Source organism: Lithobates pipiens, unplaced genomic scaffold (assembly GCF_037356315.1).
Source record: "Lithobates pipiens isolate NorthernLeopardFrog02 unplaced genomic scaffold, aLitPip1_a1.2 Scaffold_22, whole genome shotgun sequence".
Taxonomy (NCBI): domain Eukaryota; kingdom Metazoa; phylum Chordata; class Amphibia; order Anura; family Ranidae; genus Lithobates; species Lithobates pipiens.
Window position 1 is genome coordinate 42,988,429 of NW_027507784.1, and position 72,089 is coordinate 43,060,517.

Below are 72,089 nucleotides of genomic sequence, written 5' to 3' on the forward strand. Positions count from 1 at the left end.
AAAAAAGGGTCCTGCTCTATTTTGGTGCAAATGCGATGCAAATTCAGCCATACAAACTGTATGGCTGGATTTGCACCACACAGACATTGCATGTGATCCGCACAGCAGTGCAGTGTGAATGACATGTGATGTCTGACAGTGTGAACCCAGCCTTATGCCGCGTACACGCGACTGGACTTTCTGGCAGACTAGGCCCAAAAGTCTTCCCGACGGACTTTTGTCGAAGTTCCGACGGACTTTCCAGACGAACGGACTTGGCCACACACAATCACACCAAAGTCTGATGGATTCGAATGCGATGACGTACGACCGGACTAGAATAAGGAAGTTCATAGCCAGTAGCCAATAGCTGCTCTAGCGTCGGTTTTTGTCTGTCGGACTAGCATACAGACGAACGGATTTCTCGATAGGAACTGGGTCCGGCGGTTTGATAGTACCTGATCCCTGGAGTCTGCAAAGAGTAACATGTTGTCCAGGTAAGGGATGATAGATATCCTCAGCCTCAGCAGTTTCAGTGCTTCTGCCATCAATTTTGGTTAATACTCTGGGGGAGGATGACCGCCCAAAGGGTAGTGCCCTGAACTGAAGATGCCACACTGATTTTCCCAAGTTGACAGCGAGCCGGAAACATTTCTGAAAAGACTGGGCTATTAGGACATGTAGATAAGCATCCCTCAAATCTAAAAAGACGCCATGAAGCACCCCCTGGGGACAGAAGTTTTGTTCCCGAATGAAGTGTGTCCATCCAAAAGTGCTTGTACTGTATTGATTTGTTCAAAATCTTTAGGTTCAGCCGATATTTTCCAGAGGGCTTCCTCACTAAAAAGATGTGAGAGTAGAACCCCCGTTCTTCCTGATCCCTGGGGACTTGGACTATGACTTTCTGCTGTATCAGATCCTGTATAAGGGTCGTCATTGCGGAAGCTTTTTCTTTATCCCTTGGATGACTGGTGACGCAATATCTGCTTGGAGTGGTTTTTGAGAACCCCAGGCTGTAACCATGGGTGACCATGTTTTTGACGAACAGGCTCAAAGTTGTTTTCTCCCATTGAAGACAATAACTCTCCTCCCACTGGGAGGAGGCTGTAATTTGCTTTTGGTAGACTGGTCCGGGGGGGGTCTGAAAAATACCCCACCTCTATCCCTGCCCCTCTGGAAGGGCCAACTTGTTCTTCTGGTCCTGCTCCCTAACTCTCTGGGACTGTGGAACAGCACACCATGTTTTCTTAGAGGGGAAGACTTTCTATCAGCAGTTCTATCCAACACGGACTCCAGATCTGGGCCAAAAAGTAAGGCACCCAAAAACGGCACAACTTTATCTGGAAAGCCGAATTGCCCGACCACGTCTTAAGCCAGATGGCACGTCTGGCCGAGTTTACCAACGCAGAGGATCTTGCAGACATTCTGAAGAAGCATCCTTAATATACTTTACTGCCTTTAACAGGAGTGGGAAGGACTCTATTAAGTCTTTCCTAGATGTTCCGGACTTCACATGCTCTTTTAGCTGCTCCAACCAGCATTTTACATTTCTGGCAACCTCCGTGGATGCCATAGTGGGCTTGAGGCTAGACGAGGTGGAATCCCACACTTTAAGAAGGGAATCTGCCCTCTTGTCCATTGCATCTTTTAATATGCCCATATCCTCGAACCCAGATCTGTGCAACGTGAAACTTGAGAAAGCCGCGTCCACCCTGGGCTTTTTGTTCCACACCTGAGTCTCATTCTCTTCGAAAGGGATCCTTCTCTAAAGGGTATTAAAGATTCTCTCCATTCTTTAACCGCTTCAGAAAGAACCCTGTAGACTGGGAATATCCTGTGTTTGGAATAATCCAGGCCTTAATACATTCTGTCATGCATGAAGAGTTGAACCTTCTCCTCTTGTATTTTGAAGGTCGTATAGATTGCTTTAAGCAGATCATCTACTTCCCTCAACCATAATTTGTATCTGGATGTTCCACTGACATCTTCTTCTTCCTCATCTAAATCCTTGAGGGAAAGTAGGGTACTTGCCCCCTCTTGCTCTCAGTCATTAACCTCCCCCGACTTTGAGGTGGACGGGTTGCTGGATTTTTGACTAACAGGGAGTGGACTGAACTTAAAGATGTCCGTTAGCACTTTTACTGAAGAAAACAGAACTTTACATTGTTGTGAAGAAACCTCTTTAACAAGGTCTGCAGTGCAGGTTCTGTACAGAGACTTTGGCCAGGAGTCTCTGAGGGGATTTTTGCAGGAAGAGCATTTCCTTCGGACTGAGGGAAGACCTTTCGATTTAACTGAGGCTTAGACCTAAAAGTAAACACAAAATATGAGTGGAAGGCAATAATTTTACTATTTTGTGTGCCACATCCAAAATTGTGAATTAAAAGTTAGAACACCCCTAATGGTGGACTTTTTAGGCCCATCCACTGAGTATCAAGTATGTAAAGGACAAAAGTTTTTTTTATTGAAATAACGTTAAAAGAAAAACAAAGAAGGAATGCATAAATACACTCATGATCTACACTCTATACATACTCATTAATTAGACTACCCTACGCCTTTAGGAGAGACTGAATCTCCTTCTTCAGGGGTATGTATACGTATAAAGAAGGTCTATTAGAAAAAGATAAAATATATATTAGAAAAGATTAAGCGTACATGCATTATATATACCTTCATTACAATTACTGGTAATATATATATATATATACACACACACACACACACACACATATAAATAAAATGCATGTATGCTTAATTAATCTTTTCTAATATATATTCTATCTTTGAAGAAGGAGATTCAGTTTCTCCAAAACGCGTAGGGTAGTCTAATTAATGAGTGTGTATACAGATGAGTGTATTTATGCATTCCTTGTTTTATGTTTTTCTTTTAACATTATTTCAATAAAAAAATCTTTTGTACTTTACATACTTGATACTCAGGGTATGTGTCTAAAAAGTCCACCATTAGGTGTGTTCAAACTTTTGGTTCAAAAGTAAGCACAAAAAAACAAGACCAAACTAGTCACCTAAATAAAGGGAGACTATATACCCCTATGTGAGACATACCACCACCACCCTGGAGGAACAAGAGAAACCCCCAAGAGTGCAATGAACCAACAACCCCCTAGACAGAGCCCCTGCCCAGACTGTAAGGCCTGAGAGCAGTTACCCAAACTCTTACAGTAGCAGGCTCCCCCCCACCTTGGGAAGGGCAACATAAACCAAACAAGAAAAGCTCAAATGGAGACGATAGGGGCACCACTGTAACCCTCTTAACTGGGCCTGGCCAATGCTTGCATCCCGCCTACACTGGTGACATCTCCTCCATCTTGAAGAGTGCACAGCGGAGTGCTGAAGAACCGCCTGTTCTTTAAATGAAGTGTCCCAGTGTCCCCACGCTCCTGGGATCGAAAACGGAAGCACAGACCTTCCGCGACCCAGAACCACTGCCACCATCACCTTGCCGGAAGTCCCGCCTACTGGAACCGCCACTCACCGGCTGGGACCCAGGGCCAACATGTGAAGACTGGGAGAGCTGAAATGGTCGGAAGGTAGGGAACACCCCCCACCACACTAAAGGGGGGGGGGGGGTGCTGGGATGTTCACACACAGAAAACAGTAGCCATAGAGGCAAGCCTATCCTTTCTCCAGCTGGAGAGCGCAGTCCCCCTAACTAGTTCCCTGCAGCGCTTCCATTATGGCAGAGGAAACACAATAACTGAAGGCATGGTGAAAGAGTGGAAGAGGAGGGATCTTAAAGGATGCAAGTGTTTCCTTGGAAAGTAGGCGGAGCTGCGTTCTCTCCAGGCGCAGTCCTGAATAGTGATGGACGAACTTCCGACGGGACGTTTCGCGAACGCGAAACGCGAACGGACACAAACGTTCGCGAAAACGACCGTTCGCCGCGGGCTCCATTGACTTCAATGGGAGGCGAATTTCGCAAACCTTTAGGTCGAATTTGCGGCCACGGGGTAATTATTAGGGGGTAGCACGTAGTCCCACCACCTGGACAATAGCATAATACATGTATGAGGTGAATTTGGGATCGATAACTACAAGCATTTTTTTTTTATTTGGGAAATTGTTCTGACAATTCAGGACTATGGAGCTAATGAAGGCAATGGAGGAGAGGGAAGGTCAGGGACCAGGGTAGGCAAACAAGAGGGTGCAGGAGATACAGAGCACTGACAGCAGCACCGTAATACAGAGCACTGACATCAGCACCGTGACATACAGCGCTGACAGCAGCTCCGTGACATACAGCGCTGACAGCAGCTCCGTGACATACAGCGCTGACAGCAGCTCCGTGACATACAGCGCTGACAGCAGCTCCGTGACATACAGCGCTGACAGCAGCTCCGTGACATACAGCGCTGACAGCAGCACCGTGACATACAGCGCTGACAGCAGCTCCGTGACATACAGCGCTGACAGCAGCTCCGTGACATACAGCGCTGACAGCAGCTCCGTGACATACAGCACTGACAGCAGCTCCGTGACATACAGCGCTGACAGCAGCTCCGTGACATACAGCGCTGACAGCAGCACCGTGACATACAGCGCTGACAGCAGCTCCGTGACATACAGCGCTGACAGCAGCTCCGTGACATACAGCGCTGACAGCAGCTCCGTGACATACAGCACTGACAGCAGCTCCGTGACATACAGCGCTGACAGCAGCTCCGTGACATACAGCGCTGACAGCAGCACCGTGACATACAGCGCTGACAGCAGCTCCGTGACATACAGCGCTGACAGCAGCTCCGTGACATACAGCGCTGACAGCAGCTCCGTGACATACAGCGCTGACAGCAGCTCCGTGACATACAGCGCTGACAGCAGCTCCGTGACATACAGCGCTGACAGCAGCTCCGTGACATACAGCGCTGACAGCAGCTCCGTGACATACAGCGCTGACAGCAGCTCCGTGACATACAGCGCTGACAGCAGCTCCGTGACATACAGCGCTGACAGCAGCTCCGTGACATACAGCGCTGACAGCAGCACCGTGACATACAGCGCTGACAGCAGCTCCGTGACATACAGCGCTGACAGCAGCTCCGTGACATACAGCGCTGACAGCAGCTCCGTGACATACAGCGCTGACAGCAGCTCCGTGACATACAGCGCTGACAGCAGCTCCGTGACATACAGCGCTGACAGCAGCACCGTGACATACAGCGCTGACAGCAGCTCCGTGACATACAGCGCTGACAGCAGCTCCGTGACATACAGCGCTGACAGCAGCTCCGTGACATACAGCACTGACAGCAGCTCCGTGACATACAGCGCTGACAGCAGCTCCGTGACATACAGCGCTGACAGCAGCACCGTGACATACAGCGCTGACAGCAGCTCCGTGACATACAGCGCTGACAGCAGCTCCGTGACATACAGCGCTGACAGCAGCTCCGTGACATACAGCGCTGACAGCAGCTCCGTGACATACAGCGCTGACAGCAGCTCCGTGACATACAGCGCTGACAGCAGCTCCGTGACATACAGCGCTGACAGCAGCTCCGTGACATACAGCGCTGACAGCAGCACCGTAAGCAGCCCCAGGAGGAAGTCAGCACAGCACAGGGATGGTGTGATCCCCTCATAATAAGAACCCCCAGGAGGAAGTCAGCACAGCACAGGGATGGTGGGAGCCCCTCATAATAAGAACACCCAGGAGGAAGTCAGCACAGCACAGGGATGGTGGGAACCCCTCATAATAAGCAGCCCCAGTAGAAATATGACACCGCTCAACCTCTTCAAAGAGGAGGGTAGGGGCATATAGTACGGTGTGCTTTTTTGGGTCAGGGAAGTGAGCCAAATGAATTAAGAAGGTCTGTGTGCTTGATTCCAAAAATTGTTTATAGACATATACATGGTCTACTGATCACATGTGTTGAATTCCTCCGAGATCCATGCCTCATTCATTTTTAGAAATGTGAGGTAGTTAACACTGTCGTGAGCTAGGCGAGTACGCTTATCGGTCACAATCCCCCCTGCTGCGCTGAACGTCCTTTCGGACAGGACACTGGATGAGGGGCAAGCCAACAGTTCGATTGCAAATTGGGCAAGCTCTGGCCAGAGGTCAAGCCTGCCCACCCAGTAGTCTAGGGGTTCATCACTCCTCAGAGCGTCCACATCGGCCGTTAACCCAATGTAGTCGGACACCTGACGGTCTAGGCGTTCCCTGATGCTGGATCCGGATGACACCTGTCGATGGGTCGGCTGAAAGAATGACCTCATATCCGAAGTCACCAACACATCTTCAAACCGGCCTCTTCTTGCAGGCGCTGTTGGATTGGTACCCGCAAATCCTTCTCTGGGAGTGGGAATTGCTCCTCTGCCAGCGCACGCAAAAGCAGAATGCAGCATTTCTCGAAGCAAGGCCTGGAAGTGCTGCATTCTGACAGCCCTCTGCGACGGCGGTAACATTTCCGCCATTTTGTGTTTGTACCGGGGATCTAAGTACGTTGCCACCCAGTACTGGTCCTTGACCCTCATGCTTTTTATACGGGGGTCCCTATTAAAACACTGGAGCATGAAGGCCCCCATTTGCACTCAAGCGGAAGGTATGTGGTGGTGGTGGTGTTGTTGGTGGTAGTGTCTTTGGGGGTGCACATAGCAGAGAGTGAAGAAGAGGGTGCAGATCGAGAGGATGAGGAGGGTGCAGAAGAATAAGGCTGAGTGAGCCACTCAACCAAGTCTGGTGCGTCCTTTAAAGTAATTGAACGCACCTTCTGCAACTTCCCACTTTGGCTCAAGGCTGTTGCTCCTGCCCTACCCCTACCACCCCTGCGGAAGGGCCTGCCTCTTCCTCTGCCTGTCATTTTTTAAATCACCCTGTGACAAAACTCTTAGTCCCTATACCGCTGAAGGACTGCTGCAGTATAGGGCAGCGGTCAGCAGTAGTGCACGTCAACCCTATGTATTGTGGACCGATAGCGGTCCTTACAGAACAGCAGACTGTACTGCACTCAGGCCTATGTACCGTAGCACCCTATACCAAGTTACCAGTCCTTATAAAAACTTTTGTGGACCAAGCAGGTTGTGTGTTAGTGTTTAGCAGACTGTGCGTCAGTCCCTATACCGCTGAAGGACTGCTGCAGTATAGGGCAGCGGTCAGCAGTAGTGCACGGCAACCCTATGTATTGTGGACCGATAGCGGTCCTTACAGAACAGCAGACTGTAACGCACTCAGGCCTATGTACCGTAGCACCCTATACCAAGTTACCAGTCCTTATAAGAACTTTTGTGGACCAAGCAGGTTGTGTGTTAGTGATTAGCAGACTGTACGTCAGTCCCTATACCAATGAAGGACTGCTGCAGTATAGGGCAGCGGTCAGCAGTAGTGCACGGCAACCCTATGTATTGTGGACCGATAGCGGTCCTTACAGAACAGCAGACTGTACTGCACTCAGGCCTATGTACCGTAGCACCCTATACCAAGTTACCAGTCCTTATAAAAACTTTTGTGGACCAAGCAGGTTGTGTGTTAGTGTTTAGCAGACTGTGCGTCAGTCCCTATACCGCTGAAGGACTGCTGCAGTATAGGGCAGCGGTCAGCAGTAGTGCACGGCAACCCTATGTATTGTGGACCGATAGCGGTCCTTACAGAACAGCAGACTGTAACGCACTCAGGCCTATGTACCGTAGCACCCTATACCAAGTTACCAGTCCTTATAAGAACTTTTGTGGACCAAGCAGGTTGTGTGTTAGTGATTAGCAGACTGTACGTCAGTCCCTATACCAATGAAGGACTGCTGCAGTATAGGGCAGCGGTCAGCAGTAGTGCACGGCAACCCTATGTATTGTGGACCGATAGCGGTCCTTACAGAACAGCAGACTGTACTGCACTCAGGCCTATGTACCGTAGCACCCTATACCAAGTTACCAGTCCTTATAAGAACTTTTGTGGACCAAGCAGGTTGTGTGTTAGTGATTAGCAGACTGTACGTCAGTCCCTATACCAATGAAGGACTGCTGCAGTATAGGGCAGCGGTCAGCAGTAGTGCACGGCAACCCTATGTATTGTGGACCGATAGCGGTCCTTACAGAACAGCAGACTGTACTGCACTCAGGCCTATGTACCGTAGCACCCTATACCAAGTTACCAGTCCTTATAAGAACTTTTGTGGACCAAGCAGGTTGTGTATTAGTGTTTAGCAGACTGTGCGTCAGTCCCTATACCGCTGAAGGACTGCTGCAGTATAGGGCAGCGGTCAGCAGTAGTGCACGGCAACCCTATGTATTGTGGACCGATAGCAGTCCTTACAGAACAGCAGACTGTACTGCACTCAGGCCTATGTACCGTAGCACCCTATACCAAGTTACCAGTCCTTATAAGAACTTTTGTGGACCAAGCAGGTTGTGTGTTAGTGTTTAGCAGACTGTGCGTCAGTCCCTATACCGCTGAAGGACTGCTGCAGTATAGGGCAGCGGTCAGCAGTAGTGCACGTCAACCCTATGTATTGTGGACCGATAGCGGTCCTTACAGAACAGCAGACTGTAACGCACTCAGGCCTATGTACCGTAGCACCCTATACCAAGTTACCAGTCCTTATAAGAACTTTTGTGGACCAAGCAGGTTGTGTATTAGTGTTTAGCAGACTGTGCGTCAGTCCCTATACCGCTGAAGGACTGCTGCAGTATAGGGCAGCGGTCAGCAGTAGTGCACGGCAACCCTATGTATTGTGGACCGATAGCGGTCCTTACAGAACAGCAGACTGTACCGCACCCAAGCCTATGTACCGTAGCACCCTAGACAGACCAAGTTACCAGTCCTGATAAAGAGCTTTGTGGAACAAGTGAGTTGTGAATGATTAGCAGACTGCAGCAGAAGGGCAGCAGTCAAGTATAATATTCTTTCTATATTTGGAAGAAAGAATATTATACGTGTACAAGCCTATTACCGTACCACTGATACCAGTCCTGAAAAGAACCTTTGTGGAACTAATAGTAACAGCAACTCTTTAAAATTATCCTCACTGCCTGACACACTGCTTCCTGCCTGTCCCTATACAAATTGGCAAAAAAGAGTAGGCTGGAACGATTAGCTGGAACAGCTCTTTTGTGGACCTGATAGTAACAGCTAATGATGATGATGATGATGATGATGAAGAAAGACTAATCTGGCTGAGCTGTCCCTAAAATAGCAGCATACAGCGCTCTGTCCCTTTATCTAAACTGACAAAAGAAACTCAGGCTGCTGACCTAACACCTATACCAGTCCTGAAAAGAACTTTTGTGTACCAAATAGCTAGCGTTTTCTCTGTCCCTACTCCACACAGGATCCTTTCCCTACAGTGACAGAAGAAAGAATGTAAAATGGCCACCGGATCGGGTGTATTTATAGGTTAGGGGGAATGTCCAAGTGTCCATGAGCTGTCATGTCTCAATTGGTTGTCCTGTAACACATGATAAACGTGTCACGAAAGGTTAAAGTTCTTGTATACATTAAACACGTAAGTCCGCCGGGGCGAACGACGGAAAAAGGCGTTCGAACCCGCGGACGGCGAAAGTCGGAAATTCGCCGCGAAACGACCGCCGGGCGAAACGTTCGTCCATCACTAGTCCTGAAAGGCGATTTGGGAAAAATCGCATCATTTGTATTAGTGGGAAAAATAATCCCCAATCATTGGTGTCAGTGAGAGGAATCGTGCCCGGTCTTTGGTGTTAGTGGAAGGGATAGTGCCCCATCCTTGGTGTCAGTGAGAGAATTAGTTCCCAATCACTGGTGTCAGAGAAAGGAACAGTGACCCATAATTAGTGTCAATGAGAGAATTAGCTCCCAATCTTTTTTATTAGTGGGAGTAATGGTGCACCATAATTGGTGTCAGTGGGAGAATTCGTTCCCCATCTCTGGTGTCAGTGAAAGGAATATTGCCATGTCTTTGGGGTCAGTGGAAGGAATAGTGCTAAGAGAGCCGGATAAAGGCAAGCAAAGGGAAACATTTGACCCCCGGGCTGCAGTTTGGAGACCCCAGTTTTAATCTGACACTCTTTTATTGAAGCTATCAGGGATACCTGACAGCCAGGGAACCAGCATGTTAAGTGAAACAAGCCTCCGTATTCTCCAACCACTGGCTTGCATGGAGCGGAATCCGGCCGCTGTGGTTACCAGTGATTTTTATAATAGGACCCCAGGGTGAAAGCTCACAAAATAAGAATGTTAGTATAGGTATTTTTTTTTTCTTTCTTATAACAAGATTCATGAGATGAGTACTGATGCCGGGTGCTGTGGTGTTTTTCCAGGAGCCATGTACAGCACTCTGCCTGCCCCTCCCACCAGCCGTGATCTAGTTGCCTTGCACAGAGAAGCACAAGGACCCAGCAATAACATCAATGAGTTCAAACTACAGTATGTAATGAAAACTGAAAGATTTTATTTATTAAAAATGTCATTAGCAAGTTCATGGGGGGAGGGGAAAAAACAAAATAGAAGCAAATTAAATGTCGGCTTTAAAGGAAGAAAAAAAAACAACACCCTTGTGGTAATTCAATCAATCGGCTGCCCTCAGATTGAAATGATTTGTGCTGCAGAACACTGTGAAAGACAATCGCTCAAAACAATTCCCTTTTTAACCAATAAGAATTTAATTGTACCTCCGCTGGGACAAGAGTGGGAACCTGATAACTGCCCACCATCTATCCCCACCCACCAAAGAGAAGAGGCCAGCAGCTCATTCATTTATAGTCAGCAGTCCATGCACAAAGGAAATAATAATACATATAAAACAGTCCTCTGATGTCCGTTTGCTCTCAATGTTCCGTATCTATTCTTTTGTCTCCCTCCCTTCCACCCAGTGCTGGTACACTGAGACAATGGAGATGCCAATGTACCTTGACAGCGACGGACAGTTTCTCCTATTGGCACACAGGCAATACACACCTCTATTTTTATTTTATTATTATTGGGATTTTAGAGGCAGATTTGGCAATGAACATCATTAATACCTGGTAAGACTGAGTGCTAAAAAAACGTGTTAAGCGCTTTCAATGCTGGTTAAAAATGGATGAGATTGCTTGTCAGGTTTCATTGTTTGTCTTCAAGAACTCAGTAGGCACCAATAAGAGATCTACAGATACTCCTCAAAAAGCAAGTTCCTCCCCTGAGTAGATAATGCTGGGGCCACTTAAAAGGGTTAGTTCACCTTTTCAGAGGAATCAAAAGGTGAACCAACATTGTACACCCTCCTCACTCTCATCTCCGGTTCCCACTGTACTTACCTTACCCCTCCATGGGTGCTGAGCTGTCCGTGCCCACGCAGCTCGTGTCTGAGGATTTGAATCCCCTGCTCTTCTCTCTGCAGGGCTTCCGGGATGGATCAGGGTGATGCTCTATGCTGGTGCTGTCCAATCAGAATCGCCCTGATCTGTCCTGGAAGCCCTGCAGAGAGAAGAGCAGGGGATTTCAAATGCCTGGACTGCCGCCCAGGCTGTGTCAGCACTGGCAGTTCACCACCCATGGAGGTAAGGCAAAAACAGTGGGATTGAGTTAAAGGGATTGTTTTTTTTTTAAATAACAAACATGTTATACTTACCTCCACTGTGCAGCTCGTTTTACACAGAGTGGCCCCCGAACCTGCTCTTCTGGGGTCCCTTGGCGGCTATCTCGGCTTCGTCCCGCAGGTGCTTCTCACGTTCATGCGAGGTCCCTCGCATGGTGAGAAGCATCTGCGGGTGCGCTCCCGTGATACAGCCGGCGGCTATAGCCACTCGCTGTATCGCTGTATCACACGGCCCCGCCCCCCGGCACTCCGCATCAGTGGATGTGATTGACAGCAGCGCGAGCCAATGGATGCGCTGCTTTCCGTCCATCCACTCCAGCCAATCAGCGGCCAGGCTGAATGGTGGAAAGGACGTCAGGGGACGAGTGCGGGACTTACGAGGGGTGAGGTAAGTAAAACGGGGGGGGGTTCACCTTAATGCATAGAATGCATTAAGGTGAAAAAACATTTACCTTTACACCCCCTTTAAGTGTAAAAGTATTGCTTTACCACCCATGGAGGCAAGTACAGCAGGACTGTGGGGTGGAAGGGAGGGCTGTTAGTCCATCTTTCCATTTTTTTCTGGAAAGGTCAACCAACCCATTAACTTCCATATCCCAGTGTTGGTACCCCCTTGACATTAGCATGTGGTTTCCACCTCTTTTTATGACTTCGGCCTCTGTTGTGTAACCTCGTAGATACTTTCCCCTCTCCCCATGCACTGATGCTGGCTATAAATCAATGAGCTCCTAGTCAGGTTTTCACTTTGCAATGACCAGCAAGCACCAATATAGTCTACAGCTGCCTTTAGCAAGTAAGCCCCTCCCCTGAGGAACTAGTGCTGGGTCTGTCTTGCTTTCCATTTTGTTGTTCATGTTCCATGGTTGGTTTTCCCTTAGAAGCAAAAATTACACTTGATATGTGGCTTTATGGCCCCATTCACACCTGAGCGTAATAGAATCACGGGCAGAATTGTGGGATTCTTCCTGCGATTCTGGAACCGCAACAAAAAAGTGCAATGCGCTTGCAGTGCTATTATTTCTTAATGGCATCCCCAAACACAGTGCCATCTTTTATCACGTGTGACAGAGGGGTCCTGAGCAGCTCTGAAATGTTGCACTTGTACCTTTGTGATGTGATCATTCTACAGTAAAAAGTTTTGGACAACATTTGATGATCCAGTGCCAAGATTTGGTACCTGAGTGTCTCTTCTGAAGCGGAGGGTGGTCCATTCAAAATAAACTGTGTCGCACCAAAAATTTTTACAAATATAGGCGATGAGGCAACGTTGCTCAGGTGTAAATGGGGCCTAAAGCGGAGCTAGAAGCAAAGCTTTTTTTTATTTTTCCATTTTCAATAAAGTAATGGAGGGGTATAACCCCTGTTAGATGACAGAACAAAACCTGTGTTCCATTGGTGAGCTCCCCTTTCACTTCCTGTCCCATAAACAAAACAGGAAGTGGGAGGAAATCCCTGGAAAGTAAAAGGTATCCCTGACTGTCTCCAGATCTAGTGTCCCCATTGGAAAAATTTGGGATTTTTTATTTTTACTTTTAATGATATAGGTAAAACAGGACAAATAGAGGGTGAATCTTCCCAATGGGGACACAGATAGCAATAAAAACCTGGCAGGGGATCTAATCTCTCCATCCGACTACTACAAGCTCTACCTTTAGTTCTACTTTACACTATTGTTTGTGAATGAGGTCTCTGTCCTTTTTTAAGTGGGAGAATCAAGTGGAGTGCTGACATGCCGGTACACCATTATATGCAATAACTTACCTATGGCTTGCAGTCTATCACATATATAAAAACACGTTGAAAAACAAAACTCTGTCCCATTTCACATGTCCTTGATGCCATTTGCTGCAGTGTTTGCATGGCCTTCAAGGACCTGCACCCTCCAGTGACCTTTTAATATTACAAGGAATTACTGTGCAAAAATGCCGGTCTGTTAAGAATTAAAAAAAACTAAAAACTATGAATTATAAAATATGAATAACATATCCCATTTGTATTGTATTGCCTAAAGAAAAAATAAGTCAAAATAAATAATTTGGAAAAACCGAATTCCTGGAAGGTGAAGATGGTAAAAAGTCACAAAGATGGAGGCTTGGCCACCTTTCAAGTCATGTACAATTTCACATTCTTCTGACTGTTTGGTCAAAAACCGTCCACAAAATGTGAGCCATCTGAGTGAGCAGGCAGAGAAGACACAGGTTGTCCCCACTATGGGGGGGATCTTCTTCTGGTCGGTGGAAGACAACAAAGCTCTGCATGTTCATAGCTCCACCTTGGACCGATCCTGAGGGCTTCAAAGCCCAGAGCAGTTTATATGAGAACACTGGACACTGGAACCTTGGTGGAGCGTCCTCGTTTTGGGACCACAATTCTGTCTTCAGGGCTGTCATCTTCTGTTTCGAGGCCTGTGAGAAAACACAAGGAGCGATTGTCAGCCTGGTCCATGTAGCAGCAAGAACAGTTTGCCAGAGGACTACAGCTCCCTCCTGGGGAATCATATTCAGAGAGCCAAGCCTAGTACACACTATAATTATTATTATTTATTTCAGGTACTTATATAGCGCCGTCAATTTACACAGCGCTTTACATATACATTGTACATTCACATCAGTCCCTACCCTCAAGGAGCTTACAATCTAAGGTCCCTAACTCACATTCATACATATTAGGGACAATTTAGACATGAGCCAATTAACCTACCAGCATGTCTTTGGAGTGTGGGATTAAACTGGAGTACCCAGAGGAAACCCACGCAAGCACAAGGAGAACATGTAAACTCCAGGCAGGTAGTGTCGTGGTTGGGATTCGAACCAGCGACCCCTTCTTACTGCTAGGTGAAAGTGCTAACCACTACACCACTGTGCCGCCCAATATATATATATATATATATATATATATATATATATATATATATATATATATATATATATATATATATATATATATATATATATATATATATATATATATATATATATATATATATATACACACACATATATATATATATACACACATATACACACACACACACACACACACACCTTGATACCTCAGTTTGCAAGCAGTTCGCAAGACTAGCTATATTTGAAAAAAAAAAATCCTGACTTAATTTTCAAGCATTGTTTTGCAAGATGAGCAGGGCTCAAGCTGCTGGTGTATGTATTACAGTATGTGGCCAGAAGCCCCGGGGCACTGGAGAACTCGTATACGCTCCCTGAAAGTGTCAACAGTTTCCGAGTGTGTCTGAGCGCCACCAGCGCCCCCTGCACCTCTGGCCACATACAGTACTGCAGACATCAGCAGTGGTAGTGGAATGAGTTTCCATTACTTCTTATTGGGAAACTCACTTTGATATACGAGTGCTTTGGATTACAAGCATGCTTCTGGAAGGAATTATGCTCATAATCCAAGGTATTACTTTCCTCTGAGGAGCTTGATCGGCTGACGAGAGAGGCACCAGGAAGCGCAGGAGAGCCGACATAGGACAGGGGGAACGCCGTGAAAACCGGGGCTGCAGAGCTGGACCACAGGTGACTCTATCGCCCCTCGGCACTATAAAAGGCATTTTTATGCATTTGAAATGAGAGTTGTATATATGTGGAGTTTTATGTGCAATTACATTTTTTTAAATGGTATCATGCTATTGCACGCCTCTGTCATTTCCCCGCATGTGATGTACGAGGAGATTTTTCTGAACATATCAGGAGAAAATAGAGACATCTGAGCTGGATTATTATTGGAAAGGGCAGGTGTCCTGTGTTCCATAGAAGTGTTCCACAAACCTGCATAGGATAAAGCAGGGATCTGCAATTAGTGGACCTCCAGCTGTTGCAAAACTACAAGTCCCATCATGCCTCTGCCTCTGGGTTTCATGCTTGTGGCTGTCAGAGTCTTGCTATGCCTTATGGGATTTGTAGTTCAACAGCTGGAGGTCCGCTAATTGCATATCCCTGGGATAAAGGAAGCAAAGGAGGATCTCTGCAGACTACTGATATCTATTATGGGCTTATTATTTAAGCCCCTAAGGTGAAGGAACACTCGGTGGGGGTTATGTGTGTTCACCACATGAAGATACCATTATCACATGATTGATGTTAATATGGACTTCAGCTGTTTGGTTAAAATACTTCATCAAGGATTAAATTGATATTCGCAGAGCACGAGCATTTTATTTTTTATATGGACTATTGTCGTTTCGTTTTATTAGCCCCATTGAAGACTGAGTGCAATATCACGGAGCACGAGCACTTTTGATTTACCGTATTTATCGGCGTATAACACGCACATTCATTTTACAAGAGAAGTTTCAGGAAAAAAAAAAAAAAAAAAAAAAAAAAAAAACTTTGGGTCAGTGCCCATCTGCAGCCTCACAAGTGCCATCAATGCAGCCTCATCAGTTCACATCAATGCAGCCTCACCATTGCCATCAGTGCAGCCTGGTTGATACCCATCTGCAGCCTAGAGGGGACAAGGAGGGGGGCGGGATGAGCGCCGACAGATTACATACAGCGAGAATCTCTTATTATAGACAGAAGAGTGGTCCAATGGCGGCCCAGGAGACGGGACTTCCTATTATAGAGGCCTCCAAGTAAACAGGAGATTCTCACTATATGTAATCTAACGGCGCTCTTCCCACCCCCCCTACCTGTCCCCTCCGAGGCAGCTAAAACTGAAGTATTGGCGTATAACACGCACACGCCATTTGCAACCGATTTTCATGGTGAAAATGTGAGTGTTATACGTCAATAAAATCTCACAGTTTGAGGAAGTGCGGGCAGCTGATTGTATTATTATTTTTTGGTGGTTTAGTGTGGCAGCTCACAAGGTTTCACCTATCTGTGTCTGCATAAACGGGGCGGACATGAACCTATCATCCGCCTGCTCCATTCCGCTCAGCGGGCAGTCAGCGGACAGATCCCCTCGCTGAGCAAACCGGAGTCAAACAGAATCCAGCCCATGTGAAAGGGGGTCTTAAATCAGCACACAAACAAGCTAGAGACCAACCTTGAGAAATCAACTCCGCCCGCTTTCGGTCCTTCTCGATGAATAGGGCAGTGGCCAGGAAGAAAGCTCCACCGATTGCCCCTACGAACGAGCACAGCATGAGCGCATACTCCAGGCTGCGGAACTTCAGGAGGAAGGAGTCTGGCTTACCGCGTTGTACAGCATCAGATATCTGGGAGTATAAAGACAGGCCGATGAGTGGATGAGACCGATCACATGATCGCTTGGAAAATATAGTGCGATAAAGATACTACTTACCACCCCGATGAGGTAGGGGCTCCCGGCATCCCCCAGCAAGTGGGATACCATGATCTGCAAGGCCTCGGCTGTGGAACGCCTTGTGGGGATCACTACATACTAAAAAGGAAGAGCGGAGGTCAGGAAAAAGGAAAGACTTGGGTTATGCTTCAAACAATTATAAAAAGGTCTAAAAGTTTTGCAAAGGTTCACATAAAATTTAATGGTTTGTTAACAACTGCTTTAATCTAAACCCAACCACAACTGTGGAATAGCTGCACTCCAATCCTATTCAATATACACTATTCGTTGTTTTTTTTTCAAACCGGTCAGAGCAGCTGCACTAACGATCCGACATTAGTACAGTGATATCCCCGCTGAGCTGTTGTGTTCTGACAGGTAGACAGCCCTCCCCCAACACACCAATCTCCCTGCTCAGCCATTGGCTGAGCACACTAATCAGGAGCCGATTGGCTGCTGGTTTCCCAGCATGCACGGCCAGCATACGCACGCGCCGAAAGACGACCGGTTGAATGAAAACCGGCTGGCATTCGGCCCATTTGTACGGTGCTTTATAACTTACCTGTCTTTTGAGCGGGGCCTAGACATGCACAAGAAAATCCCCCCTCCCTGCCCACCATTCAATCCTTTGGAAAGTTCTTACTTTTGATTACTGATTTTAACAAACAGCTTAGCAGCTTAGTGTGATAAATCTCACCGATTTAGGGACAGGCATGTAAAAGCCTTGCAGAGGGTGTAGGGGGCAGCTGCATTTCAACTTTGTAGAACTGTGGTCAAGCTATGGAAATGCAAAAGGGCCTCACTGACCCCTTTAGTTACAGGCACTGTGGAGCAAAACATCCTTAAAGTCCCCTAAATCAGACCCCAGCGCTCTGCTCTACCTCTCTTCCTGTGCGCCAGTTGCATTGACAACAGTTAAACTCGTGTGACCATCACTCACCAGTAAGATATCAGCGACGATGGCCCAGTTCAGTGACAGAAGAGTTTCTCCAATGAATATAAATATCTGTGGGAGGGAGAGGAACAAACAGTCAGAGAAACAGCTAGAAATAAAACAAGGATAGTAAGTGTAAGAGCAGAACAGTCAGCAGCATTAGAAGGAGAATACTTTGCCGTTATAGGAGATTACATTATAATATATATATAAGAACCCGAAGGCCAACTATTTCCTGGCCAAAAAGCTCGCAATCATTTCTGCACATTGTAGAGTTACTTACATAGGTGGCCACAAGGCTGGAGTCCGCAAAGACCAGGGAAAGATACAGGAAAGGGGCGGAGCCAAGAAGACCGCAGGCACAGACTATCGGATCACCGCGAGGGTTTATTTTACGGTAACGTTTACTGATTTCCACTCCGGATGCGACACCCAACAGCCCGGTCACCACTGTGATGCCCCCGAAGAGAAAGCTGTGAAGACCATGAAAAGATGGCCGTGTTAGTAAAAAAGAAGGAAATACGTTCTACAAATCTTCTGTACATGATTTAGAAGGAGGAAGTCTTTACCTGTCTTTATAGTTACATATAGGTTGGTCACACTGCTGATCCGCATACAGTACAGCCCGAGCCCGCATCAGGTAGGTGGGGCCCCAGAGAGCCAGGGCACCGGTGACAAATGCCACGGTGGTGAATCCGAGCGTGGACAGCACAAAGCTACGGCTGAAAGGGAAACAAGTGAAGGATTAAAAGAGGTTGGCAGGAGGGGAACATATTCAGTTACATATATCAGATCTCTGTCCTCTAAACCATTGATCATCATCAATTATGTTATACCCTTTCCACCTCCCTCCTGGTGGGTCGCAAAGTCAGTTTCCCCTCCAGCAGTGCGCCCTCCATGTTGTCAGGCACAGCAGCGGGCACCCTGAGCTGGAAAGAGGAGTGTTACAGCGACAGGCATTTTTCCATTAGGCATAATGGTGAGGCGCTGTAAATCAATGCCTCCCTCAACGAAGACAACTGGTGCCCCCCCCCCACAATCTCCCACAGAGGCCTGTCATCACACTTGTGTAGTGTCCCCCAACCTGCCACACTGCTCCCTCAGCCTTTAGAGGCATTGCCACCCCATACCATCCATGCGTCCGACCCCCTGCTCAACACATAGGGCACCTGACTATGGATTCCAATTGGGGGGTTTGAAGCACGTGATTAGAGCCAGGGTGCTCTAATAGGCTTCAAAAAAAGGGTAGGCTCGGGGCACAGAGCACCGCACCCCAAGCCCACCTAGTTGTGCGACAGCAGAAAATTAATATTCGCTATTCTCGTACGTGATTAGAGCAAGGGGCCCATCACCCATTTGACTGAAAGGACGGGCAATCCTATTGGACGCCTAGGAGGAAGAGGGAGGAAACACCGTGATGGAGAGAAGACACACGAAGCCGCTGCCTGCCACCGGGGTAAGTGCCGGACCAACTGGCAGACAGCAGGGGTGGGAGTGGTTGCCCCCCCAATGTCTCTAACAGTGACCCCACAATGCCCCCCAACCAGCATACATATACTGTCCACCCAGAACCACTTGAAAGTCCAATTCCATCCAACGTTTTTTTACACATCTGAACTCTGAGTAATGGGTTAGAGCCTCTGCAAGGCTGGAATTAGATTTTGCTCGGAGGTAAGCTTTAATAATAGCGGTGTTTTTTTCAACTGCACCAGCGGGCTTAACAAACATAAAATATAATTTATATACTCTAGCAGACCACTTTCCAATGTCTGAATATTGACTTTGAAGAGCTGCTTGGAACTATAAACCCCCATAATGCTCTGCTAGGGAGGGGAGAAGCCCCCTCCTGTGCCTCTACAGTAGTCATCCACTGTTCTAACAGCTTCAAGATCCAATGGTGGGACAAGGAAGGTTGGGGGGGGGGGGGGGGGGGGTTGGTTGGAGGGGAGGATCATTGAAGCTTGTGTCTAAGTTGGCTGCTATTGGCAAATCAAGTTACTTTGTTGTGCTCCGACATCTGGGCACCTGTATATTATTTTTTAAGCCCCCAAGTTTGCTTTAATACAATAAAGACAGAAAATACTGGCTTTCTAATGCAAGCTTCTGTCTTGGAAGGAGAGAGGATTCCTTAATGCACATCAAGGTAAACAACGCAACGAGGCAATACTCACTTTTTCAGCAGCTCCTTGATGTCGGACCACCATGAAGTGTGGGAGAGGGATCTTTCAGATTTCCGCTCCACAGCGCCCCTAGGAGGCTCCTTCACAAAAAAGATCAGCAGCAGAACAGCTATAAGGCCCAGTCCTGGGGTGACCTGAAAATACCAAGAAACAGCAAAGACTGGCAATAAGAAATGGAGACGAAGGCGCTGCACAACATTTATAAGCCACTTGTTGACCAGTATAAATTGCAGATCTGGAGACTTGAAGAGGAACTGCAGTCTGCTCACATAATTTGTAATAATACATCTTTGCCATTCTGAAGCTTCTCTCCAACCACTGAATATTATTTTATATAGACTGCGATTCTGTACTTGCCAAATAGGCTGCAGAAATCTCCCTCCACCGAGTCTAGCTGCAGCCATTTTAACTGTGGGCAGCGGAATCACTTCCTGGATTTACACAGACACACCTCCAGCTCTGCAGCTCTCATTGGCACTCATCCCCCCTCCCTTCCTGGCAAACTCTCATAAGAGTGAGAGAGAGAGCTGTGCATGATGTCATAAGCCTAGGCTAATGACCAGACAAGAAACAGGAAGTGGGCTGTATAAGGGATTTCCTGGCAGAAAAATATATTTTACTATCCAAAGTTAAAACAACAACAACAACAAGGGCAGAAGATTTAATAGATGGAAAAATGAAAAAATGACTGAAGGTCCGCTTTATTGTGGATCTATTTGCCAATTCAATGCTGCCCCTCGCAGTAATTCATTACCACCAGTAGATGTCGCCATCATTCAACCCACTTTTCTGAGTCCAGACTATCATGGACACATATCTGAGATTTGGATAGTGTGGAAGGATTAGAACCCCTGTCAGAATGTACCACTATCCGCCAACTTGGAGGAAGGGCTTAGCAATGGGATGAGGACTGACTGAGCATTGCTACTCCAATACATCATAATTATCATACCACAGCCAGGATCAATATGCTGTCTCCCATGTCTCCTATTATGATCATTTAATTATTCTATTATTGATTAATAATACAGTTGGGATAGGCTTTGTCTTCATTAACATTTCCTCTATTCTTGGCAGCGGTTTAATTTGTTTGGTCCTTCGTGTGTCCCAAGGGCGACGCCCCCGATTCAATGCTTGTCTATTAGGTCCAATACAAATACACTAAATTTTTAAAGCGGAGGTCCGCCCACTGCTTCAGAGATGAAAAGCCAGCAGCTACACATACTGCAGCTGCTGGCTTTTAACAATAGGACACTTACCTGTCCTGGAGTCCCGCGATGGCGGCACCCGCAGCTGATGTTTCCATCAGCTGTCTTGGGAGCTCCCGCTACCATTGCGGGTAAGGGAACCCAGCAGTGAAGACTTACGGCTTCACGCCGGGAACCCTACTGCGCATGCGGTGAACGTCAAGGGCCAACGGCACAGGCTCCCGGAAGTGGGGACAGGGTACCTGTGAAAGATGGGTATCCTCGGATTAGGCATCGGAGCAATTGCTCGAGTACAAGTACTTGGTATCGGCACTGATACTAGTATCGGCGCAACCCTAGTATATTTACATTGATCCAAGCTGGAATAATGTAACTATTTATAAAAAAAAAAAATCCATACTTCTCCATAAATCTTTAACGTTGCAATCCAGGCTAAATAAACAGGTGAAAACCAATAAAAGTGTGATGGTACCACCTACCTAAAGTGTATTTCTGTCCATCCAGTCCTGATATTGACACAGCTCTGCCACACAGCACAGCCCTAGATCTCACTGTTAAGCAATATTGATAAGAGAGCTACCGGTTTATACTATATGAAGTGTTCAATTTAATTGAACAGTGCATTCAAAAACACAAAGGCACGTGGAAGGGGTTTGTATAGCTTTGGGAAAATGAGAGTATGATTTTAATATCGATAGTAACTATGCAGCTCCAGCCTCTCCTCTGTACCTCCAGCTCCCATCAGGTGAATGCCCCAAGAGCCCATCTCCACCCAGCTGAGCCACTCATCAAGTAGAAACCAACGGGCTTCAGACGGATACCGTCACCGGATGTGAAACCAACTTTATTATAAGAGAAGATTCACAACATACAGGCTCACCCGTCCACAGGATGTATAGGATGTGAATCCTCTATTATAGAAAAGCTGGTATTACATCGCTGACAGTATCAGTATTATTTATTCATGTTTTATGTGTAATAAAACATTTTTTCATCTGTCTGGTAGTAAATAAAATAACATGCAATCACCGCTTTGTTTACATGCATGCTGTGATGTAGCGCCCTCACAGTACACATCTTTGTTTTCCTGGAAGCAGTGAAGGGTACAAAGTTTTAAACCTTTATGGTGAACACTGACCATAAAGAACCCTTCCTGAGATTTGCCCGTCAACTCACCCGTAGCGCCCAGTGCCAGTCTCCACCTGCCGCTTTGGTCACCTGGGATCCTGCAATGTAGCCGAGGCCGCTGTGCAAAAAAATAAATAAAAAATGTACTTGAAATTTTTGATGTACAACAATAACAACATCAACAAAAACATCCAGACCACCAAATACAATTCAAGGGGGATGTAAACCCTAAAAATAAACTTCTCTTATATGGCGGGTTAAATATAACATTGTAAGTGTTTGAATATATCTGTCCGATAAGTGCTAAAAGAAAAAAAGAAAAAGAAAAAAGAAAAATACCTATTGATGTTCCTAGATATCCAGAGAGCTTATACATTCTTATGTGCCCCATTTCTGCTGTACTCTTCATCACTGAAAGTGTTACTAAACCCAGGAGCCTGCATTCACTATATCTGATCTCCCACAGTACACAGAACATGGAAATGCAATTATTTTAGTAAATAGAAACTGCTAAATACCTTTTCTTAACAGAAGTATATAGCAGTCCAATGATTTCTATCAATGTTTGGTTAAAGCTTGTAGGAGGAGTTTTCATTCTCCCCTTACTGTCCTATGAGGCTGGAGGACCCCGACCCTCTGTCTGAACAGTACTGATTGGCCCTGTTCTGATCAAATGCACTCTCCCAAGAAGAAAAAAAAACAACTCTAGCAATACACACCAAACTGCGCATGTGCAGCCAGCTTGCCCCTGAAGCTCTGTTCTATCAGCAGATAGACGTAGACAGTGGAAGATGGGGAGGATCAGAGAGGACAGGATCAAACAGCCTCTTTACACAATGTAGAGGTTTAACCCCTTACGTTGCGTACACACGACCGGACTCTGACGGACTAGGTCCGACCGTCTTCCCGACGGACTTTCAGAGGAGACACGACGCCCTTCCCGAAGGAACGGACGAAGTCCGTTCAGTTTGAACGTGGTGACGTAAACGGGACTAAACAAGGAAGTTCAATAGCCAGTAGCCAATAGCTGTCCTTGAGTCATATTTGGTCCGTCGGACTAGAATACAGATTTTTGGACTGGACTCGAGTCCGTCACAAAGATTTGAAACATGTTTTATTTCTAGGTCCGTCTGATTCTTTCCCCGAAAAACGATCGGACTAGCCCACACACGATCGGATTGCCCGATGGACGGATCCCGTCGGACCTATTCTGCCAGAAAGTCCGGCCGTGTGTACGCGGCATTAGGTTCCGCAGTGAGTATAACAAGCATGCCTTACTGCATATACACACTGATTTTACTGTTGTGGGTTTAGTAACACTTTAACATTATTCCCTGTTTCTGTGAACTACAGAACTTCTGCACACTGAGGGCCAGTTCACACCACATGTAGTCCAGTTTTTTTTTCAGCATCAAAAAACACATAGAAAGTAGGTTATATGGTTTCCAATCGCATGGTTCACACCAGTGCAATCAATCAGTTCCAGGGCTTTCCGGTCCCAGAAAATAAAAAAAATAAAAAGTAGAACATGTTGCATTTTTCCTGCACTGGAACGCAGTAAAATACATAAAAAACGCACTGGAATGCAATTGAGTGCATCAAAAATGCTCTGGAGCCTAGTATAGTGAAAACAGAAAAAAATAAAATAATAATAAGCACCTGGAAAAGCATAAAAAACGCACCAAAATTGCACTGGAACGCATTAAAAATGCACACGCAGAAACGTGTCCCGAACAGATCTGGAGTGTGATTTTTATGTTGTGAACCAGCCCTACGTTTTGGAGGTGTACTGTATTCCTAACACACTTCCTGTCTGGGGGTGAAAATGCTACCCGTAGTCCATGGATACAATTCAAGTGTTGTCACCATAGGACAGGAAGTGTTGTGCTGGAAGGCTCACCAGATGAAAATAAGGGAGAAGCCGCCGGAAAAAAAAAAGAAGAAAAGTCATAACACTTCCTGTCTTAGGGTGACAACGCTGCTTGTCCGTAGATACGCTGGTGGTGTACAGTATTCCTAACACACTTCCTGCCTTAGGGTGACAATGCTGTTTGTCCGTAGATATTAAAATTGTCCATAAATACTTCCTGTCCTGAGGTGACAACGCTGCTTTCATTCCGTTCAAATTGTCCTTAAATACAATTCAGTAAGCGTTGTCACCCTGGGACTGGAAGAATGGTGCTGGAAGGCTCACCAGATGAAAATAAAGGAGAGAAGCCTGAAAATAAAAAATAAAAGTAAGTCCCAACACCTTTCCTGTCTTCGGGCAACAACCTTGTGCCTTCATAGATACAATACAGTAAGTTGTGTCACCCTAGGACAGGACGGAAGTGTTACTGGAAGACTCACCAGATGAAAATAAAGGAGAAGAAACCTGAAAAAAAAAAAAAATATTCCATCATCACATCCAAGGACTGGTAAGCCTCAATATATTAAAATTTCTGTTGTACTTATTATTAATGTAGTTTGAAACAAAATGCAGTTTACCCCATTGCCTCCTTCCTTTGATCTAACCTTGCTTCTCCTCCACAGATGCGTACTTACCTGGATCTGGTATCTGTGGGCCATTGTATGTTTAGAGTGCCTTGCGAAAGTATTCGGCCCCCTTGAACTTTTCAACCTTTTGCCACATTTTAGGCTTCAAACATAAAGATATAAAATTTAAATTTTTTGTGAAGAATCACCAACAAGTGGGACACAATTGTGAAGTGGAACGAAATCTATTGGATATTTTAAACTTTTTTAGCAAATAAAAAACTGAAAAGTGGTGCGTGCAAAATTATTCGTCCCCTTTACTTTCAGTGCAGCAAACTCACTCCAGAAGTTCAGCGAGGATCTCTGAATGATCCAATGTTGTCCTAAATGACTGATGGTGATAAATAGAATCCACCTGTGTGTAATCAAGTCTCTGTATAAATGCACCTGCTCTGTGATAGTCTCAGGGTTCTGTTGAAAGCGCAGAGAGCATCATGAAGACCAAGGAACACACCAGGCAGGTCCGTAATACTGTTGTGGAGAAGTTTAAAGCCGGATTTGGATACAAAAAGATTTCCCAAGCTTTGAACATCCCAAGGAGCACTATGCAAGTGATCATTTTGAAATGGGAGTATCAGACCACTGCAAATCTACCAAGACCTGGCCGTCCCTCTAAACTTTCAGCTCAGACAAGGAGAAGACTGATCAGAGATGCAGCCAAGAGGCCCATGATCACTCTGGATGAACTGCAGAGAACTACAGCTGAGGTGGGAGAGTCTGTCCATAGGACGACAATCAGTCGTACACTGCACAAATCTGGCCTTTATGGAAGAGTGGCAAGAAGAAAGCCATTTCTCAAAGATATCCATAAAAAGTCTCGTCTAAAGTTTGCCACAAGCCACCTGGGAGACACACCAAACATGTGGAAGAAGGGGCTCTGGTCAGATGAAACCAAAATCCAACTTTTTGCCCACAATGCAAAACTATATGTTTGGCGTAAAAGCAACACAGCTCATCACCCTCAACACACCATCCCCACTGTCAAACGTGGTGGTGGCAGCATCATGGTTTGGGCCTGCTTTTCTTCAGCAGGGACAGGGAAGATGGTTAAAATTGAGGGGAAGATGAATGCAGCCAAATACAGGACCATTCTGGATGAAAACCTGTTGGAGTCTGCAAAAGACCTGAAACTGGGACGGAGATTTATCTTCCAACAAGACAATGATCCCAAACATACAGCAAAATCTACAAAGGAATGGTTCACAAATAAACGTATCCAGGTGTTAGAATGGCCAAGTCAAAGTCCAGACCTGAATCCAATCGAGAATCTGTGGAAAGAGCTGAAAACTGCTGTTCACAAACGCTCTCCATCCAACCTCACCGAGCTCGAGCTGTTTTGCAAGGAAGAATGGGCAAGAATTTCAGTCTCTCGATGTGCAAAACTGATAGAGACATACCCCAAGCGACTTGCAGCTGTAATCGCAGCAAAAGGTGGCTCTAGAAAGTATTAACTCAAGGGGGCCGAATAATTTTGCACGCCCCACTTTTCATTTTTTTATTAGTTAAAAAAGTTTCAAAAATCCAAAAGATTTCGTTCCACTTCACAATTGTGTCCCACTTGTTGGTGATTCTTCACAAAAAATAAAAATGTTATATCTTTATGTTTGAAGCCTAATATGTGGCAAAAGGTTGAAAAGTTCAAGGGGGCCGAATACTTTCGCAAGACACTGTACATCCAGTGGTAGAAGTCTTCGCTGTCCTGGCTGCGTCTGCTCATTAGAGGCCAATAGTCTTCTGCTGAGTGGTCTCTGATCTTCCACGACTTTAAGACACAGCCCCATATAAGTCTATGGGACACTACTGGGCAGGCATGGACAGGACAGTGAAGACTTGTGGCACTGGATGTAAACAAACAGCAGACCTGAGGCCATCAGATGGAGAGAAGTATACAACTGTGGAGGATGGGTTCATTTTAGGTCAGAAGAAGGGTGCAAAAAAAGGATAAAATGCATTTTCTTTTAAAGTAAGCCCCTTGTAAACATCCCTATTAGCTATAGTACTGTCTCCAAGATGAAAGCTCTCACCAAAGCTTATTGCGTGATCTTCAAATACTTAAATTCTTTCAGAAGAACCTCTACATAGTTTCACAATCCAGCCCAGCTTCCCCCTCCAAGTGTTTACAGTATAAAAGACTCACCAGCCAACGGGGATGGCGAAGTAGAAAATGGAGAGCATTCGGCTGCGCTGGTCTGCCACGAAGAGGTCGGCGATGATGGTGGGGGCAATGGTGGAATAACTGGCTTCTCCAACTCCAACCAGGCCTCGTGTGAAAAGGAACAGGGGGTAATACTGAGCGGAAGAAGGGAAAGGCACCAGTGAGAAGGACAGCAGGCAAAAATCATCATCGCACTTCACAGGGAACTGGTAGTCCCACATCAAGCAGCAGGACAATGACAATGACATACTCTGGCTATTTTTCTTACTTTATGTGAAATCACTTTAAATCCCACCACACAGCCTATAAAAGCATTTCCAATAAAATATTTTATTTCCTGCAAATACCACCTTTACTCCAAAGTCATGTGACTGCAAAGGATTTCTTTATACACACTCACAGAAACTTAAAGCGGAGTTCCACCCATTTTTTTGTTTATTAAAATTCAGCAGCCACAAAAAGCATAGCTGATGACTTAATAAACCGGCACTTACCTGCCCATGGTCCATCGATGTGGCTGCCCGCAGGCTAGCTCCTCTCCCCCTCCTCTCCTTGGCGCAGTCATGGTAACTGTGGGCACCCGCCCGTGACAGCTTATGGCTCTGCGCTCTCCTATTGGCCAGCCGATCTTCTGGAACCTAAGTTGTGTCCCAGAAGATTGCTGGCAGGGAGGGGCCGCCTAGGGCGAGAGGAGGAGTCACTTAGGCAGCTGAAGATAGGAAGTGGGACAGGGAGTCCCACGGAAAAAAGGGTACCCCCCCAAAAAAAGAAAAAGGACATGCCAAATGTGGCATGTCAGGGGGCGAGGAGTGCTTAAAGCATAAGTTCCACTTTTGGGTGGAACTTTGCTTTAACATCCAATGCAAAAAAAAAAAGCATACACACAAGTTAGAACACAAAAAAGTGCTCAGGGTGTACACATGGTCCTCCTCTGAAGAGAAAGGATCCTTCTTCTGATCTTCCAGGGCGCTGGGCTCCTGACAGGGACTGGGGTACTCACCGTTCTACCTGGCCCGAAACCAGATGGACCCCTTTCTTCGGGCAGCCTGCCGAAACAGACCAACCCCAAGTACTATGTGAGGATCCCCCAAAGGGAGACCCCATGGGAGGGGGGAGAACCTGACCAAAAGGCCTCGTTCTCCTCCCCAAGACTTTCCCAGAGGACTTACACCCTACTAATCAGGAGGTGACAAGTACATACAGTTCTGTGCAAATAAGTGCAGTGAGAAACACACATAAATAAAGGGGAAGTGGATGAGTGCTTGTGCCGTAGTGGAACACCTTAGCAGGCCCTCCGGCCAGGATTAAAAAAAAAAAAAAAAAAAAAAAAAAAAAAACTCCTCTGGTCCTAGCCAAAAGGTCAGGCCCTAGAGGCAGGTGCGAAAAAAAGCGTGTACAGGGTGCAGTGGCCATGGTGCCAAAAACCCAAGTTGAGCTCCCCCCACGGCAAGAATTACGACACCACTGCCACTCCAGGGGCACATACAACGCTGACTTCTTTCTCAGCCCGGCCCTCGCCCAGACCATTGTAGCCCCATCCCCACCAGAGAGGCATCAGAGCTTCGAAAACTTAGGGAGAGCCTTGCCTACAACCGAGGACAAGCCTGGTGCACCAGGCCAGATTCAACCCGGGAGGAAAAAGGCACTCCCACCTTCCTCACCATTCCTTACCTACTTACATCAGAAGGGATACTCGCCAGCACTCACACACAACAAGAGGCACTGGCATACTCCCTGCCAAAAATTGAAAAGAACAGACTACAACTGATCTTAGTCCAAAGGCCAAGAAACGATTCCTTCTAGTGTATTTTTTATTAGTGGGAGGCATAGCAGGATTACCTGAGGGCAAGCAGCGGTATGATGTATGGGTTGGCAGAGCACATAGTTGCATAGCATTCCACCATGCGACACATGCTACTACAGGCTGCCAGTTCCAACAGTGAGCTGCTGTTAAGCAAAATGGGTGGGTGGTCTGACATCAACCAGGCTGACTACGGGGCTACAAGTACATCAGCATCCTGTAGCATTGATTACGAGCCGAGGGATGCATGCTGACACAGATCTGCTACTATGCTTGGTGTGGTCAAAATGCTGGAGGAACATAGAGGAAGGTTAAGAATCCTCATATATTGTGCTGACTTTATATGCAGATTCTTATCCTTCTCTGTTCTTAAACTGCTGTGCGTCTGTGCCACTCATGTCCTTTCTCTGCCTGATATATTAAATAGAAGGCCTGCTTTTATTACAATCACCTGCTCAAACACAGTGCTGTAATCAGAAAAGCTGCAGAGTCTGCAACCTTAAACCCCATTCACATTAAATGCGGCTTTGAAATCATACATGTCAGTGCGACTTCAGGGGCGACTTTAACCACTTGCTTACTGGGCACTTAAACCCCCCTCAGTCCCAGACCAATTTTCAGCTTTCAGCGCTGATGCACTTTGAATGACAATTGCGCGGGCATACAACACTGTACCCAAATGAAATTTTTATCATTTTTTTCCCACAAATAGAGCTTTCTTTTGGTGGTATTTAGTTACAGCTCGGAGTTTTATTTTTTGCTAAACAAACAAAAAAAGATGCAAAAAAATAAAAAAAAATAAAAATCATGTTTTAATAGTTTGTTATAAAATTTTGCAAACGGGTCATTTTTCTCCTTCATTGAAGTGCGCTGATTAGGCGGCACTGATGGCTGCACTGGTGGGCACTGATGGGCTGCACTGGTGGGCACTGATGGGCTGCACTGGTGGGCACTGATGGGCACTGATGGGCTGCACTGGTGGGCACTGATAGGCATAGTTAAGGCGGCACTAATAGGCACAGATAAGGCGGCACCGATGGGCACAGATAAGGCGGCACCGATGGGCAAAGATGGGCACATAAGATGGCACGGATGGGTGGCACAGATGGGTGGCACGGATGGGTGGCACGGATGGGCACTGATAGGTACCACAGATAGATGGGACTGATGGGCACTGATAGGTGGCACTGATAGGTGGCTCTGATAGGTGGCACTGCTGGGCACTGATGGGCGGCACTGCTGGGCACTGATGGGCGGCACTGGGGTGCAGCACCTTTGAGGCAGATTGGGTGGCACTGTGGGGTGGCACTGTGGGGTGGCACTGTGGGCACTGACGGGGGGCACTGACGGGGGGCACTTACTTTTGCGTTTTATTTTACTTCAGGATGGCACTGCGGGAGGCAGGTGGGCACTGGCAGGTGGCAGGTGGTCCCTTGTATTGATGGCCGTGATCGGGACTGATGTCCCGATCACGGCCGCCGGTGATCGGCTTTTTTTTTTCTCCTCGCGCTGTCAGCGCGAGGAGGAATAATAGCCGATTACCGGCTCCGTTCTATCACATGATCAGCTGTCATTGGCTGACAGCTGATCACGTGATAAGGGGTCGGGATCGACCCCTTGCACGGATCGGTGATCAGGTGAGTCTCATGGACTCGCCGATCACAGAGCGCGCCGCGCGCGCCCCTCAGGGGGCGCGCAGGCCGCTCGTATCCGGGACGACGTCAATAGACGTAGTCCCGGAAATGTAGGTCCGCGCTGATGCCGTCATTTGGCAATAGCGCGGATCTGTAGTGGTTAAAGACACCCATGTGGCTTCATGCACAGCTGCATCTGAAATCGCGAAAAGTCGGCCTTGCACCATTTTAAACATGGCCACTGCCAAGAAATGGGGTGGCTACAATGTGAATGAGGGCCTAGAACTGGACCAGTGTCTACCCAAAAATGTTACTTCTTACTGCATGGCATGAGAACTTCAGCTGTAGTTCAGGGGAGGCTAATTGGTAAAGCAGCGAGTCAATCACATAAGCAGGAAATTTGATTTCTGTACACTGAGGGTGTATAGAACTTCAAGTGGACGCACTGCAAGAATAAAATATTTTTGCTTTGTGATGATTTTATAAAAATAACAGCCTATTAAAGATCTTAAATGAATCGCATTAATTTAGAAAAACGTAGTTTCCCTTGAAGATGCGTGGCGATGCGTACACACCAATAAAGCATAGTGAGCATAATTCATCTTACTAGAAGCCCAGCATTCCCCATTGCATGCCCCCCCCCCTTAGGAGATCTGAATGGGGGTGGTGGCAGAGCTTACCTCTTTGGGTATGAAGGAGCTGCAGAGGGTGACAATGGACCAAAAGGAAATCCCAAAACACATGATGTATTTCCTATTGTAGCGATCACCAAGATAACCAAATACAGGCGCCAGCACCATATAACTGACAATAAATACTAGAGAGGGAACAAGAGAAAGATTATTATACAACTGGAGATACATTTGAAAAAAAACAAGGAAAAACAAAAAAAAACATAAAATAATTTAACGTTATTTGAAAGGAAAAGTGGAAAAGCTTTGTAGATTTCTTATTTCCTTTATTGGAGGAAAACAGGAGGTTAGAGGAAATCCCCCCCAAAGTGAGCGGAAGTGTCTTTCATTTTGTTTTGGTGAGGACTCAAACTTTTGGCTTCTCCATCACTTTCTCTCCCAGTGACAATGGTCAGCAGGACAAAACGCAGTAATCTCCCCAGCTGGGACACTAACAGTAATAAAAACCTGACAGAGGATCAAGGTGTGCAAAGGGTATTGGGTAGCCTACTCCAGATGAATCCAATGGAAGCCCTTCTATTTAAGAAGCCTGTCCATTGCCACAGAGCCATTTCCGCCTAGTGACCCAAATCTTTACAGCGGTAAAGAGGACTATCAATGCATGGAAGACACCAACACTGTCCAATCCCTGTTCTCTGAAAAGCTTATAAATTGGAAAAACTCTGGACACTGGATAATGTCCTACCTGCTTTCAAATCACAATTCACTTGCTATTTAGGAGTGCAGCATTCTATCCTATGAATTCCCCCTTTACTGATGAACCCTCCAGTCCGGGTTTCCACCCTCCTCTCCTCTTAATTCTGCCCTTGTCTCCTTTTCATGTGACCATTGTATTGTCCCCTCCCTCTTTTTCTTTTCTACCCCTCCTTTTTTTCCCCTTTCCCCCTTGCCTTCTTTTCCCTCTGCTCCCCTTGCCTTCTTCTTTTCCCTCTGCCCCCCGGCCTTCTTCTCTTCCCTCTGCCCCCCGGCCTTCTTCTCTTCCCTCTGCCCCCCGGCCTTCTTCTCTTCCCTCTGCCCCCCGGCCTTCTTCTCTTCCCTCTGCCCCCCGGCCTTCTTCTCTTCCCTCTGCCCCCCGGCCTTCTTCTCTTCCCTCTGCCCCCCGGCCTTCTTCTCTTCCCTCTGCCCCCCGGCCTTCTTCTCTTCCCTCTGCCCCCCGGCCTTCTTCTCTTCCCTCTGCCCCCCGGCCTTCTTCTCTTCCCTCTGCCCCCCGGCCTTCTTCTCTTCCCTCTGCCCCCCGGCCTTCTTCTCTTCCCTCTGCCCCCCGGCCTTCTTCTCTTCCCTCTGCTCCCCTTGCCTTCTTCTTTTCCCTCTGCTCCCCGGCCTTCTTCTCTTCCCTCTGCCCCCCGGCCTTCTTCTCTTCCCTCTGCCCCCCGGCCTTCTTCTCTTCCCTCTGCCCCCCGGCCTTCTTCTCTTCCCTCTGCCCCCCGGCCTTCTTCTCTTTTCCCTCTGTAGGATTGTCTAAGCATTCTACACTCTTGAAATAAATTATTTTACATTTGTACCACGGAGGAGCACACTTATATGTCCGTTCCCTCCCTGGTTTAGCGGTTTTTATATTTTCTGCAATGATCTTTCAAAAAACAGAAAAAAAAAATAAATAAATAAAAAAAAAAAAACTTTTTTTCGGGGGAAAAAAATGCATTAAAAAAGGAAAAAAACTTGATAGAAAGCCCAACGCTTCCTCACTCTGTCCAAAATAAAAACAATGTTTTGCCTTCATGTACACTTAAAGCGGAGGTCCACCCTAAAGTGGACCTTCCGCTCATTGGAATCCTCCCCCCCTCCGGCGCCACAATTGGCACCTTTCAGGGGGGAGGGGGTGCAGGTACCTGTACATTACAGGTATCTGCACCCACTTCCGGCGTAGAGTCTGCAGAAGGTACGCCCTTTTCCGAAAGTCCCCCGCTGCCTGCTGGGAAACACACGGATCCCAGAGACACCGTGGACCATCCTTATTGTGCAGCGCGACTCGCGCATGCGCAGTAGGGAACCGGGAAATGAAGCCGAAAGGCTCCACTTTCTGATTCCCATACCCAAGATGGCGGCGGCAGCACCCGAGAGACGATCGAGAGATCAGCTTCGGGTGACGACATCGCGGGCGCACTGGGCAGGTAAGTGTCACTATTTTAAAAGTCAGCAGCTGCAGTATTTGTAGCTGCTGGCTTTTTAAAAAAAAAAAAAAAAAAAAAAAAAAAACGGCGGAACTCCCGACGGACTCCCGCTTTAAAAGCAGACTTCCAGGTATGGATATTTTTTGCATAGTTATATTGGTCCAGTATGCATATTCCATACCAGGGTGACCCCCGTGGAAGCTGGAGATCACTGTAGTGGGTGCCACAGGGATGCCAGCTCACGCGGGCGCCACAGGGACAGACAACATATTTCAACTTTTTTTTTTCTATAATACAAACAGAAACATAAAAAAGCTACAAAAAACACACACGAGAAGAAAGCCCACATATGAAACAGAATAAAAAAGCAGAATTATCACACATTCTAAAAGTTTGTCAATGATGCGAGTTTGCACTACCTGTCTGTACCAATCCCGATTGGCTGTCTTGGATCTTGAAAGCGTCCTCAATATTGGGAAGCACTCCTGTAGGAGAGAGAGAACACAGATAATAGCATCAGAACCAACGGCTCAAAGAGTCTTTTCCCCCCCAAGATTACTCTGATTGCAGCTAAAAAAACAACTGAGAGTGTCAGCATTTACAGATCCACATCACCCACATTATACACATCTGATCACATAACTGAATGAATGGGAAGAGCGATGCATCTTCCCTCCCTATCTGTACTATGCTACAGCAATATACACTCCCCGGTCACTTTATTAGGTACATCTTGCTGGTACACCTTGGACGGACCCCCTTTTGCCTTCATTCTTGGTGGAATAGATGCAACAAGGTGTTGGAAACATTCCTCAGAGATTTTGCTCCATAGTGACATGATATCATCACACAGTTGCTGCAGATTTGTCGGCTGCACATCCATAATGCCAATCTCACAAATGGTGCTCTATTGGATGAGATGTGGTGAGTGTGGAGGACATTGGAGTACAGGGACCTTATTGCTCAATGGTGAGATGATTGGAGCTTTGTGACATGGAGCATTATCCCGCTGGAAGGAGCCATCAGAAGATGGGGACACTGTAGTCATAAAAGGATGGACATGGTCAGTAACAAAACTCAGGTAGGCCGTGGTGGTTAAACCATGATCAATTGGTACCAAGGGACCCAAAGTGTGCCAAGAAAATATCCCCCCCACCATTACACCACCACCACCAGCCTGAACCGGTGATACAAGGCAGGATGGATCCATGCTTTCGTGTTGTTTACATCTGGATGTTGGAGCTGAAATCGAGACTCATCAGACCAGGCAATGTTTCATTTCTTCTATTGTCCAATTTTGGTGAGCCAGTGCAAATTGTAGCCTCAGTTTCCTGTTTTTAGCCAAGTGTGATCTTCTGCTGCTGTAGCTCATCTGCTTCAAGGTTCGATGTGTTGTGTTCAGAGATAGTATTCTTCATACCTTGGTTGTAAATGAGTGGTTATACGAGATCCTGTTGCCGTTCTATTAATCCAGGAACCAGCCTGTCCATTCTCCTCTGACATCAAACACAGCATTTTCCTCCACACAACTTCCGCTCACTGGATATTTTCTCTTTTTTTCCCCCCAGAGCATGCTCTGTAAACCCGAGATGGTTGTGCGTGAAAATTCCATGGTTTAGAAATACTCAGAGCAGTCCGTCCAGCACCAACCACCTTGCCACATTCAAAGTCACTTAAATCCCCTTCCTTCTCCATTCCGATACTCGGTCTGAACGTCAGCAAGTCACCTTCACCACGTCTAGATGCCTAAATGCATTAAGTAGCTGCCATGTGATTGGATGATCAGCAATTTGTGCTACCAAGCAATTGAACAGGTGTACCTAATAAAGTGGCCGGTGAGTGTATATTATCCTGTCATTTGTATACTAGCAAAATAAATAGTGTGAAGATTCACTTCAATGATCCAATCCTGTGAAAAGCAAATTCCTGTTTTATGCATTTCATCTGCACTCAACTAAATCATTAAACTGAAGATCACATAATTCAAGCCAAGAATGTTAGGCTTTTTGAAGAAGCCGCCCCTCGTGAGGATCTGGCGAGCACCCAAAGCCAATGGAAAACATCCAAATTTCTGCTACACACATTTAAAGGGGAGACATGCGGGTACGGACACAGCCAGGGGGATTCGATTTAACGCAACTCGATTTAAATCAATTTTTAAAAAGCAACCATCATCTCTGTACTGTGGGGACTCCTCCTCTGGCCCGCCGCGGACTCACTCCCCCCCCTCTGGCCCGCCGCGCACTCACTCCCCCCCTCTGGCCCGCCGCGCACTCACTACCCCCCCTCTGGCCCGCCGCGCACTCACTACCCCCCCTCTGGCCCGCCGCGCACTCACTCCCCCCCTCTGGCCCGCCGCGCACTCACTCCCCCACCTCTGGCCCGCCGCGCACTCACTCCCCCCCTCTGGCCCGCCGCATGATCGCCGTTAGCAGCGGCATGCTCAGTGCGCATGCGGTGCCTGTCTTTTGCAAATATCTCCTAAACCGTGTGATATTTCTTGCACCCACAGGCAAGCCTTAATCTAGGCTTGCCTGTAGGTAAAAGTGGTCTGCAAGGGTTTACAACCACTTTAAGGACCGGAAGAATTTCCCCATTTAATGACCAGGGCATTTTTTGCGATACGGCACTGCGTCGCTTTAACTGACAATTGCACGGTCATGCATCGCTGCACCCAAACAAAATTTACATCCCCCCCCCCCCCCCCCCCCCACAAATAGAACTTTCTTTTGGTGGTATTTGATCACCTCTGCGTTTTTATTTTTTTGCGCTATAAACAAAAACAAGAGAGCAGCAATTTAAAAAAAATTAAAAAACAATATTTTATACTATTTGCTAGAATAAATATCCCCCCACCACCCTCAACTGCGGCAGGAACAGCTGGCCCTTCAAACTGCGGCAGGAACAGCTGGCCCTTCAAACTGCGGCAGGAACAGCTGGCCCTTCAAACTGCGGCAGGAATAGCTGGCCCTTCAAACTGCTTGACAAGTAAGGTGTACACCCACAACTCTATAGGATTCCAGGACCAGTAGACAATTACCAGCCACCGTGAAGCGGTCCATGTAGTTGAGGAGGTTGACGTAGAAGAGAATTAGCACTATAGCGAAGGAGTGCCTGTAGGAGATCCCCGTCAGTAGGTGCACGTCTCCATCTCCCCTCTCATCATCATCTTCCTCTTCCTCATCCACCTTCTTAGTCTCCAGGCCCCTGGAGTGCTCCTCCTCTGTGTCATCCGCCTGGGTCAGGAAGGGGGTTGCGTCACCGACGCTGTGCCGTGACGCCATTTTGTTCCCCAGTCAAGGCACCAGAAAACCTGGAGAAACATTTAAAACCTTTGTTATAGAGGTCCTCAAGTACAAGAATGCATGTATATATTCGTAACATGATACAATAAAAGCTTGGATTGCAAGCATAATTCGCTCCAGAAACATGCTTGTAATCCAAAGCACTTGTATATCAAAGCGAATTTTCCCATAAGAAATAATGGAAACACAAATGATTTGTTCTACAACCCTTTATTCATAGGTCCTTCAGTTTATAGTCCATATAAAAAGATTATAGCAATGTAATCGGTTGTGTGACCATAAAATGTCCATCTACAAATGGAAGCCTCCACAAGGGGATTAGAAGCAAAATCCAGCAGGAGCTACAGGGTATAAAAGAGAAGAGAGGAGCATAAATGTAACCATATTGCTACACTTAGAGGAGCCTCTCTTCTCTTTTATACTCAGTTGTGACGTGCCGCTACTTGTATATCAAGACATCGCTCGTTTATCAAAGTAAAAATTTGTTAAAAAATGTTGCTGGTCTTCGAAGCGATCTCAAACCAATGTATACTGTACAACAAACGTTTTCAGAAAAACCTTCCTTCAGCTCCATTCGGTGACTTTGCCTAGGCTCAGGTGAAAATGTCATCAGTCTGCTGCAGGCCAGAGAAAGCCTTTCCTCAGTCTCCTCACACCCAGTGACAAGACTACAACATAGTAACTTGCTGCACATGTTGCAGTGAATTCCCAAGATCCCCGGGAGAGGAACAGATATAAACTGAAAAATTAAAACAATATATAGATTGGAATGAAGGCTTAGAACCTCTGGCAGGGCTTTATTGCTGTAGCCACTCAAGAGAATTCCTTGTACTGTAAGAAAAAAAAAAAAAAAAAAAAAAAAAACACCCAGTTTGTCTAGACGGTGCCATGTTTGTTCAGGCATCATCCAGGGGCACCATCTACATCCTGGACTGAGATGTCTGCTCAAAGATGACACAATCTGTTCTGTTGCTTGGAGGGGGGTGGTAATGCAAAAGTGACCCTGCATGGGAAAAGCATTGGCTCACCATGAACCAGACTTAGCAGTAAAATGTAACATCCACTTATAATGCCTGGGCCGCCCTTCACCTGAAAGCTAACCTGCTGTTAGTACACCTGACAAATTAAAAAAAAAAGTTAATAAAAAAAGTTATAAAGTGGGTGATTCGGGGTAAAAATGCGGTAGCAGTAAAAAGGAGATCGCAGCAAACCCCTTAAAGCGCTCGTTACCCCAACACTTCATATTCCTGATATGTGGCTGACTTGTAAGTCTCCTGTTCTCTTTGTATTGCTTCCTTTGTGTGAAATCCCTGGTGTTCCTGCCAGTCCCTCTGCTTTCCAATTGAAAACTGACCACCCTAAGCAGTGGAGCCCACTGTGGTCAGTTCTCTAGCTGTGCTTCGAACTCAGCTTGCTCTCCTCCAATGATCAGACTTGTCCCAACACATCCCGCCCTGCACAGCCATTCACTGGGAAGATCGGTGTACTGTTGCTTCTCACTCTCCCCCCCCCCCCCCCCCAGCTATTATGCAGCTGAAAACAGAGGGAATGTGATCACTTATAATATCTCCATTTTTTTTTTTTTTTACACTGTTCTTTTAAAAAAAAAATGGTGTCAATTTGTAAACATCCCTTGTAATAGAAAAAAAAAAGCATGACAGGGCCTCCTTTAAATATGAGGTTTGGGGTCAAAAAGACCTCAGATCTCATATTTACACAAAAATAAAAATAAAAAGTCTCTTTAAGAGCTATGGGCAGAAGTGAAGTTTTCACGTCGCTTCCGCCCTGCAATGGTATGGAGACGGGTCCATCTTCCCCTCACTCGTCTCCATACCACACACAGAAGAGGATCCAATCACCGCAGAGAATCCGCCAGAGAGACCACTTTTATCTGAAAGCGGACTGCCCACTTAAGAGGATACCGGGGTTATGGTAGCTAGCTGCTGCTTCAAAGTACCGATTTATAATGTCCATAAGTAGTTACAGAAATGAAAGGCAAAACATTTTTGTGTATGTATGTATGTATGTATGTATGTATGTATGTATGTATGTATGTATGTATATACATACATACATACATACATACACACACACACAAAAATGTTTTGCCTTTCATTTCTGTAACTACTTATGGACATTTTAAATCGGTACTTTGAAGCAGCAGCTAGCTACCATAACCCCGGTATCCTCTTAAGTGGGCAGTCTGCTTTCAGATAAAAGTGGTCTCTCTGGCGGATTCTCTGCGGTGATTGGATCCTCTTCTGTGTGTGGTATGGAGACGAGTGAGGGGATGAGGGGAAGATGGACCCGTCTCCATACCATTGCAGGGCGGAAGCGACGTGAAAACTTCACTTCTGCCCATAGCTCTTAAAGAGACTTTTTATTTTTATTTTTGTGTAAATATGAGATCTGAGGTCTTCTTGACCCCAAACCTCATATTTAAAGGAGGCCCTGTCATGATTTTTTTTTCTATTACAAGGGATGTTTACAAATTGACACAATTTTTTTTTTAAAAGAACAGTGTAAAAAAAAATAAAAAAATAAAAATAAAAAAGGTAAAATAAATCAGAGAAAAAAAATAAAAAATGTAAAATGCGCCCCGTCCCGCCAAGCTCGCATGCTGCAGTGAACCTTCAACCACCTGAGCTCCGGATTTTACCCCTTCATGATGATCAGGCCATTTTTTGCTATTCAGCAACGCACTACTTTAACTGGTAATTATGCGGTCATGCAACACCGCACCCAACCATTTTGATGGTAGCTGATGGTAGCCCTCAGCTTTTCATCTCTGGACAAGGTTTTTTTCCGGATGCCCCAAACAATCAGAAAGGAGATTCATCAGAGAACATGACGTTACCCCAGTCCTCAGCAGTCCAATCCCTGTACCTTTTGCAGAATATCAGTCTGTCCCTCCATGTTTTTTCCTGGAGAAAATTGGCTTTTTTGCTGCCCTTCTTGACAACAGGCCATCCTCCAAGTCTTCTTACTGTGCGTACAGATCTACTCACACCTACCTGCTGCCGTTCCTGAGCAAGCTCTGCACTGGTGGTGCCCCCATCCCACAGCTGAATCAACTGTAGGAGACGATTGCTGGACTTTGTTGGACGCCCTGAAGCCGCCTTCACACATGCAGTGGAAACTGTTTTTTTTTTAAATGGGATTAAAGTGGAGTTCCGCTGCGCACTGTGACTGGCGGGGCAATCATCTGGGGGCCTGTGATGTGTGCCAGATGATTGCCGAGAGGGAGGAGTGAATTTCCGGCGCCACGGGTGCGCCAGGAGGAAGTGGGACCATTGGGCAGAAGTGACGTTTGACCTCGCTTCCTTCATCCAACGGTATTGAGTGGAGTGGGGGGGGGGGGGGGGGGGGGGCATTGTTCCCTCACTTGACTTCACGCCTCTGAGGGGAAAGGATCAGGATGGCTCCAGTAAGCGGCAGAGACACGTGGCGGGAGGGGGGTGGGCACCTCTCCTGCTACCGATAAAAGTGATCTTGCGGCGGATGCGCCGCAGAGACTGCTTTTACCTGAAAGCAGACTGCCTGCCATTTTTAAAGATACAGGGGTTATGGCAGCTACCTGCCAGAAGTTGATTGGCAGCACGCCAGGGAGAGTTGCAGAGGTCTTGAAAAAGAAAGGTCAGCACTGCAAATATTGACTCTTTGCATAAACTTCATGTCATGGTCAATAAAAGCCTTTGACACTCATGAGATGCTTGTAATTATACTTCAGTATACCACAGGAACATCTGACAAAAAGATCTAAAAAGACTGAAGCATCAGACTTTTTGAAAATAATATTTGTATCATTCTCAAAACTTTTGGCTACGGCTGTAGAGTTTGACTTTTTTTTTTTTACATCCGTTCAGGTCTGCAAAATCCAACCGGGACACAAATTTATTCCACTGGGTCTGGCGAACCTGAACAGATCCGCATGTAAACCGTTTACATCAGACCACCCATGAGGATACATTAGTATGTTTTTGTCCCATCTTATCATGGGTCGCAAATAGAGCTGGGCGATTTAAAAAAATAAAATAAAATAAAATAAAAAAAAAATCTGCGAAGAAAAAAAACAAAACAAAAAAACCCACTCGATTCACGATTCAAATGTATTTTTTTTTTTTTTATGGACACCGCGCCAGTCCTGAGGAGCTGCGGGCAGGAGTTTTTAGGCGAGGCCGCGGTTTCTGCCTAGTCTGCGGCGTCCGGCCTCACAGACTAGGCCGAAGCCATGGCCTCGCCTAAAAACTCCTGCCCGCAGCACCTCTGCGGATCGATTTTTTTTTATTTATTTTTTCACCAGGACCGGCGCGGTGTCCTCATTTAAATTGATTTTTTCCCCAGCCCTAGTCGCAAACAGACTGACAGAATACCCAAGTGAAATGGGCGGTAAAGCGCTGCTAGTTCAAGCGGTGCTTTACGAGCGTTTTTTGGGCGCCGACATCGTGAAAGGGCTCTTAAAGCACTCTGGCTTTCACATTGGGATTGCAGATGAGGCTTCTTTCAAGCGCTTTACATGTGCTTTTTTTAAAGCTAAAGCGTCTGAAAAACGCTCCAGTGTGAAAGGGACCTTAGGCTGGCCATACACGGTGAAATTTCGAAAGAATTTTCTATTGAAAATCAGAAAACGTGTGCGTTTGGCGATCCGATGGCGCTACAATCGATTTTTGAAATTCGGCCAACCAAGCCTTCAATTTCACCTCATGTTGCTACAGAAAAGAATTTTCGTGGCCGGGAATCTTCTTTCTTTTCAGGAATTTCCTTTTCTTGCACATTTTTCTTTTTTCGATGACATTTCTCGCACGATCCTCCCATCTCTGATTAGAAAATCCTTTGTTTTTCAAAAAATTTCCAACATGTCCGATTACTAAAATTTGATTGCCACATGAAAATCGTCAGTTGCTGCAGCCCCCACTTATGGTGCCAACTACGAACGGAAATCCTTAGATAAGATTTTCAATAGAAAATTCTTTCGAAATTCGAGCCGTGTATGTGGCCTTGCCTGAGGGGGCCCTTTTACACCTACTGACAGCTGGGGATGTAAAAAAAAAAAAAGAATGGGCATTGTACTGTGATGTTTGCTGTAATGCAGTTTGCAGAACTGAAAGCACAGACGGCACAGTCAAAGCAAATACTGTATGTCACGGTTCTGACACATCCAAAATGACCGCTCGGTCAGGAGCAGGAAGTGAGCCGTCACGGGACTCCAGACTCTGCAGCAGAAAGGTAAAGACGCTGACAGTACAAGACACGGAGATGATCTCAGTCCAGGAGGAGGGTGGAGGGGTACCGTCTTGTCTCTTTCACATCACATGGCTGATAAAGAGAATAAAGAAGTGGTTTCAGTTACAACATTACTGAAAGCCTGAGGCTGACCGGCTACTACAAGTCCCAGCATGTCATGTGCGATACCGCACAACGCTCTCCAATAGGACTGTTCATAACTCTGCAGTTAAAGTGGATCTAAACCCTAACTAAAGAGTACTATAGTATTTTATATTAACCACTTCAGTGCCGGGCACCTTCACGCCCTTCCTGGCCAGTTTTCAGCGCCGTCACACTTCAAATGACAATTGTGCGGTCACGTTACACTGTACACATGACATTTTTATCATTTTTTTCACACAAACAGAGCTTTCTTTTGGTGGTATTTAATTACCACCGGGTTTTTTATTTTATGCTAAACAAAGCGATAAAAGACTGAAAATTTTGAAAAAAAAAAAAAAAAAAAAAAAAAAGGGTTTTTCTTCGTTTTTGTTATAAAATTTTGCAATAGGTAATTTTTCTCCTTCACTGATGAATCTGCACTGCTGGACGCTGATGAGGCTGCACTGATGATCAGTGCTCCGATTATTCGTGTAAATATCCCGTCACACTTGCCGGTAGAGCGGCACGATTCTGGCCAAAATGAGACTCACAATTTTTTTCGCTTAGAATAAAAAAGGATCACGATTCTCGCAATGTAAAATCTTTCACATTACACACACAAAAATTCATTAAGGTCATTTTTTCCCCAAAAAATTGCAAGACCGCTGCGCAAATACAGTTTGACATAAAATATTACAACAACCACCATTTTATTCTCTAGGGTGTCTACTAAAAACACATATACATATATACATATATATATATATATATATATATATATATAATGTTTGGGAGTTCTAAATAATTTTCTAGCAAAAAAAAAAGATTTTAACTTGAAACAAACAAATGTCAAAAGGGGGGCGGGCGCGCAGCAGCAGGATCCGAAGGAGGGGGGCGGGCGCGCAGCAGCAGGATCCGAAGGAGGGGGGCGGGCGCGCAGCAGCAGGATCCGAAGGAGGGGGGCGGGCGCGCAGCAGCAGGATCCGAAGGAGGGGGGCGGGCGCGCAGCAGCAGGATCCGAAGGAGGGGGGCGGGCGCGCAGCAGCAGGATCCGAAGGAAGGGGGAGTGCAGAAAGATTTAGAGGGGCCCATGTAGCTCAATCTACTGAGGAGGGGGGGGTAATACAGCATGATCTGGGGGGGGCGCACACATCACTATATAGGGGGCCCCACATAAACACTAAGGACCCCAATGGTCACAACTAATGATAACTAAATGGGAATCTTTATATATAAACAATTCCTGAGTCCCAAAACAATGGCCGACTCCTAGTCTGGGGCCCAAAGGCATATGGGGGCCACAGCTTTCTCAGAGCTCCCTGTTACCAGGAGGACTACAAGTCCCAGCACTGCACTCCCTATGTCATATAATACACCACCTCCTCCACACACACAGGACATGCTGGGACTTCTAGTGCCCGGCCAGGATGAATAATAACCCAGCACTTCCCTCACTCACCCCCCGGCCGGTCCAGCAGCAGAACTCCTCCGCTCTCCGGTGTATTGTCTCCCTCTGTCTGTCACTTCCGCTCAGTCCGGCGCCATCTTGGTACTCCACAGTCATGTGACCGACCCACTGTCAGCATGTGACCGAGACACACCAGCAGTCAGGTGACGGGTGGCTCTGCGCATGCGGCATGCTGAGGTCATTGTTTACATAGAAACAGCTGCAGGGTATGATAGGTCTATTTCTATATGGAGGAGATATTCCATCATCATCATCATCATCTTGAATAAACTTAAACTTAACTGAAAAATAGAAATGTTACTTAGAGGTGGAATATTTATTTATTCGCATCAGGCTGAAGTCCTATCGCTTGTTAGTTACCATAGCGAGTTTTTTTTGGCACGTGTTAGCAGGCATCGATCGCTGTGGTTTCGTAAATTGAGAATTTGATGGTCGAATTTCATATTTTCCCATAAAGTGTAAAAAAATAAATAAATCCACCCCAACCAGTATTTTTAAATTTCCCCTTAATTGTCTTGGAGTGTCTGACTGGTCACATGACGTGTGGGGTCCTCCTCCCCCCGGGGATCCTCAGAACTGCCCTCGTTATGTCACCAGTGGTGGCCGCTCATTAGGGGCGCCACCCCCCTATTCCATGCATCCGGCCCCTGAACTATATGCAGGGCACCAGATGCATGGATTTCAATGGATTTTTTTTTTTTTTTAGAAGCACGTGACTAGAGCCTGAGGCTCTAATTGGCTTAAAAAATGGCGAGCTTGGGGCGCAGTGTGACATTTGCAAATTATTATTCACTAATGTCTACCTGTTTCTCCTCATTGGCCCGGGAGGAGAGGTGATGGCTGGGACACGGAGGAGAAGGAGGGAAGCCACCATGGCGTAAGTGCAAGGCTGACGGGGGCACGGCGGGCCAGGGGGTAAACCGATGACTGGGAAGGGGGGGGGGCAGTGGTTGTTTGTTGATATGGTGTGCGGGGGGGTTTAGTATGGGGTGACAGGCTGGACTGATGGGGGGGGGTGTCTATGGTCAAGTCTGTCTGCTTCCCCCCCCCAGCCAATGGAGCACCAGCTGCCACTGGATGTCACCTTCGCTCCCCATAGTATTACACTGTGAGCCCAGGCCTGTATGGTGATGTGCTCCTCGGGGGCGGGTACACGACACCCTGGGCTCACAGGAAGAGGATGGAATGACTCTGGGCTCTGCTTCTATAGAACAATGAAAAAATTCACCCAACATTCACATATATTTTCCAAAAGAATCAAATTGGGTGAAAGTTGTGTGAATTGTGAGTAAAAACACTGATAAAAACAAAATCTGTGTACCCATCAATTTACAGTATCTAATCTATCTATCTATCTATCTATCTATCTATCTATCTATCTATCTATCTATCTATCTATCTATCTATCTATCTATCTCTCAAATGATCTATAAAACCATCTACTTATCTATTTGTATAAACTACATATCTATCTATCTATCTATCTATCCAACTAAGAACGCTCCATGGACCAGATGTGAGCAAACAGGAAGTGACATAAAGAAGCTCCACCCAACGTGTTTTGTCATCTTGACGTCATCAGGAGCAGGCCATACACATTACAATCTGACCATATAATCTCTGTACAGTCTACTGCACCATTTTCCAAAAATACCTTTATGGTGCGATTTCAGCCCATCCAAAACAAAGGGACTCAAATCGCACTGCAAAGAAATGCATGCGATTTGAACAGTAATGCAATGTGATTCCCATCCAAATTCCTGTGCAGTGTGTGTATGTGTGTCCTTATATTACATTGCTTTGGTATCTTCAAGGGCTCCAGTAACAATAGGTGGCTGAGCTGCAGTTTTACCAACCTCCTTTACTCAGCACAGCAGCCAATGGGGGTTGTACACATGCCACAGCTGTGGCAAAAATGATACCCTCTGTTGCATTAAGTGGGTATAATACCATTCCCAAACATGACCAGTTCAAGTGTATAGGGCTACACCACAACCTTCCTGCAACCATATGCAATAAATGGCTGCAGCGCGGTGGTGCGGGATTTTCCAGGCTTAAAAAAAAAAAACAGTGAGGAGGCGATATATTAACTCCCAGCCAACGCCAACCGCTGTCTGAAAAGCAAAAAAGCAATCCGCTGCTGATCACTTTTCAAAGGGGCAGAAAGAGCTGCTGTGTGAGTGTAAACAAGCCCTAACGGTGTGCTTCGATTCGTGCTTCGATAAATGATTGACTTCCTTTTTTGATCGATTTCCCCAAGGTAATAATTGATTTATAGTCAACGACCTATTTAATGTGCCACACACAGGGAAGTGGGTTTAGATCAATAGTTAACATACGATCGTAACGCATGATAGTAAATTATCGATTGCATTTTTTTCACCATGTAAACTCCTAACCTGCTTGTTCATATCAGTTTTGATAGAAGTCGAGCCTCAATCAATCAGAAGGGAAGTAATGGCTATTCGATTGTTTGTGGATTCCATGGATTTTTGGCCTACACCAGACCAAAGACATCAACTAGAAGAATCCCCAAATCTGATCCATAAAGAGGACCTGCCGAGCAAAGCAACCGGTTCTCCATATCTCAGCCCCACATTGTCCTCCTCACTGTGATTAATAGGTCCCTGGTGTCAGTCTATGGTCATGGAAGTCCTCCTGTGCCCACCAGATAGGAGTAATCACACCGCACAGAGCACCTTATCTCCGGGGGCAGAACAATGGGCCTGCAATCCTCATACAGTATGAAGGAAGAATGGGGGGGGGGGGATTATAAATCCTGATGATGGGGGTCACAGGGAGATCAGACAGGATGAGGAGATGGAGAGGAAAGACTGAGATCAGGGCAGAGGAGACCAAAAGAGGACAACTGAAATGGGACCACTGGGAGGTGAGACATTATAGAAATCTGACTGTGGGGGGATCATTAGAGTGTAAGCTCTTCTGGTGCAGAAATTGATGTGACTGGCTCAGTGTTCTCTGTACAGCACTGCGGTATATGTCAGAGCTATATAACTGTATAATAATAATAGTATGTGACTGTGGATGGTAAGAGATTAGAGTGTAAGCTCTTCTGGTGCAGATACTGATGTGGCTGGCTCAGTGTTCTCTGAACAGCACTGTGGCATATGTCAGAGCTATATACAGTATCTCACAAAAGTGAGTACACCCCTCACATTTTTGTAAATATTTTATTCTATCTTTTCATGTGACACACGATCGGAATTCCAGCCAGAAAAAAACCGATGAGAGCTTTTCATCGGAAAATGCGACCGTGTGTATGCTCCATCGGAATTTAGCTGTCTGAATTTCCACCAGCCAAAAATTAATAGCATGTTCTCAATTTTTCAGACGGAAAAACTTTCCATCGGAAATTCCGATCGTGTGTATGCAATTCCGACACGCCGAAAATCACACATGCTCAGATTCAACTACGAAACGGAAGCTATTGGCTACTGGGTATTGGACTTCCTTTTTCTAGTCCTGTTTTACATGTTGTACTTCACCGCGTTATAAACAAAATCGGAATTTGGTGTGACCGTGTGTAGGCAAGACAGCTTGAGCCGAATTCTATCGGGAAAACCATCAGAGCTTTTTACGACGAGAATTCCGATCGTGTGTACGTGGCATAAGGGTCGGCTCACACATGAGGCAACATGACTTGCAGCGCGACTGCCTCAGGCGACCTGCATCCGACTTCAGCGGCGGCTTGCCTAATGACTTCTGTATAGAAGCCAATGCAAGTTGCCTGAAGTCACCCCAAAAGTAGCACAGGAACCTTTTTCTAAGTCAGAGCGACTTGTGTCACTCCTATTAGAACGGTTCCATTGTATTCCATTGAATGGAGCGCAAATTGTCAGGTGGCTAAGTCGCCTGACAAGTTGCCCCAGTGTGAACCGAGTCAATGTAAAGTAGTGAGTGTACAGCTTGTATAACAGTGTAAATTTTCTGTCCCCTCAAAATAACTCAACACACAGCCATTAATGTCTAAACCGCTGGCAACAAAAGTGAGTACACCCCTAAGTGAAAATGTCCAAATTGTCCCAAAGTGTTGTGTGGCCACCATTATTTTCCAGCACTGCCTTAACCCTCTTGGGCATGGAGATCACCAAAGCTTCACAGGTTGCCACTGGAGTCCTCTTCCCGTCCTCCATGATGACATCACAGAGCTGGTGGATGTTAGAGACCTTGTTCTCCTCCACCTTCTGTTTGAGGATGCCCCACAGATGCTCAATAGGGTTTAGGTCTGGAGACATGCTTGGCCAGTCCATCACCTTTACCCTCAGCTTCTTTAGCAAGGCAGTGGTAGTCTTGGAGGTGTGTTTGGGGTTGTTATCATGTTGGAATACTGCCCTGCGGCCCAGTCTCCAAAGGGTTGGGATCATGCTCTGCTTCAGTATGTCACAGTACATGTTGGCATTCATGGTTCCCTCAATGAACTGTAGCTTCCTAGTGACGGCAGCACTCATACAGCCCCAGACCATGACACTTCCACCACCATGCCTGACTGTAGGCAAGACACACTTGTCTTTGTACTCCTCACCTGGTTGCCACCACACACGCTTCACACCATCGGAAAGTTTATCTTGGTCTCATCAGACCACAGGGCATGGTTACAGTAATCCATGTCCTTAGTCTGCTTGTCTTCAGCAAACTGTTTCCGGGCTTTCCTGTGCATCATCTTTAAAAGAGGCTTCCTTGTGGGATAACAGCCATGCAGACCAATTTGATGCAGTGTGCGCTGTATGGTCTGAGCACTGACAGGCTGACCCTCCCACCCCTTCAACCTCTGCAGCAATGCTGGCAGCACTCATACCTCTATTTCCCAAAGACAACCTCTGGATATGACGCTGAGCATGTGACCTCAACTTCTTTGGTTGACCATGACGAGGCCTGTTCTGAGTGGAACCTGTCCTATTAAATCACTGTATGGTCTTGGCCACTGTGCTGCAGCTCAATTTCAGGGTCTTGGCAATCTTCCTATAGCCTAGGCCACCTTTATGTAGAGCAACAATTCTTTTTTTTTTCAGATCCTCAGAGAGTTCTTTGCCATGAGGTGCCATGTTGAACTTTTAGTGACCAGTATGAGAGAGTGAGAGCGATAACACCAAATTTAACACACCTGCTCCCCATTCACACCTGAGACCTCAAGTCACATGGCTGATTGGAAAATGGCTAATTGGGCCCAATTTGGACATTTTCACTTAGGGGTGTACTCACTTTTGTTGCCAGCGGTTTAGACATTAATGGCTGTGTGTTGAGTTATTTTGAGGGGACAGCAAATTTACACTGTTATACAAGCTGTACACTCACTACTTTACATTGTAGAAAAGTGTCATTTCTTCAGTGTTGTCACATGAAAAGATAGAATAAAATATTTATAAAAATGTGAGGGGTGTACTCACTTTTGTGAGATAATGTACATGCATAATAATCCTCTGGGGCAGGGAATACCGTGATTGGCCCAGTGCTTTCTGTACAGCACTATGGAATATGTCAGAACTACATGTGAAGTGTACATCATATACATCTTTGTAGAGATTTTGCAACCAGGTGGTAACATGTGGCCGGTGGTAATGATGGTCTGTCCCTCTCCACAGATCCTCGCTGTGTTGGGCTCCATTCTTCTGTTGTTGTATATCTGGATCTGTTACGAGAATTTCCATTTCCATGTCACACATTTCTACGCCCACCTGGGTTACCCCAATGCCCAGCACATGGTCGGCCAGAGATACTTAAGAGGTATGTAGGGCTGCCGTATATATGATCAAAGCTGAATTCTATACAAAGAGCTTCACAGCTGAAATATATGCGGCGGGTGGCGGCGGACATCGAGTCTGCGTTACCAGCTGCTGGGCTCCTGGTGTGTGTGTGTGTGTGTGTGTGTGTGTGTGTGTGTGTGTGTGATCACAGCCGGAGTGCGTTGCCAGCGGCACACATGCGCACCCCCCTACCTGGAAGTGTCAGATCACGTGTGTATATATACGTGTTTAGGTGCACAGGTGCCACCCCGTAGCAGTAAAACTACTACAGGGTGGACCTGAAGAGGTTAAGGGAAGAAGTCAACCCATTACAAGGGTTATTAACACTTGTGGACTCCCTGCCCACAATGTTCCCTTGGATTGGCATCCCGTACAGGCGCAGTGACTTACCTGTACCTGATTGAACACACAACAGGGAGTTAGCAGGTCCTGGACAATGATTCACAGCCGGGGCCTGCTGATGGTCTGTGTCCAATCACAGCCCAGAGCACTGTGTTGACAATCAACACAGAGCTCTAGACAGAGGAAACCATCTCTGTTTTGTCTCCCTGCAAAGCAGGGAGAAGAAACAAAGAGATCCTTAGTAAAAAATAAAAAATAAATAAAAAAGCAGCACACATTACACGTTGTTAGGCACTAGGGTTGCCACTTTTTCTTCAAGCCAAACCCGAACACTTTAGCGGTGCACAGTGTATATTTTTTGTCTTAGTATACACTATAGCAGGGATCTGCAATTAGCGGACCTCCAGCTGTTGCAGAACTACAAATCCCATAAGGTATAGCAAGACTCTGACAGCCACAAGCATGACACCCAGAGGCAGAGGCATGATGGGACTTGTAGTTTTACAACAGCTGGAGGTCCGCTAATTGCAGATCCCTGCACTATAGGATTGTAACAGACCTAAGACACCTTCGTGCTAGGGTTGCCACTTTTTCTTCAAGGCAAACCCCAGCACTTTAGCGGTGCACAGCAAAATGTTTATTGTTTTTTTTTTAAACATACACTATAGGATTGTAGCAGACCTGGGACACCTTTGGATGTTCCAAAGAGAATGGTAATGTGGCATGCATAGTGCCTCCTCGCCCTTCTATCAGGCCCTGTCCTGAGCCACATTCCTGTCTGAATATTGTGTCCGGGTTTCAGGTGGACTGAAACCCAAACACATGATTCAAAACCCGAACTGTCCAGGTGAATCCCGGACAGGTGGCAACCTTACTTCGGGCACATAGCGCCCCCTCGCCCTCCTGCCAAGCCCCGTTCCCAGCCTGCCCATCTGAACAATGTGTCCGGGTTTCAGAAGGACTGAAACCCAGAGACATGATTCAAAACCCGAACTGTCCGGGTGAATCTCGGAACGGTTGGCAACCCTATTAGGCACACATTTAACCCCTTGATTAGTCGAGATGTTACTTCCCAGCCCATGTCATTAGTACAGTGACAGTGTATAGTATTATCACTGATCACTGTATTAGTGTCACTGGTGATGTCAGTGGCAGTAAGGCCCCTTTCACATGGGACGGATCCGTAATGATCCGCCCCGTGATGATCCCCTTGCACACTGTGCAGGGACCACCCTGTCAGATCTCCGCTTTCCTCTATGGGGGGGATGGGATGAACACGGACCGTCTGTCCATGTTCATCCGATCCGCTCTGCAGAAGGATAGAAAAATAGGATTTTACTCCGTCTGCAGAATTGGACCATTGCGGGGACGGACGATATCGGGTGTCTGCGGATGTTCATCCTCGAACACCTGCCATCCCATAGGAATGCATGTATGTCCGTATTTCATCCACAAACGGATGGATGAAATACGGGCACACGGTCCGCATGTGTGAAAGGGGCCTTAGTCAGTTCCCACCTAGTGTCAGTTAGTGTCAGATTGCCCACTGCACTATTACTATAAGTCACTGATCACCACCTTTAGTAGTATAAATAAATAAATAAAATATGCAGTACATATCCCATAGTTTGTAGGCGCCATAACTTTCACACAACTCAATCAATATACACGTATTGAGATTTTTATTACATTTTTTTACCAAAGACATGTAGCAGAATACATTTTGGCCTAAATATATAAAAAATATCCAAAATAAAAAAAAAAAAAAAAAGCATATGTTTTATAGCAGAAAGTAAAAACTTTTTATTCAAATTTTTTTTCCCTTTAACCAGTTGAGCCCCGGAAGGTTTTATCCCCTTCATGACCAGGCCATTTTTTGTTTTTTGTTTTCTATTCAGCACTGCACGGCCATGCAATGCTGTACCCAAAAATAAAATGTATTTAATTGTTTTCACATAAGTAGAGCTTCCTTTTGGTGGGATTCGATCACCTCTGGGTTTTCTTTATTTTATTTAATATCTGCAGAGGTGGCTCTACACTGGGACACTGTATGCCCCATGTAAGGGTCACCTCCGCACCTTGATGCAGCCCTGACCCTGGGTTTATGTTTTTTTCTGGCCAATGACCTGATTTTCCAGGCAGTGAGCTCAGATCATCTCCATCTTCTGTGCTTGCAGGAGTCGGCGTCGGTAAGAATCCAGAGATGGCTTCCCATTGGCTGAGGTAAGTCCCAATTGTAATTAATTATTTACAGCTAACATATAATAATAAAAGGGGGAAAAAAAATTGCAAATAAAAGAAAAAATAATATGGCGCATATAATTGTGACACTAATTATATTGTAATTGAATGTTATTAACCACTTCAGCCCCGGACCATTTTGCAGACCAAAGACCAGAGCACTTTTTGCGATTCGGCACTGCGTCGCTTTAACTGACAGTTGCGCGGTCGTGCGACGTGGCTCCCAAACAAAATCGACGTCCTTTTTTTTTCACCACAAATAGAGCTTTGTTTTGGTGGCATTTGATCACCCCTGCGGTTTTTATTTTTTTGCGCTATAAACAAAAAACGATCGACAATTTTGAAAAAAAAATTGATTATTTTTTTACATTTTGCTATAATAAATATCCCCCAAAAATATATAAAAAAAAACATTTTTTTCCACAGTTTAGGCCGATACGTATTCTTCTACATATTTTTGGTTAAAAAAAACAAAATTGATTTTGATTGGTTTGTGTAAAAGTTATAGCATTTACAAAATAGGGGATAGTTTTATGGCATTTTTATTAATATATATATATATATATATATATATATTTTTTTTTTTTACTAGTAATGGCGGCGATCAGCGATTTTTATCGTGACTGCGACATTATAGCGGACACATCGGACATTTTTGACACATTTTTGGGACCATTGTCATTTATACAGCAATCAGTGCTATACAAGTGCACTGAGTCCTGTGTAAATGGCACTGGCAGTGAAGGGGTTAAACACTAGGTGGCAGTGTAGGGGTTAAGTGTGTCCTAGGGGCGGGTTTCTAACTGTGGGGGGCGTGGCTGTGTGTGACACATCACTGATCTCTGCTCCGATCACAGGGAGCTGTGATCAGTGACACTGTCACTAGGCAGAACGGGGAGATGCTTGTTTACATTAACATCTCCCCGTTCTTCCTCCTCGTGAGGTGATCGCGGGTATCCCCGCGGAGATCGAGTCCGCAGGAACTGCGATTGGAAATTTAAAGGGACGTGCCTGTACGCCCATTTGCCCGTCCATGCCAGTCTGCCGACGTACATCAGTGTGCTCCGGTCGGCAAGTGGTTCAAATTTTTTTTGCTGAGATACTTTCAATAAGAGCACGACTAAGGCTCGGTTCACACCTAAACCGGCCGCGGATCGCACAGCAATGCTGTCCATCCCTGTTCTCCGTTTCAGGGACGAATCAGGGCAGAATCTTTGCCTGAGTGCGATCCTGAAAAATGAGGCAAAGACGCACAGTGCAGAGCGCTCCACAGCTGTCCCCTGGAGACATGTGAACTGGCTCATTAGAGAGCCGATCATATACTCTCGCTATGCGAATTGGAGGCTGGGAAACCCACCTCCAACTCGCATAGGAGTGAACCCAGCCTAAAAGGGATGCAGGCACAGCAGATTTCCTCATTAGTGCTCTGCAGCTGCACACCTGACAGTTAATTATGAACCCACTTCCATTAGACCCACTCAGTACAGAGCCACAGACAAATACAAAGGGATATCTACAGGATAACAAAAAGGTAGGAATCTGCAACAAAGGTTGTTATAATCCTTGCACTGTACAGAGATCATCCAGAGGGGGATTTTTTTTTTTCTCAACAAAAGTGGCGTTACGCTTTAATGTAACAGTATCTTTAGAATAAATTGCCCCTTATGCAAACAATTCCATCTCCGGTCACATTGGGGGACCCAACCTATTTCTTCTCTGGAGGGACCATGGTCAAGGATCCAGTCTTGCCTGACTGAAGCACATCTTAGATGATCCTGTAGAAAACAATCCAACACCGAGGGATCTTCCGATTCCAGTAGGTATATAAAAGCATCAATCGTATAGCGGTCATCAACAGTTGGCTGTCGTTTTATATATAAATATATATACTTTTACTTTAAATTTTTGTGTTCAATTAATCGATTTTTTTTTTTAATGGATTAATCAACTAATTAATTATAATTACATACAGATCCAACTACTTTTAGCTGAAAAGAATTTTGATCGATCAAAAAAATTATTAATCAAGGAATTAATCTTTAATTATCTCAGCCCTAATATATATATATATATAAAAACGTCATTGGCAGCTGGCCTGTTCTTTATTCTGCAGAAGCCCACCAATGTTTGTGCTTTACCTGTTGGTGTTGTATAAATCCTGTATAATAATAATAATAATAATAATAATAAAGTGCATGCATTACCGATTTTTGTGTTGGGGGGGGGTAAAGGTCCACTTTAAAACAATTGACCATGATGCTTTTCTCTTGTTGCAGGCGTGCAATACACAGTGCTCTGTCATCAACCAGACAGCTGAACCAAACTCACACCTCTTAATAATTCTTTCAAACAATCAATCAAACTCACTCAAGACTTCACTCAAGTTTTAATAAAGGGGTTGTTGTGTAAAGGTTTATTATTTAAAAAATAAAAATAAAAAAAATGTCGTACTTACCTCCTCTGTACAAGGGTTTTGCCCAGAGTGGCCCCAATCCTCCTCTTCTGGGGTCCCCTAGCAGCGCTCTTGGCTCCTCCTCTTCTCGAGTGCCCCCACAGAGATCCGCTTTCCATGGGGGCACCCAAAGCGGGAGCGCTCTCCCGAGTCCTGCTGCTGCGTCCATTGACACAGACAGCAGGGTTCGGTCCCGCCCCCCCCCCCCCGTGTCACTGGGGTTGACTGACAGCAGCAGGAGCCAATGGCTCCTGCCGCTATCAAGCTATCCAATGAGGACCCAAGTCAGCAGCTGGAGCCACTGGGCTCATCCCCATCGATGGGACGATCGGGTTCACGTAAGTAAAAGGGGGGCTGCTGCACTACAGTAGGTTTTTCATCATAATACATAGAATAAATGCCTCAAGGGTTTACAACCCCTTTAATAATTCCTAGAAAATGTTTTGAACTAAATATGAACGTGGTAAACTTTTTGCTATAGTGTGTATATATATTTGTTTTTTCAAATGGCACTTTATATAACTGAACATACTTCCCGAGTGCAGACACTATGAAACTTGCTTTCCTGGCAGAATTCATAGGCAGCTTCAACTCATCAAGAAGCAAGTGGGACCCAATGTAGTTTATTACAAACTTTTCATGGTACGAGGATGTTTTCTGAGCATTTGTTGAAGGCGAAAGAGCATCACAGCTCATCCCCCACAGTTATTACCCTTTTTTATCACTTGACCCTCCCTCTTAGATTGTAAGCTGTAACGAGCAGGGCCCTCTCATTCCTCCTGTATTGAATTGTATTGTAACTGTACTGTCTGCCTTCATGCTGTAAAGTGCTGCGCAAACTGTTGGCACTTTATATAAATCCTGTATAATAATAAAGTATAATTCCTGCAATATATCAGATTTAAAGAGGATCTGGCAAGATTCAGGCAACATACATACATATATATATATATATATATATATATACATATACACACACACACACACACATTATATTATATATATATTTTACACACCCGGTTATGCTCATAAGGTTACATACCCTGGCAGAATTTATGATTTCTTGGCCTTTTTTCTGAGAATATGAATGATAACACAAACACATTTATTTTACTCATTGTAAGTGTTTGGCTGAAGCCATTTATCATCAATCAACTGTGCTTACTCTTTTTAAAATCCTAAAAACAACAGAAACTACCCAAAATGACCCTGATCAAAAGTTTACATGCCCTGGTGATTTTGGGCTGATAACCAGGGCTGTCTTTAAGGCAGGGAAAAAGGGGGCAGCTGCTCCGGGCCCTGCCATTGTTGTGGGGCCCAAAGCATCTGCCTCATACTTGCCAACTATCCCAGTTTAAATTCCCTTGTCCTTTGAGGTTTTAGTCCAGTGCTGTGTCCTGATATCTCAGCGTGAAGTTTTGTTACTAATGTTGCCCAGCTCTGCCCTATTGTTGTGTACAGATGACCTGCAGAATGAAGACAGGGAAAAGAGAAATCGGTCCTGCGCTGGTGAAGGCGCTGTTGTTGTGAAGTTGTACTATTTTAAACAATAAGACTGGAGAAAATGATTGTGCACGTCCCGCTGCCTAGACTGACCAGGGGTGGTCTGGAGAAAACTGTGTAGGAGAAATGGATGGAAGGTGCGTGTTCAACCGCTTGTATCAAATTCATACAGTTTATTCACGTATAGTGGAATACATACATAAAAAAAAATATATATATATATATATATATATATATATATATTTTTTTTTTTTTTTAAAGCTACGTGACATAGGAAATAGGTTACAAAATAAGCACTTAAAAGTTAAAAATAGGACATGCCCATGCAAAGGCAAGTGATTACAATTTCTCACGCGTTTCGAGGAAAACCTCTTCATCAGAGCTTTAAAGGATAGGAACAAAGTCTGTGTGGCGTACTGACGTCATCGCTGTCTAGGACGGGTGTGTGCCAGCCGGCCGGCATTTCTTTACAAACTTTTAATATTTCTATAAATGTAAGTGCAACATTTTTGCTTATAAAATAAACTGCGTTTTATGGACTTACACTTTGATGAGTTTTCCTTTTTCATTGGGATTGTGATTGCTGCTTACTGGTCTGCACTTTGAGTTTGGATCGTTTGGCTTGTCCTCAGTTTAACCACAGCCAATTCCTGCCATGGATGTCTGGAGGTTGATCCACAATCACCTATATGGAATGCTGCCCACTGGGGTGATAAAAGGGCATGTTTTAAAGTCCTACCTACAACTGTGGTCATTGAGCCTACCATCAGCCTGTTCTGCAAAGGTAAGGCAAATTAGTTTTTGGGGGGGGGGGGGTGTAGAGGTAGAGAAGGAATTACAATTTGGGGTGCACAGGTGAGCAAGGAGGGGGGGTATGGAGGTAAGGAAGGTGAGTGCAAAAGATGAGCAGGAGGATGCAGGTAGAGTTAAAGGGGTGGAGGGTTGGAGTGGAGAGGATGGGGGAGGTTTGGGGTGCAGGGGTTAGCAGGACTTTTAGGATGCAAAGGTGTACTGACAGGGTAGATAAAGATGTAGGTCACATGTAGGGCAGCCCATTCATTTCAATGGGCTGCTCTATGTGCTACAAATGCAGAAGAAATTCCAAAACCCTTTATCAAAATCACACAAAAACAATTAATGGCACTGCTGTGTATCTGCTAAAGGCCAGTCGTTTCTGTGGTATCAGGAAAGAGATTTTGCACGCGTTCCCAACACACACAAATGTGAGCGCAGGCTAAATGTCTCAGTTACATTGGTGGTCAGTGTAAATCTCATTACATTTGTGCTTGGTGTAGAATCCTTTCATTCACACTAGTGGCCAGTGTGAAAGCCCTCCTTACATTGGTGGTCAGTGTAAATCCCTCCTTACATTGGTGGTTTTTGAATAATTCTATTATATTAGTGGTCAGTGTAAACCCCCATTAGATTAGTGGTCAGTGTCAACCCCTATTTTATTGGTGGCCAGTGTTGAAACTCCTATTTCTATTGGTAGTCGTTGAAAAGAAATCAGCATTGCCATTGATCACACCCTCCCCTCCACCCTGCCACTGATCCCAGGGCCCCTAATGCCACGTACACATGACCGGACTTCGACAGTCTTCCCGATGGTCTTCCAGCAGGACTTTCCAAACGAATGGATTTGAACGTGATGACGTACGACCGGACTAGAATAAGGAAGTTCATAGCCAGTAGCCAATAGCTGCCCTAGCGTCGTTTTTCGTCCGGCCTAGCATACAGACGAACTGATTTTTCGTCCGGACTCGAGTCCCTCGGAAAGATTTGAAACAGGTTTTAAATCTAAAGTCCATCTGATTTTTAGACAGCAAAAAGGTCCAATGAAGCCCACACATGATCGACTGATTCGTTCCGTCGGACCTTTGCTGTCAAAAAGTCCGGTCGTGTGTACGCGGCTTAAGAGTTTTTGGTTTATTAATGGGTCCCCTCACCTCCCCAGTCTATGGTGTGCAGGCAGCGAGGAGATGATGTGCTGTAACTTCTAGCAACCAATCAGTAAGCCGTAATGATGTGCAGTAACCTCCAGCAACCAGTCAGCGAGCAGTATTGGTGTGCAGTAAGCTCTAGCAACCAATTAACAAGTTGAAATCATGTGTTGTAAGCTCTAGCAACCAATCAGAGAGCGGTAATGACACACTGTAACCTCTGGCAAACAATCGTAATCGCTGCCTGATCTGATTCAGTAAACGGATTTTGAGTCTAGTTGCTATTTTTTGTATGTCTCAGAGCAGGTGGAGAGCAAAATTGCATGGAGGGGCCCAAGAATTTTTTTGCCCAGGGTCCATTCAATATTAAAGACAGCCCTGCTGATAACATGCACACAAGTTGACACAAAGGGGTTTGAATGGCTATTAAAGGTAACCATCCTCACCCATGATCTGTTTGCTTGTAATTGTGTGCGTATAAAAGGTTTCTGGACTCCTGACAGACCCTTGCATCTTTCATCCAGTGCTGCGCTGGTGTTTCTGGATTCCGAGTCATGGGGAAAGAAAAAGAATTGTCAAAGGATCTGTGGGAGGCACTTGAAGAAAGATGGGCTGCATGGTCGAGTCACCAGAAGAAAGCCATTACTACGCAAATGCCACAAAGTATGCCACCTACAATACACCAAACGGCACAGAGACAAGCCTCAAACCTTCTGGCACAAAGTTATTTTGAGTGATGAGACCAAAATTGAGATTTTTGCCCACAACCATAAAACACTACATTTGGAGAGGAGTCAACAAGGCCTATGGTGGAAGGTACACCATTCCTACTGTGAAACACGGAGGTGGATCGCTGATGTTTTGGGGATGTGTGAGCTACAAAGGCACAGGAAATGTGATCAAAATTGATGGCAAGATGAATGCCGTATCCCATCAAAAAAGGCCAAGTCAACCTGTCATTGGCTACAGCAGAATAAAGTGAAGGTTCTGGAGTGGCCATCTCAGTCTCCTGACCTCAATATCATTGAGCCACGTGCCGTTAATGCAAGACAGCCCAAGAATTTACAGGAACTGGAGGCTTTTTGTCAAGAGGAATGGATAGCTTTACCATCTGAGAAGATAAAGAGCCTCATCCACAAAAGACTTCAAGCTGTCATTGATGTTAAAGGGGGCAATACACGGCATTAAGAACTGGGGTGTGTAAACTTTTGATCAGGGTCATTTGGGCAGTTTCTGTTGTAAATATGATTTAAAAAGAGTAAACACAGTTGACTGATAAATGATGATTTTTCTTTCACTCATGGTTAGTGTTTGACTGAAACCATTTATTGTGTTATCATTCATATTCTCTGACAAATGGCCAAGAAATCATAAATTCTGCCAGGGTATGTAAACTTATGAGCACATCTCTCTCTCAACCACTATCTATCAAAACAATCTCATTAAGTATAAATCACTTCCCCACACAGTGTACACATTCAATATTTTTCACACATAGAGATTTTTTTTTTATATAATATATATAAATATATAACACGTTAGAACTAGTCTGGTACTCTGTTATTCTGTCAAAGTTACTTAAACTTTGATCATATCTCATTAATGTATTGTTACTATTTGGGAAACATGCTGCAGGTGATACCTGTCCTTCACTGTGAAGGTGTCAAAAGTGTGGCTTCTTGCAAGCCCTTTTGGGCTGGTTCTCTTTCGTGAGAGTCAAGGACAGAGCATGGAGTCTTCTGGGTTATTCAATTGCTTTTCAAGTTCTGGTTGTAGGATCTTATTTCCAAATTCCATCTTCTAGTGGTAAATATAACTGTCATGTACATAGATGTTTGTGCACCGTGAAATGTATTGAATTCTGAGTCTTGCAATATATTTATTCAGTTACTAAGCCCCCTGAGGAAGACCATGATTGATACTCCAACGCGTCTCGACCTGTGACTGCCATTCTGTAATGTAATGTTTTGCTCTATTATGTGAGCATCACTATTTTGTGGACTAAGGCTGTGTTCACAGTATTATGAATTGGATGTTGTTTCCCCCACATCCGATTAGCAAGAGCAGGAGATTTTGACCAGCTCTCTATTGAGCCGGTTCACAAATCTCCGCTGTGGCTCTGGTGTCAATTTGCACAGGGACCCTGTGCGTCTTTTAGTCTGCTTCAGGTCCAAATTCAGACAACAATTTAGGCTGAAATGGTGAATGGGGATGCATAGGACTCATGCTGTAAGCCACATGCAAACATAGTGTGAACCAGCCTAAGTATTGTATCAGCTAACCAAAGCTCATGTTAGAATTGGAACATGACATTGAATTTCACTTTGTTAAAATAAAGACCTTTTATAATTAGTTACTGTTTTTTGATCCATTCACATTGCTGCTTAAAAAACCCCTTGGGGGAATTATCCCATTTTGCCCCTTTTTTTGGGAGGTGTGCAGCTTCAGTATCTTTCACATATGTGTTCTCTCGACTCATACACTTACAAATGGAACCAGCAGCAAACACGGGTAGCTAACTGCAGTAGCTGCACAAAGCAATGACCGGCACCATTGCCATCTACATGTACAGTATACACACAGCCAGCAGCTACCTGCTGCCACCAGGGACAGATAACCATCCCTTCATGCAGACAAACTAGCCCAGTCGTTATCTGTGTCTAGCTGCATTAGTCCACTGGACATGCAGATACACGAGGCGAGCCAAGATTACTGGCAGCCTGTCATTTCTTCATACAAGCGGTGCCACCTCAACAGTTCTTTAAATCCATAAAACATATAAATACAGCGCTTGCAAACATACTGAATAAAAGTGGAAAAAAATATATGATAAACCAACACAAAAGTCCAAAAACAAGTAACTCAAGGTGCTCCAATCCAAAGTGAAGAAAAGAAAGATGCTTGAAAAACTTCAGGTGCACAACATCCCCTTATGGGTCCCCACTCACCAGATCCACATGACCCCCCAGATTTTCAGTCTGGAGGGTCAGTTTAGGATTGGTATGGATGTCTTTAGGATGGTGTGTGGAAAGCCAGGTCAGCAGATCCAGAGTTCCTCTATGAAGAGTATGAGCCAGATAGACATGTATTCAGAAGTAAAAAAAAAAAAAAAAAAAAAAAAAAAAAATGGAACTTCCATCAAAAGTTTATTAATTTAAACAAAAGATGGGTACTTACAATAAGAGGGATTATAACAAACATTAACCACTTACCGACCAGCGCACGCCGATGTACGTCCTATTTTTGAAGAGGGATATCTCGGTAACGGCAGCATCTGCTGCCACAACCAAGATATCCATCTCTTCAAGCGCCGGTCGTCTGTACGATAACGGTGGTCTCCGCGGCGGATTCGCCGCTATCGGCGGTGGGAGAGATGCCACCCCCCCTCCCGCCGCTTACCGGAGCCGTAAGTAGCGACGGAGGCGATCGGGTCCTTTCACTATCTGGGTATGGAGACGAGTGACGCTAAGATGGCCCCCACTTGTCTCTATACCATAGGAGGGCGGAAGCGACGTCAAAACGTCACTTCCACCCATACCTCTTAAAAGTATATATTTTTTTAAATGTCATTTTTTTCTTTTTCTTTTGTGTTGCATTTTAGTCCAAATATGAGATCTGAGGACTTTTTGACCCCCCAGATCTCATATTTAAGAGGACCTGTCATGCTATTTTCTATTACAAGGGATGTTTACATTCCTTGTAATAGGAATAAAAGTGATCCATTTTTTTTTTTTTTAAACAGTGTAAAAATAAATAAAATAAATTAAAATAAATAATAATAAAAAAAAAAAAAACACCCCGTCACGACGAGCTTGCGCACAGAAGCGAGCGCATACGTGAGTAGCGTCCACATATGAAAACGGTGGTCAAACCACACATGTGAGATATCGCCGCGATCGGTAGAGCGAGAGAAATAATTCTAGCCCTAGACCTCCTCTGTAACACAAAAAAATGCAACCTGTAGAATGTTTTAAATGTCGCTTATGGAGATTTTTGAGGCTAAAAAGTTTGACGCTATTCCACAAGCGGGCGCAATTTTGAAGCGTGACATGTTGGGTATCAATTTACTCGGTGTACCATAAGACCGCTGCGCAAATACGGTGTGAAAAAAAGTATTTCAATGACCGCCATTTTATTCTCTAGGGTGTTCGAAAAAAAAACAATATAAAATGTTTGGGGGTTCTACGTAATTTTCTAGCAAAAAAAAAAAAATGTTTTAAACATGTAAAACACCAAATCTGAAAAAGTGGTTAAGCATGGAACACATCGTATGAAACCGTCGTTGGTAGCGTGTGTTCCAAACCACCGGAACTGACGTCAGTATTCCCGGAAACATATATAATATATTTGTGTTGGTTCATCATATATTTTTTTCACTTTTATTCAGTATGTTTGCGAGCGCTGTATTTATAGGTTTTATGGTTTCTAAGTGATTAGCACTTTGTGTATAGCAGCTGCAACTTTTTCACTTTATTGATTTAACCTTTTTTGTTGTTACACCATCAGTGCGAGTTTGTGTATATTATTTATTTATATATGTAATATTATTTTTTTTTTTCCAAGTCCTTTAAATCCAGCCACAGGCATCTGATGACTGCTCTATGCCGAAGTATAGATGAAGCTTAACATAGATGGTAGTTGACTGATCTTCTAAGCATAACCCTTCTCCCACCCCATTCTAAGTCCTATACTAACTACCTAGTAAAAAGCAAAGATTTCGATACTGGCCCAGTTTGAAGGCGCTTTGGTCTGGATCCATGAGCACCCCAGTGGCCGGCTTCAGTGAAGAGGAGAGATCGCCAACAGCTGCAGAGCCTGGGTGGTGATATCACCCCTAGACTTACAAGGGGGAATCCAATGGCCATAGTCTCTGGTCTACACTGAAGCCAGCAGTGGGAGCCAGTCATGTGACCAGAGCACCCTCAGAATAGGTAAGTACACAGCTTTCTTTTACAGGGTAGTTAGTATAAGGCTTAGATTGGGGGTGGGAGCAGGTTTAGTCATAGATCATATTTGACAAGGTGCATTGCTCAACACAAAGACAAGGAAACAATCTCTCTGTCTTGTTCACACCATACGAAGTGTGTATTGCATAAACTTGCAGCATCAATGAATTTTTGCACAACACATGTCACGCCGAAACATGCAATTGTGCAAAGAGTTGAATTGGATATTAATTTTAAAAACTTGGGCACATTTATAAATATGGTATTGTCCTCTCCTCCAGCCCCATTGGCAAGGGTGTATTGGAGGAGTTGGGTGCTCTTGTGCAACAACAGGACTCTCTGGATCCAGCCTTCTTACTATTAGGAGTTGGTTCCCAAAGAGAAGTTTCCTTTCATAAACGATGCTCTCTTCTATGCAACATTTTATGCACAGAAACTTATGCTACTTAAAATGGAAGACATCTGTGGCCCCCGCTGTTAGGCAGTGCAGAGAGAGTTGGTGAACCAGGCACTACCCCTTTATAAAAACTGACATATATGGGTAAGAACTGTCCAAAAAAAAAAAGTTAACAAAAGTTGGGGTGATTGAGTTGAGGCACAGGATTGCCTGTGACTACCAGGCCTGGCCTTCCCTTCCACTCTCCTAGTCTTATTGTCCCCCCTTCAATTTCTATTCCCCCCCCCCCCCACTTACCTGCGTTTTATACTAGCCAAATTCATCACATGGGATGTGGAACACCTGACTTGAATATTCTGCATCCCAAATATAGAATGAATTGTTAAGATACCTGGCTCTTCTCAATTAATGATTATACAAATGTTGTTTATTACTTCATTTGTATTGTAGTCATGGACTCTGACACTAATCTGTACTTATTTTGTACCGTCTTACAATTTGGAATTGCATTTTGTTAGTTTATATACAAAGTAAACTGCACCTTTTTTTTTTTATATATAAAAAAAAAAAAAAAGCATGCCATGAGTTAACATTACACTGCCCCTACACCATGCATTATACAGAGCATAACACACTCAGGCCGGTGTCAATGGGCTCCTAAAGAAATATTCTGTATACTGGACTTTGCAACAGACCTCAGATGGCAGAAAGTCTGAATGCCACACGCAGGCAATCCTGAAGCACTAACATGATCTGCTCATGGGGAGCATTCCTCACAGCAAAATACAACATCGGGCAGTGATCAGGCCAAAAAAAAATAAAAAACCCAACAAACTAGCTGTACTGAAGTTGATCAATGATCTGTTCCCTGCTGAACCAACCAAGATTCAGTCTATGGATGGCTGTGCTAACATCCTGACACCTCCCGGAATGTCCATGGCCTGGATCGCCAGCAGCTTAGTATCCTTTTGCTCACCTCATCCCTGCTGTAATGTGAAGGCCAGTGAGAGGACTCTAAAACCTTGTACAGATGATCGGATTGTTGGCCAACAAAAGCATGGAATTTTGTCCAAAGGGCATTAGCCCAAACTTGTCTTGCATACACACGGTCACACAATTGCTGCCCACCAATTACAAATGCAGTGACGTACTACATGGTAGTTCAGCTCCTTAGCGCCACCCTTTGGGCTCCTTCTGCTACTTTCGTGTTAGTGGAAGTTTGGACAGCGTCGATTTGTGCTTTTCAGCTAGTTTTTGAACGGTCGTTCGTCCACCAGACATGCTGCAGCATCGGAGGCGATAGTGTGTTATTTATTATTGGCCTTGGAGTTATTGCTTTGACATTTTTTGGTTAAATAATTTTTTGATATATTTTTGGATGCATAGAATGCACTTTGTTTAAGTTGTATTGTCAGATAGAAAGGAAAATTAGACGCGCTAACGCACAATAAAAAAACAAATTGTGGAGAATACTACTTGGCTATGTGTTTTACTTCAAAATGACAATTCGGGGAGCAGGCAATTACATTTTAAAAAATACAAAATGTAAAATGTAAAATGTAAAATTGACCAGGGACACCAACATAGTTGTATCGTTGATCTTAAACTACAGGATAATGGTGTTGGGGTAACTTGCAAAAAAAAAAAACCTTTGAAAATCCATTGGTATCACCAGCAAAGCAGCTTCATTATTATCCCAATAAAGAACAAAAGAATGTGCGCAGCATTTCAAGATTTCATAATTTGCCACATCACAAAATGTTAATTCTCCATTACGAACGCTAGTTTACAAGACCTACCGCTTCTGAGCATGTGTGTTTGTACTTTGGACCTTTGTCCGATGGACTGGTCTACACATGCACAGAAAATCAGACATGTTTCCATGGAAAATTTGAAAACCTGCTAGCCAACATTTGTTAGCGGAATGTCCAACACCACTTGTCCAATGGAGCATACACACGGTCGGATTTACCGCCAACAGCCTGCCATCACACATTTCCCGTTGGAAAGTCCAATTGGGTTTATGCAGCTTAAGAGCGCTAGAAGAGAGACATTTCAACTTCACAGCAGACTTGAAGAAAATATATTTTGAACAAAGGGTGTCCGTCGGTGCAAGCAGCAGAAGCTCACGTGGGACCTTTGCCTGGGGCCACTACATCATGGTGGTGGAAGAGACAGTGGGGCATAGAGAGACTACAGTATTTCTCCACCTTCTATCAATCCCGTCAGAAATACAAGCGTGTCCTACTCAGGACCAGTCTATTCAAAATAGGAGGTAGACAGCAGCTTCAACACCTAAAAATAAGCCACACACAGCACAACCACTGGCCAGTTAAGAAACTGGTGTTTTATTTTAGATTTTGATTATTAACAAAAATATAAAAAGTTTGAACATACATAAAAAAGGGACAAATTTGCATTGTAATCACAGGAAATGTTATCTGGTTTGATAAATACTGTACATTTTGCAGCAATCAATGACGTGCTACCGGAGACACAACCTCAGCCATGTTGTCTATAGAGAAGGGGGCAGCCATGTTGTAAAGTAAGACCACATACCTTTAGTCTAATACTGCTCACAGGCCATGAAATATAGATGTGGATGCCTTGCAGTCTGCTTGAGGAACTACATAAAAAAGGCATCAATATGGCCCTTTTAGGGAAATTCTACAATGCAGAGTGCTTCTTAAAAGGCTCATTCACACTTAACATGCTTTACCAATCACTTAGAAAGGCACACGGCTGACGCATTTCACCCAGGTTAAAGCAGTCAAAATACATCAAGGGAATGCAACTATAGATGTTGGACTGCCAGATTGCAGACATGAAATAAAGTTTTAAAAAGAGACAGCATGCAGCCATTTCAACATTGATGGGCAATAGAGTGAAAAAAAAAAAACGGACCTCAATCAAACCCCTAGAAGGAAGAGGAGAGTCTGGAGTTACTCTTAATACAAAAGCAATGTAGACATTAAACACAAAGCTAGTGGAACAGTCAGGCAGAGATGAGGAGGTAGAAGGACTGGATTAGGTTTGTTTTTTGCAAATACTGGTCCTAAATCCCCCTCTGGTGCTACCTACATAACTGCTTTTATTGCTCTTTTTATCCAGTCTAGCAAGGCTGGTCATCACCCCATTGTACGGACATTAGTATATAGAAGAAATCTAGAATACCGAAGAAAGACATTAAAAAAAAAAAAAAAACTCATGGATGCCAATTAAACAGCATCATTTATCAGTCAATAGCAAAAAAGGAATACCAATATATAATCTTCCCTTAAAACAAACCTGATAAACTGCCAACGGGTGACAAATTCAGCAATTGCCATGTAACCGATACTACAGGGCAACTATATAAAGATCCCCACAGGAAGCATTGAAATGCACTAAAATAAATCATTGGTTGTCTGTTGGAACTGCTCCAACTTTCAGAAAGTTGTGACCATCTAAATGTATACTGAATGCCCAGCTTAATTGAGGTTAAGAAGTGCACTTATCCTTTTTGGCCCTTTCCCCTACCCCTCTATAGATGCACACTTACCTCAATCTGGACAGCTGTGATTCTGCTGCCAGCACTGCAAGTCCTTAGTCTCCTGGCCCCACCTTGTGCATTACAGACCCCCCACAGTCTTCTATGGGACCATCTCTGGCCTATGGGGCTGTAATGTACAGGTGTGCCGCAGAAAGTGAAGAATTGCACCAGCAAGTGTAAAGGCAGTTTGGGCCAAGGTAAGTACACATCAGTGGAAAGTTGGCTGGTTTAGGGCAGCAGGATAAATGCATTTGGTTTTAAAGTGCACTTATCCTTTAGGATTTATTTTTGTATTTCATATGCATTACAAATGAACTATACTAAGGCTGGGTACACAGTTTTCTCATTCAACCAGCGGGTTGAATGGGGGAAAAAAAAAAAAAAAAAAAAAAAAAAAAAGTTAAATGTTTTTCATCAATACAAGCAATGTTGATTCAGTTCTCTCCTGCTGGGAGATTGGGGTTGATTTACTTAGGCTGAGCCCACATATTTGCAAATTGGATCCATTTTTTTACACTGCATCCAATTCACATAACATGTGACTGTCACTGGCATTCAATGGAGTCAGCTCACACACGTGCAGTTATGAAAAGGGGTTGTGAGTTTTTGGGAAAAAAAAATTGAAAGGGGCAAAAGGGGAGGGGGATAAATTTCGAAAGGGGCAAAAGGGGAGGGGGAGAAATTTCGAAAGGGGCAAAAGGGGAGGGGGAGAAATTTCGAAAGGGGCAAAAGGGGAGGGGGAGAAATTTTGAAAGGGGCAAAAGGGGAGGGGGAGAAATTTCGAAAGGGGCAAAAGGGGAGGGTGAGAAATTTCTAAAGGGGCAAAAGGGGAGGGGGAGAAATTTCTAAAGGGGCAAAAGGGGAGGGGGAGAAATTGCGAAAGGGGCAAAAGGGGAGGGGGAGAAATTGCGAGAGGGGCAAAAGGGGAGGGGGAGAAATTTCGAAAGGGGCAAAAGGGGAGGGGGAGAAATTTCGAAAGGGGCAAAAGGGGAGGGGGAGAAATTTCGAAAGGGGCAAAAGGGGAGGGGGAGAAATTTCGAAAGGGGCAAAAGGGGAGGGGGAGAAATTTCGAAAGGGGCAAAAGGGGAGGGGGAGAAATTTCGAAAGGGGCAAAAGGGGAGGGGGAGAAATTTCGAAAGGGGCAAAAGGGGAGGGGGAGAAATTTCGAAAGGGGCAAAAGGGGAGGGGAGAAATTTCAAAAGGGGCAAAAGGGGAGGGGAGACATTTCGAAAGGGGCAAAAGGGGAGGGAAGACATTTCGAAAGGGGCAAAAGGGGAGGGGAGACATTTCGAAAGGGGCAAAAGGGGAGGGGAGAAATTTCGAAAGGGGCAAAGGGGAGAGGAGAAATTTCGAAAGGGGCAAAGGGGAGGGGAGAAATTTCGAAAGGGGAGGGGAGAAATTTCGAAAGGGGCAGGGGGGGGGAATTGAAAGGGGGGGGGGGGAATTCAAAAGGGCATTGGTGCAATTTGTGATGTCAAATCACAGCCTACTGCTGGCACGGCACCGTCTCAATTGCTGCACCAATTTCCAAAAGCAGTTCCTGCACTACTTTTGGTGACTTTGGGGGTGTGATTTTAAATAGACATCCAGCTTCCAGGGAGGTCACCCAGCTATAGTATATACACACACGCTACATTGGTTTAAGGAAGACCTATATAAAAATATAACCAGATCTGCAATTCATGTTTAATGCAAAGCATGATGCTTTGACTCTTCACTCAAAGCATGCCCGCCCCAACAATTTAGATGGTCGCTCATAAAACTGGGATTTCGCACCTCATTTCATACCTGAGATTTCACACTGGATAACTAATTGGGACCCATTGGCTCATAGTGCCTCGATCCCTGCTGACCCAACTGAGAATCTATGGCTGGCTTTAGCCCTTCACATGGGAAGGATGAAGATATACTTGGATTATCCTTCCCCTGTACAGGAGACTGTGCAGTCAACAGCTCCCAGTCACCTAGCAATGATCCGGAAACTAAGACTGACTCCCCATGAAGTGATCACTGACAACCAGTGACACGACTAAAAAAAACCATGGGTAACGCTTCCAGCATTACGACCACCTGGGGCTACTTCACATGGCCTTCTGCTTGTATTAGAGCAGTGTGAGCAGCAAGCTTTTTGAAACTTCAGCAAACTTCAATCAGCTTTATTAAAATGCCCTTCAGCTCCTGTTTGAAAATGTAAAAGAAAAAAAAAAAAAAAAAAAAAAAAGAAATAGATGTTAATGTGGAGTGCTGTCACTTTAAACAAGCTTCAAAGTGTAAGTTCACCTTTACAGAATATCTGGACCCAACCCCCCCCCCCCTCCACCCGGTCACGCTGTACCAGAGTCCCATGATCACTTGCTGGGACACATCAGGTTGCCACTTCACCAGTCCAGGCTTTTAAAATCCCTGTGGCTCCCCCTTCTCCAGCGCTGACAGGATGGGGTAGGTGGGTCCTGATTGGTCGGCGCCGATCAATGGGGTCCAGATTTTCTGTGAAGGTGAACTTACCCTTAAGTAGTGCCGAAGACTGCTAGCAGCTGGTTTAAAGTGACAGCACTCAAAGTTAAAGTTTTGAGTTCAATATTCCAAAACTGGTGCTCAATGGTATTTTAAAAGCTTACTCTGAAAAAGCTCAGTGTAAAGCAACTACGATTTGATTCTTTTTTTTCTTTCCACCAAGAAAAATAAAAGCTAGACTCCCATCAGTGTTGGAGGAATGCCTCCCGCAGCGCTATTGTGCACTGCTGGTGGGGAGCCTTCCCAGCCGGCAAAATACGATTACTGCTAGTGGCTATAGAAAACGGCAGTAAACGCATAGAAAAAAGCCAACAGGCTGGTTACTGATCGATGGATCAACTTGTGTACAGTCTGCCCATAGACCAGGGATGTGCAATTAGCAGACCTCCAGCTGTTGCAGAACTACAAATCCCATGAGGCATAGCAAGATTCTGACAGCCACAAGCATGACACCCAGAGGCAAAGGCATGATGGGACTTGTAGCTTTGCAACAGCTGGAGGTCCACTAATTGCATATCCCCGTCATAGATGGATCGAATCTCTGCTGGTCTCTGCTGAACTTGTCCACGTATGGCTGTCTAAGCCCCGTACACACAGTCGGACATTCTGCCAACCAAATCCGTCGGATTTTGCCTGTCGGATCTTGTCCGAAACTGTTGCATACACACGGTCGGACCAAGTTGTCGAAAAATCCGATCATTCAGAACGTGATGACGTCATTTCGTTACGATGGGACTACATTCAGGCTAGTAGCCAATAGCTTTGATGTAGGAATTTGATCTGAGCATGCGTGGCACTTGGTCCGATCAAAATTCTCTACACATGATCGGAGTATGTCCTATCGGACCAGTTTGTCGGAAAATATTTCCAACATGTTGGAAAATTGGGTCCGACGGAATCAGTCCGATGCATACCACACACAGTCGGATTATCCGACAACATTCCGACGGATTCTCCAACCGTGTGTACAAGGGCTAACACTGGTATTTTACAAGTCTAATCCTCTGTAAATTAGGTCTTAAAAAGTCGGCGCCCAGTGGCAGAATCGGCTGAATGATTACCTACTAATTTTGCTATACTCATGTAAACTTTACCTAATGAATGAAATTGTGTAAACCTGCATGAGTAAAGTTTTTGCTTCCAAAGGATGAACCATGACTGAAAGGAAAGTCTTCTGCTGCATTAGAGTACCTTCTTATTCTTAATCAATGTATTGTCATTAGCAATAGTATCTCGGCACCACCAAAAGCAGCCAAGTACAATGGGGACTATTTACTAAAACTGGAGAGTGCAAAATCTGGTGCAGCTCTGCCAATCATCTTCAAGGTTTTTTTCTGTCAAAGCTTAATTGAACAAGCTTAAGTTAGATGCCGATTGGCTACAACAGCTGCACCAGATTTAGTAAATCAACTCCATTGGTTTTTATAGCAAGCTCCCAGTTTCTAAAGGCGAATTCTAACCCAGCACACAAGATCCTGAAATATGCCATTTGAATCGGCTGCGTTTAAGAATTCTAAAAACTATTTTTATTTTCAGATGCATAAAAAAAAAAAAAAAAAAAAAGCAAGTAAATGTTGCCTGTCCTCTTCAAGAGGCAGCACCATTACACATGGAAGGCGATAGTTCATCCTTCTGTGTCATTAACGGATGTAGGCAGTCTTCATAAAGTCTATACTTTGAAGGAAAAATGAATAGAAACACTTCCATGTATGCTCCGGATACCTGAGCTGTGTATGACAATGGAATCACAAAGCCCACGTGCAGTCAGGCCCAGGCCTCAATGATGTCCTCGCTCTCCAAGCCCAGTTGATCGGCTGTGCTTTTTGCCTTTAGTTTCTTCCCTTCGAACATGAAGCACACCTTCTTAGAGAGACCCATGGCAGCCTTGTACTGGTCCATCAGAGACTTCATAGGTTCGTTCTGTAAAAGAGGAGGATGCTGAAATGTCAACAAAACGTCCCCAACCACATAAAATGAACCAGCATGATGAAGAGTGATACCAGGGTCTAGTCTACAACTACAGTAAAACCTTGGTTTGAGAGCGTTTTGCAAGACAAGCAAAATGTAATACATTTTAACTTGATAAACAAGCGATATCTTGATATACAAGTAGCGTCACGTCACAACAGAGTATAAAAGAGGCGCTTCTAAGTGTAGCAATATGGTTACATTTAATGAAGGTACAACATTTAGAACTCACATGGTTAATGATTAAAAGACATCTTAGTATGTAGGCATCTGGGGTAAAGCTGTCCACATAGACCATGGGTCTTCAAACTACGGCCCTCCAGTTGTTCAGGAACTACAATTCCCATCATGCCTAGTCATGTCTGAATGTCAGAGTTTTACAATGCCTCATGGGATGTGTAGTTTCGCAACAGCTGGAGGGCCGTAGTTTGAGGATCCCTGACATAGACTGTCCTCCGCACCACCATAAACGTCAGCCCTTCCACGCTGCACTCTACGAGTGCTTCAAGTCTCTTTCAGATCGCTCTACTGCAGGGTAGTCTTCCCGGATACAATTGCAGGACAGCAGTGAGGGCCAGCAGGCTGGAGGATGGCCTATGTGAACAGCTTTACCCCAGATGCCTGCATACTTCAAGGTGTCTGTTTTACTCAAACCATGCAAGTTTCTAAATAATGTACCTTCCAGGGGCGGACTGACCATTTGGCCACTGCCCGAGGGCCCGGGCCACTGGGGGCCCCATCAGGGTTGCCAGCCTCAGTAAAAGCAGGGACAGCATGCAAAAAGAAAACAGTTTTTTTTACATCTGTCACTGAAATGTCCCTTACCGACATCCTTTTGCTCTAAAATCCAGAGATCATAGCTGCCCCACCTCTCTAGTACCTTCTCAGCCAATAGAAACATGTCTGTGTATACTGTGAGGCCCCATAATCTATTGCCCAGGGGCCCCATGAGTTGTCAGTCCACCCCTGGTACCTTCATTAAATGTGACCATATTGCTACACTTAGAGGCACTTCTTTTATACTCTAGCTCTTGCTGATTTTTGCTTCTAATCCTCTTGTGGAGGCTTCCATTTGTGGATGGACATTTTATGGTTATACAACCCATCACATTGCATATTATATGGACTATAAACTGAAGGACTTATGAATAAAATGGTTGTGGAATGAATCATCTGAGTTTCCAATCCATTATTTCTTATGGGAAAATTTGCTTCGATATACA

The 72,089-nt window shown here is 45.1% G+C and overlaps 2 protein-coding genes and 1 long non-coding RNA gene across 3 annotated transcripts in view; 1 reads left to right on the top strand and 2 right to left on the bottom strand.

The window, feature by feature from the left end:
• Positions 1–10,341: 10,341 nt before the first annotated feature.
• SPNS1 (SPNS lysolipid transporter 1, lysophospholipid) lies at positions 10,342–43,416 on the bottom strand. Its single transcript, XM_077447501.1, has 13 exons — positions 43,261–43,416; positions 36,170–36,442; positions 33,549–33,614; positions 31,007–31,143; positions 26,874–27,025; positions 22,250–22,319; positions 19,857–19,999; positions 18,255–18,407; positions 17,969–18,158; positions 17,692–17,757; positions 16,752–16,850; positions 16,494–16,665; positions 10,342–13,891 (listed from the first exon to the last, which is right to left on the bottom strand). Exons 2-13 carry the CDS (start codon positions 36,411–36,413, stop codon positions 13,797–13,799), a joined length of 1,587 nt encoding a protein of 528 aa, XP_077303627.1. The 5' UTR covers positions 36,414–36,442; positions 43,261–43,416; the 3' UTR covers positions 10,342–13,796.
• A 5,457-nt stretch (positions 43,417–48,873) lies between these two features.
• On the top strand, positions 48,874–54,972 carry LOC143925392 (uncharacterized). Its single transcript, XR_013261959.1, has 3 exons — positions 48,874–49,011; positions 51,551–51,596; positions 53,891–54,972. It is a non-coding gene; the product is annotated as an uncharacterized LOC143925392 (long non-coding RNA).
• A 10,197-nt stretch (positions 54,973–65,169) lies between these two features.
• The window catches only part of LOC143925668 (NFATC2-interacting protein-like), a 26,874-nt gene continuing 19,954 nt past the window's right edge, over positions 65,170–72,089 (bottom strand). Inside the window, exon 9 of the mRNA XM_077450131.1 lies at positions 65,170–70,818. Within this exon, the coding sequence (XP_077306257.1) occupies positions 70,663–70,818 (156 nt within the window). The 3' untranslated portion in view covers positions 65,170–70,662. The remainder of the gene's footprint in view (positions 70,819–72,089) is intronic.

What these genes read in the sequence shown, in the direction of transcription:
- SPNS1 (XM_077447501.1), bottom strand. Translation starts at nt 36,413, where the DNA reads ATGGCGTCACGGCACAGCGTCGGTGACGCAACCCCCTTCCTGACCCAG. An exon ending in GCTCCTTCATACCCAAAGAG is followed by an intron (nt 27,026 to 31,006) that starts GTAAGCTCTGCC and finishes TCTTCCGCTCAG; the next exon opens with TATTACCCCCTGTTCCTTTT. An exon ending in TTCGCCATCCCCGTTGGCTG is followed by an intron (nt 22,320 to 26,873) that starts GTGAGTCTTTTA and finishes TTTTTTGCACAG; the next exon opens with CGGCCTCGGCTACATTGCAG.